Here is a 52397-nt window from a genome sequence, read left to right on the forward strand (position 1 = left end):
ATGGTGAAAACTCTCTATTGCTTATTCTTTACCCAGGCTGCTCCCTTCTTTTGTACCAGGACTCTTTGGTTGTTTTTCATCTCCTTTATGAAGAGCTCTTTTCTTCTTCATATGCGGTATCTCTCTGTTGTTTTTTTCTTTTCTTTTCTTCTGAATCTCACTTCTCTATCTACACGCTCACTCTTGGATCCACTACTCATTTACCTTGTCGACTTGTCTTCATCTTGCACCTCCCTCTTTCTTCTGGATCTCACTTCTCCATCCACACACTCTTGAATCTACTACTCGTATGCCTTTTGAACTTATCCACTCTTTCTATACACAAGCTGCAATCCTTTACTCGCTCCATTAAACCAATCAAGCTCCATTAAGAAAAAAAATGGAGGAGAAAGAAGGGAGTGGGCTTGGATTGCAACTCTTTCAAGATAAATATTTTTATCGGTCTTTAATTATTGGTAATTCTTAAAAATAACCACATCATTAATACATTACACCGGCACTTAGAAAAATTAGAAGAACTCCCTGGAAAACTCACTTTTACATTTTTTTTTAAAAAAAATATTTCAAGTTAATTCCAACGACCTTACCTGGCATTCTCCCTTTAAGCACCATTTCTAGGTTCCTACTTGTATTTTATACATACAAAGACGTTTAGAATGAAAATAAAACAAGTACATCTCCAAAGATCACATTGAGAAATTGCGTCTCCAAGAAAATTTGACAGCCGAACATACAAATTTATGCCTTCTCCGAAGCAAGTTGGAATAGATAAAGCTTCGAACACCTCGCCCGGAACAAACTCTTGGCTTGTCCCTCAAACAGTTAAAAGTCCAAAATAAATAAGTAATGTTCCAAGTTCCAAGTTCCAAGTTCCAAATGCAAATGATATTTTGCTCCGAGACGTTCAAGGACAACGATATATACCAGAACCGGGGAAAAATATAAGAGAGGAAGGGAAGGGAAGAATCAGAGGACAGTGAAAGAGTAAGCAATTAGCTAGTGTCTTAAGTAGTCATTCAAAGTTCTTCAGTGGCATATTCATCAGTTAAAAATCAGTACAAAGGGATAATGGTAAACTCACCTGTCTAGGTAAGACCGGTATCAAAATTTAGCTTTACTTTTGTATAATGGAACTGGAAGGAACTTGGAAAATCCCCAAAAGGTCAATAGCTCGTTTGTATGCACAAGAAGCATTGGAATTCAGATGAATCAATGACCAAAAAGAATGAAACAACGTAGCTGTTCTTAATCCATTAAAGCTGTCATACGAGTGCAACAAAATCACCTTGCAGTAAACCTTGTTGCTAAAAGTGATTTCTTAATTAGCACTTTGAGGGTTAAGCTGCTTTCTGAGATGACGAGCCAGCTGATCCAATTTGGATGTCTTTTGTGTATGTGTTTGTGAGTGCAAAAAGTAACAGCACAAACACAACTTGGGCACTCACGATCCCAAAATGGCTGATGCTGTTACCAATTTCCATCCAGCTGCCTGTATTTCTGACCTGTTTCTCATCAAAAACATAAATTTATAAGTTGCCCAGAAAGAGATTAACATATTGGTTGTGTTTCTTAATGCCCAATTCTCTAAAACAGTATAAATCTATTCAGATAGTAATACTTCAATTTCAGTTAGAAAAAAAAAATGGAACTTCCTGTTCAAATGCAATATTTCTCCATCCATTTTTCCAAATTTTTAAATTTGTTTGTGAAAAATACATTTCAGAGATTTTTCACGGTTTTTCTTTACAAGTTTTTCTTATGTTATTTATATGAAGAAAAACATGAACACAATTTTCCCACTTTTTAGCAATTGTAAAAGATTAAAATTATTTTTCTCTTAAATTTTCGTACTTAGTGTTATAAATTTAATTTTTATTATAAATATAATATAAAGATTTTTTTATATAGCAATACAACTTTTTCATGACAATTATAAATTAAATGAAATAAAATTAATATTCTACAATTAAATTATCACAAGATTAAGATGACTATTATAAATTATGATTTTGAAATTTCTATGAAAGATCAAGAAAAAACCTAGCCGTCTTCTAGCAAGTTGCCAAAAAGTAACATTTTCAACGAGTTCAAAAGGAAGATCAATGTGACCATAACCTCATTGGGTCAAACTTTGTACCTGTACTCTTTTTTTGTTTTTTTCTCAATGCCATCCTTGTACAATTTGTTTAGCCTATTACCATAATATCCAGTACAGATTTGATTTAGCATCCAGCTAAGTATTCAATGTGAGCTCGGGTTGGAGAAGGAGAGAGTTTAAGTATATGGAATTGGGATGGATTAAGGATGTTGGATTCCAATAAAAATGCAATTTCATGTATTTTTCAACAAATAAACATATTACAACACTTTCATCAATCTCATAAACATAAATCAAAACCACAAAACATGTTTTCAAACAATCAAACAACACAAAAATTCAATTATTAAGTTTTTAGATCAAAAACTTCAAATCCACATCTCCGAAACCCCTTGATGAAATTGTATAATTTGTCTATGAATTCATTGAGATGAGAGCTTTCATTTGATGATAGTAAAAACTGGCTAGATTATGTCTCTCCCTCTCTCCCTTTTCTTCTTACTACTTTTCATACTTTTATACATTTTTTCTTTTAGATCTTTGAGTTTTCAAATCCAATGATGGGAATTAACTCATGTAAATTAAATGGTTCAGATTTGAAGATAGGGTAGAGATGGGAAATGTTTAAAGAGACATTATTAAAAAAATAATTCACTTAAACTGTCCTCAAGACATGTCTCTCGTGCTCCATTTTGGAGGGACAAAAATTGGCCCCAACCAATCAAGTTCCTATTTCATTTATCCTAAGACAGGAGCAAAACACAACTTTTGGGACAAGTCCACGTAGCTAATGACGTGATTGACATGACTCCATTACTAACAAATCATGCAGTATATGATGGAATTCAGGGGAAAAAATTATAAGGACGAGTTTAAGAAAAATAATAAAATGTTATTTAAAGAGTAGAAGATGATCATACCAAGAAGAAAAAGTGGATGGTCATCACATCTGAAAATAGGATAACAAGGAAATAGCATCCAACCCGTGGAACTTGAAGTAGTTTGGTTATAGCACTGAATACACATCTGCATTTGAATTCAGAACACGCAGAAATAACAATCAAAAGAGCAGCGGAATCCCATAAAGATTTGATTGCCTATTTATAATGCTCTAGAAATCAATCAGCATACTACAAATGGCAAAAATCTCTATAGGGGAGTAGCTGAATCTCCAAAGTCAGGGCTTGGATTCATACCCTACAATGGGAATTCTATTGGTGTGGCCAAATCTCTGTAGCATTTTGAAGTGCATGGAATGCACATTATTGTGCTGGAAAAAAGACCCAGTATATGATGATGCTATTGCAGAATTGTTATCTTTTAGGCATGCTATTGCCAATCAAAAAATGAAGTTTTGGTGAGATGACTGAGACCTTTATTTAATTTAATCTTGTGAAGTAAACAGCTATCACATTTTAAAAAACTTACATGACAAGCATAAATGGTATGAATAGTTTGAAGATAAGAAGCGTGGCCATCAAAAAAGGCTGCAATTAAGAGGAAATCATATCAATTCAATAACTGATTTTAAACTGTAAATCAGCATGTACTTCAAGAGTTTGAAGTTGAACTTCACTTACACTGAAGACAGTAATAAACCGGTACACCGATGAAATCTCAAAACTTGCAATACTTGCAAAATTTCCAGTCCCAAAGAAAGCAACATTAAACAAAATCAGCTGAAAAGTGCAAACCATCAAGGCCATATAAATTTCATCACCGCTTAGATTATCAACCAGTAAAATAATAAAGTTTCTCAATGAAAAAAATACCACAGTTAAGCTATTCACATTCATTAAAAATCAGAAATCTTTAAACAATTTTACATTTCCTTTAATAAAAGCACAGTAAACTCCTCTCTTGTCATTCTTTTCTTTTTGTTGCACCTCTCAGCTTTCTGCATCTTACACTGTTTTCGTTTAACATACCAAAAACAAACAATGGAGGAAACTCCCCTAAACTTTTAATCAATGCAGGGTAGAGGAAAACAATATGAAACAGAAAATACAGTGAAAGAAAGGCTAGAAAATAAAGCATATTGAAGTTGGAACAAGATAACAAGGTTTAGGGTCCACCAAGAAACCCCTAAAATCTAAATAAACTGATAAAATAAGATAGAATGTCTTCATAAATAACCTTAGCAGCGATATAAACTAATTGAAGCCCTAAATACTTGTGAGAAAAGGATTCACCAGTCTTGGTCTCCAAGCAAAACAACTTCACCTCCAAGAAAAATAATTAAAAAGTCACCTCCTAATCACATGACCTTAAATTAATTAAATAAACCTAATATCAGAAAAAAAAAAAAAAAAACTATAAGGAAAGCTCCTATGTCATTCTTTTTAGGTTGGAAGAAACTCATCTTTTGAGTCAAAACCACTAGTGTCCTGATATCATAGGTGTCAAATCAAGACTCATTAATCCCTCTTTTCTTTGCTTAAAGTTTACAACAGCTCTAAAAATTAGCTTTAGTTACCCATTGTATGAGAAACATCTACTCGCAACTTATTTCTCTTCCATCTATCTCAAAGTAATGAACTACAAAGCTTAAACTTGTTTCGTTAACATGTGTTACAATCAAATGTCGATTGCTGATTCTACTTTCAGGGTAATATCACACTAGAACCAAAAGGATCGTCATAGTGCAAATCAACAAATTTCTTTTGTTAAACAATCGTGATGTCCTATTTGCACTCAACTTAGTATTCTAGTGGCAACATCATTATCAATGTTGTCAGCATTGTAAGATCATCATCCAAGTGAACATCAAATATTGGTTGAGAATCCCAATCCACATCCACTTCATCATAGATTGACAAAAGATTCCAGCCCATAACTATTTCTTTCCCAACATATAAAGTATCTTGTCATTCTTGCTACACTTCAACTATCTTTCTCCAACACATCCTACCATAGTTAAGAGTTGAAAACCACATCACAATTTGCAGATCTTATTGCTCAGGTTTAATGCTTTGTACTCGATTCTTTTGTTAAAAGATCCCTCAATTATTTTGTTATCTTAATATCAATCATGCACATTATGTTTTCATCTGTGTTATATATTTTCATTAGTTGGTGTCACTAACACAGTTCAAATTTGAAACATGTCACAAGCATGGTCATAGCATGAAATTTTTGCTAATATATATTTTGGTCCTTAAAATTTCTTGAAAATTTACTTTGGTCTCAATATTTCATTTGTTTTACAAACAAGTACTTGATTGAAATTTTTCGATCATCATATTTTACAATAAATACAATTTAATTCATTAAGTTTCTATATGATGAATCATAAACTTGATCAAAATTATAAAAACAAATAAGTTGATGGACAAGGTAAGGCGGTTTAGAATTTTTAGATAGATGGTTTGCGTTACGCCACAGGTTGAGTCATATTTCTCCTAACATAAAAAATGATGCCCAAGCGATGATAGCATTTTTAAAAGCGCAGGAAAAATATGGGAATTATAATCTTGGTTAATTTAATAATATGATTAAAAAAACAACGATAATAAAAAAATCAAGAAAAAAATATCAATGACTAATAAAAAAAAATAAACACTAGCCAATATTATGAAAAAATACCTTCTAAATATTTTTAAAAGTTCTCAACAATTTTTAATTGATAACAAAGCAAAAATTAAACAAGAACGGGATAATCTCATAAAGAGAAAAATAAAAGAAATCTGAAGTTCAATTAAAAAAAATCAATTTTAAGAAATGAACAAAAAATATCTCGAGTCAATATGCCAAATTCATACTCAATTATGAGACTGGGATAACCCGCACAAAAGAAATTGAATAAAACAATGGCAACTCTCAAGCAAACTAAATGATGAAAGACAAAACTGAAAAAAAGAATTAATTTGAAAATCCGAGTTAACCCGGGTTAACTTGACTAACTTACCTCCCGGGATTTTAGATCGGGAAAACCCCATAGGAAAAAAAACAAAAAAAACAATAAAGCTCAAGACCCAATAACTTAATATTGAAAGATAAAATTAAAAAAAAAAAACTATATAAAATGAAGTCAAATGGCTAACTTCAGAACTTATGACTCGAGTCATGAGATTAAATTGCCTCATAGAAGGCAAACATGGAAAAACCATGAAGCAAGATTTTTAATCATCCAAAATTAAAAACAAAACAAATAGCAATCAAAACAATCAAGACCAAATCTAGTATAAAAATCAAATTCATGAAAATAATGAGGGACTAAATTGAAAAACAAATCAAGAAAATGATAAAAATACAAAAAAAAATAGCAATAAAAAAAATGAGAACCAAATTGGGTAAAAATAATTAAATGAAATAAAATGCTAAGAGACTAAATTGAAAAACAAATAAATCAAGAAAAAGATTAAAAAAACTAGCAATCAAAATAATAAGAAGGATCCAATTGAATACGAAAATTAAATGAAATAAATACCAATTGAATACGAAAATTAAATGAAATAAATACTGAGAGACGAAATTGAAAAAATAAATCAAATTAAAAAAACATTAAAAGCAAATCAAATAACAATCAACAATCATAAGAATTGAGACTAAAATTGATACAAATACAAACTAACAAGACACATTTAATTTTTGAAAGAGCTAGCACAAAATCCAAGGCACGGAAAAGAAAAACAATTCATCGCAACCCAACCGCTGCTCTATCATGCATAAGTGCCTAACCACTAGGAAAAGGATGACGCAATGCATCCAAGCCATCGAGGAAGATAGTGTTTGATTGTTAGGAAACGCCGCACGCTCTCAAAGAGCGTGGACACCTCTCACTCGTTGCACGAGCCAATTACTTTTAGTTTTTTAATTATATTTATATTTTTTAAAAGACTAAATTGTCTCTCATTCAAATTAATTATAACTAAAAAAAATGATGAAAATATGAAAAAGCTCATGGACATCAGTTATAATTTTTTATCTTTTAAGAGCAAAGTAGTCATTTCATCGTGCAATCAAAGCATTAAAAGACCTAAAAGCCCTTAGACCATAGTTTTAGTTTTTTTCCTTTTAAAGGTATTTAAGTCATTTCATTGTGCATCTAAAATGTTAAAAGACTGATTTGTCATTGATCAATATGATAACCCTAAAGTGAAAGGCTGATCTCTTTGAGCTTTTGCTTTCATACCCAGTTAAAAAATAAACCTTTTGTTATCTATCATTATAAAAAAAAAATTATTGATTTATTTTTTCTAATTTAAACCTAAAAAATCAAGACAAATTATAAAAAAATAAAAGAAAAACAATTCTTGAAATAGATATATGATACCATGGGAAACAAAGTTTTCTTAAAAATAATATATGTATGATAATATGAGAAAAAAAGTCAAAATCAAAGTAATAACACTTCAAAATACATCAATCTATCTAAATTATTTAACTAATTTTGACCAAGTTTACAATTTGACACGAACTTAATTGGAAAAAAAAATTCATTTAAGGACTAAATTATATTTACTGTATAGTACAATGACCAAAAAACTTTCAATGAAAGTATTAATGAAAAAAAAATACAAGGATCAAATTGAATTTTCAAGAAATTTTAGAATCAAATGTATATCAATGAAAAATTCCATGTTATAGCCACATGACACAAGTCACATGTCAATAACACCAACTGATAAAAGAGGGTAACAATGGTTTAAATGTAATGTCTAAGGTTGATATTTATACAAAATTGTGGTGGGATCTTTTAAGAATATTAAGAGTATAGGGGTGTACGAAAAGATTAACCATTTTTGCCTTGCTCTGCTGCCAATTTGTGTAGTGTGGGAAGAGGATAACAATCCAAACAGCAAATAAAGGAAAATAAAGGCTAAAACATGAATAATATTGAAGTTGGAAAAGGATAAACATGGTTTAGAGTTCACCAAGAAACCTCTAAAATCTAAATAAATTGATAAATTCTTTGAAATAACCATGTCGGCCTATTTATACTAGTTTAGGCTCTAGATCCTAATAGCAAGAGGATTCACTAGTCTTGATCACCAAGCAAAACAACTTAACCTCCAAGAAAAATATTCAAAAAGTCAAATGCTAACCAAATGACCTAAATTAATTAAATACCCCTAATATGAGAAATAATAAAATAAATTCTAAGGAAAGCACCAACTTCACTAATCTACTACATTCCAACAAATTATGCACCGCTCTAAATTAAACCCATAAACTAAATCTCAATTGTTGTATACTAATTGTTAAGGGCTTTGCTTAAATCAATAAACATAATTCGAGGAATTATAAGGATTTAAGATATTCACAATGAGCATATATGGTATCATACCATACACATTGCATGAATTGGAATATCTACTTCATGTTTATTCACCATATCAATCTCAATTATGGAAGAAATTGTCAAGGTGAAATGGGATGAGACTTACAAAAATTAATGGAATTCTCACATCAGAAAGCTGCAAGTATCTAACATCATTTTCAAGCATGGTTTTTTCACCAGTTCTTTTCATGGAAGCTGACAATTTCGCGACCTTAGTCAAATGGAGAATTGTGTTCTCAAATAGAATCCATGCCACAAGCACAAGAGCAAGTGCACCATAAAAGACAGCTTCATATCTGCTTGGATTTCAAGAAAAAGCACCCAGTGAAAGAAAATCATAAATGTGTATTTTAACTTTTTGCATATAACATAAGTGCTAAATTAGAATTGAAGCTGAAAATCTTTGGACATACCCAATAGATAGAAGCAGGAATGTGGGTGCAAAACCAAGAAATATAGAAGTCAGCCGTGATAAGAGGCTCTTCTCCGAGAAAAGTGGGAGAACCATTGAGAAACCTGTAATAAGACAATTCCAAGAACAAATGACATGTCATTTAAATGGTTTAAGTATGGCATCACAGCCTTTACCTTTATACAAGGCAATAAAAAGAAAACTGATATGTATTATACATAGGGAGTTGGGTTTGATGTTCCCTATACATGAGTCGTCACCAGCAAATGTAGATCATTCACTAACAAATAACCGTAGATGACATTAAAACACATTGGCTCTGTGATACAAACTTTTCCCTAGGTAAACACAGAGGCTTGAGTTATGAACATACATTATATATTCAAAGGAGGAGAAAACACCATAATAATTGGTAGGGGTTGAGTTGTAAGAAGGATATTGTGTTTTTAAAAAAACGATAAAGGAAAATGGAATTTTTGCATACAAATTTCAAGAAACTTTACACAAAAGCCTAAATAACACTAGAGAAAAGCAGAAATGAGTCAAAAATATACCGGCTATAGACCAATTTATTAACTGGTGTATGGCATGCAATTCTTGTTTCTCTTTTCTGTGAGATGTTGATATTGACACCATCGCTGATGATAATCCAACCAAAAGAACCTATTTTTCATGTAAAACATGAGATGACCTTCAGAGATGTTAGGCAATTGAATTATGGAACATCTGTTTCAAAAAAAAATTAAAGACATGTTATACCTGCAAGAAAAATAGAACTGGGGACCTGGGTTTCTCCATTTTGTGGTAGCAGATCCGCAGCCAATACTTATTCCCTTCAGAATGCTGATCTAGCCACCTTGCAGCTGCTCCTATAATGACAATAATAGCTCCACTCGCAATCCTACATACACGGTGATTAACATTCATACAGCATGACCACCTCAAATGAAAGTAATAAACCTGATAAAAATGATTTACCATTTTTCAATTTTTCACACGTTTCAATTTTTAAGACTTTTCTGACATTGTAGACAATCAATCAAAAGACATGTTTGATACATTTACATTACTCATATTGAGCAGAAGTCTTTGGAGATAATTTTTTTCCTTTTGATAGTAAAATCAGAATTGTTGATTGCAATAGGAATTTCAATACAGAATTTATGTTCAACTATAAGCTTATCATTAATAAGAACATTTGTTTATCAAAATTGCAGGAACTTTACCATCATATCAATATAGAAGTTCACCCCTCTTTTCCACTACAATAATTAATCATCAAGGAAATCAAAGGAGACAAATTTTAGACATGACTCAAAGATTATTGATATGCAGATAATGTTATAATTCCTTTGAAAACATTTTGACCAAAGCAAGACTGCATAACTAACCAACCAAATGAACAAACTCAAAAGGGCTTACACTAGTCCATTATTATCAGGAATGTCTGCTGGCATCAAAGTAAAAACAGACAGAAACCAGCACGCACAGCAGACATAAATCGGTATCCCAGATCTCCAGGGAATTGCATGAAAAAGATAAAAAGCAGCTATAATCCCCATAATAAAAAAACACCATGTGTAGAGCTTCCTCTCTGTGAAACTATTCACCTGAACAAAATACAAATAATGTAGCCTCAGAAAACTAAACTTACGACCTACACATGGTTAGATAGGAAATAGCATGATTGATGCCCTTACCAGGAATTCAAGGATGAATATTGATACAGCAGAAGCAGCCAAAATCTTAATTATATAATTATACTTTCCCCAACTTAACCATCGGCACAAAGTTTTTATAAACTGGTATTCACCCACTATCTGGGTCCACAGAAAAACTGTCATGGAAAAGTATGCATGGTACAAGGGAGGAGAGTTCTCCATGAATAATAAAACAGAAATCGCTCCCGTCAACAGACATCCAAACAGATATACCTGCTAAAATGAATTTGATAAGCCAGAAACATAATGCATAATCTCAAGAAACAAAACTTAGTGACAGTTAAACCAACACTTAGCATAAATAGATCCCACTAGAGAGCCTTGCAACAAAAACAAGAAATTTAGTGAGGGGAAGACAGAATAATGCAACAAAAACCACATGTTGGAATAAGACTTGCAGACCATAATACCCATTATCAAATAAGAAGAGGAAAGTGTTTTCAACATTTGAAGTTGAAAAAAAAATGATCACGAAGATAAGAAAAGAGGGATGACGAATGATGACTGCATTTCTTCTCTCGTTCAGTTTTGTGCTGACATTAATGTATATTATTATTATTAGGTATATTTACATCTTTCCGGGAATTAAGATAACAAAAAACAATATCTTCTATTTTCTCCACTGAAATGCTTGTGACCATTCAAAAACATTTTTCAGCTAGCATCATCGACAGGGAAACAGGCTGAAAAATGACCAAGAACCCAGAGTGTTTAATGTTCAAGGATTATTGCATTCTTGATGAAAAACCATTGATATCAAACAAACAAACTTCCTTTGCTAGCCAAGTAGTGATGAAAATAGTGATATTAGGATTGATAAACAAGCCAACGGAAATGAAACAAGAAATATTCATCATTTTCTCTTATTCTTTTAACATAACATACACTTTATAAGAGGTTAAGCTTTTTTAGATATTACCTTCGTTTTATTATTTCTCTGCCATGCATCATGAGGATTCTTAAATACATCTGCCAGTGAAGTGTAAGATTGCAGAATATGGAGAAGAAGACAGATTATCCAACCAATGTACCCAAGAGTAATTACAGTCATCAGCATAAGCCAATCATAGGTTTGAAAATATTGAAGTCCTTTGAGAGCCAAGGTTCTGAGGTTCTGAGCCAGCATCATTGCACTTCCATAGTCTCTGATAGATATTAGATACTCGATGTGTTCTAATGCAGCAGAATGATGAGCCAGTAGTTTAAAAGGCTTGAAATATAAGGAGTTTGACTGTTTTATTTCTAAGTTTGTTAAGAAATCACATATCAAACTCAATTACACCATTGGACAATTTTTTGCAAGCACCTAAGGACTATATGTTGAAGATACTATGGACAGCACAGATTATAAAGTTTTGCAGGGGACTGTTCAATAAGTTTCAGCAACAGATGAATTTTACAACTTCAGTTTGGTTATTTTAGTAATTTGGGATCAAAGTACAAGAAGCAAAATTTCATTCAAATAAACTTCTAACTAGTTGGTTTCGAAATATTCAAACTGAGAAGAATCAACCAATTGTTTTTTTTCTTCTTTTTTCCAAGTATATATTTTTTCTAAAATGCCATGAGCACAAAACTAACTAGGACACAGTCTATTAAAAGTTGTACTGATACGTAATTAGAGAAGTGTTACTATATACAAACTAGAAAAGTATGGGTGCACATGGAAACAATACAACAGATGAAGGAAACAAACTCAGTTCAAAAGCCAAAGCTGTATCCCATTAAAAAGGAAAAAAAAAACACGAAGAGATTTGAGGCCATTTAATTACCATCATGGCACTGCATTGCATTTCAAAGTTCAAAATCAAGGTAACTGAAAAGAAGATTCAGAAAACAAGCATAAGCTACCTGCTTTTTGTGATGCAAAATAACATATTCAAAATTTCTTTAGTTTGATAGTAACAGAAAACCAAACCAAAACACTTTGGGAAAAACTGGTTCAATTACTTTCAAATGTTAGTTTGTATTTTTCTTTTGATGTAAAACCACCATCAAGAACACAAGGACAAACAATTAGGAGAAACAATTCTCCATAAAACTCTATTTATTTGATCCATCAGTATTCATAGCATTACTTGAATTTCTAGGTAGGGTTGTTGGAATCTAAACAAATAGAAATACAAAAAGTAAATCCCAATAACAGTAGAAAAAGTAAAATCGTAATCTGAATAGGAAAACCTACCAAAATAATAAATCTACTACATTCTTATTTTATCCAATAAATAATAAATACTAATATTCCTGAATAACAATAAAATTCTAAATAAATAAAATCCTTAAATAATCAAATATTAATTCACATTTTTGTCTTTCTTCACTCCTCATCATTTTGCATTGTATATCTGAATATAAAATGCATGACACTGAACCAAAAAAAAATGCACTCCTAATTACCAAAAGCACACAAATATTTTGAGTTTTTGGTAAGAACTGAAAGATATTGCGTTTAAGGCTGCATGCAATGTGCTTGTAATGTCAATGACAAGTAAAACTGATAAAGGATACTTGATTTGCAAAGAAACTGGTTGAGGATTTGCTTTGTATTAGCTAGAACAGCTTCAACTTCTTCAGCCTGGATTTTAGAAGTAGAAAATGTCAATTTAAGTGTTGTATTTAGTTTGACAAGTTCAATTCATAAATGAAATTCTCATAAATGATGCTGCATTCTTCTCCCTGGAAATTATAGCAAATAAATAACATCCTTCACTTTTCTATTCACTTGCAGTCACTATGGTTTCAATCTATACCATAATGCATCCAATGCAAAAATAACATTCTAGCACCCTTAAGATAACAATGACTTATTTTCATCATCACTCATTTAAGGCATGCTGACCTCAATCATATCCACATAACCAAGCGGCAGATTTCCAACTGAGTTTACAGGACAGGGCAGGCCAAGAAGTGTTGACTGGCAGAAAAGATGATCAGTATATCAGACAGGTAACAAACAAGGAGATATAAAGAATTAAATAATGCTCAAACATGACATTTCAAAGAGGAAAATGTGAAACCATGAGGGGTGCAATATCAGCTTGATTCACATCCACCCTTTCAATGCCATTCAAGCCCCAGTCTACAGGAGTTGGCATGTCATGTGCATGTTCATCAACAAAAACACCATGATCAGAATTGTTGCTACTGGAGATTGGCTTGGGATATTTGACACCTGCCCCCCAGACAACAAGGGGAGTATCCGTATTCGAAGGATGCCCATCTCCATGACTACCTGGGTAGAACCATAGCATGTCAGCATCTGTAACTCGGAAGGGCACCATAAACAGAATTCTTTGAGATGAAAAATGACCCAACCAAAGGGTATAAAGTAGCATATGGACAGAAAATCAGAAAGCATCTTAATCATGTGGAATTTAGGCCTTGGAAGTCACACTTTGAATTATGGCCCTGACATGAATTTGGTGAAGTTATTGGAAACCAGCTCAGTCCATTCACATACGAATAAGTCCACAATCATTCACGAAATTACCATGTAAACGGTCGGAAAACACAGAAACTGATGAATTGCAATGAAGCAGAGAAAACTCTCAAGCAGAAATACAAGATAGTACCAACCTTTGTCACTCATTCCATGATCGGCTGTAAATATATATGATGTGCGATTGTCCTTGTAGTAATTTTCAAGGAGAGAATAAACTCGTTCCGCAATGTGGTCCACAACTTTGACATTATTGAGATAAATGGAAGAAAAGGGGCGATGTGCATGACCATTTGAATCACAGCCAAGTAAATGCAGAAATATAACAAGATTATCCTGTAGAAGTAACTCCTTCAACTCTGGGTCCTGGGTAGACCTATTCAGAAGGCTCTGAAATTGATCAAAAGACCACTCATCCAAAAAGGAAGCATCTGCATTGACACTATTGTATTGATAAAACGTTGGACAAGAGGTAAAAACAGCTTGATTCATAATATTATATTTATTGCTAATGAGCTTTCCCGTTTGAGAGTTCAGACAATAAATGAATTGATTAATTTGTGTAGAGGTTGAGACAAACCAGTTGCGAAGTCTTCAAATTCATGAGGGTAGGTTTTCCATGTGCTGTGTGGCAGGGCACCGCAGAATATTGGAACAATATCGGGGCTACCATAGGCAAATGTATGCCTGCTTTGGTTGAAGACTGAATCAAATTCAACTGGATTAGCTTTCCATCCTGCAAATGTAAATCAATACCAAATCATCAATGGAAGGTGAAATGCAGAAAATATATTCAAAATCGATTGATAGCAGTAACTAAATCCACCTTTTGTGACAGCACTAGGATCCTCGTAGAAACCAGCAATTATAGAAACGTGTCCGGGCCTTGATTCCGTGGGAGGGCGGGCATGAGACACCCCCCATCTACCTCGGTTTTTAATAATATTCCTCAGAAATGGAGCTCTGTGATTACCCTCCGAATCGGGCTCAAAAAACTTATCAGCTCGTAAACCATCCGCTGACAAAAATTAGTATCACTATCAGGATACAACTAAAGGTGAGAGTTCTTCGAAAACAAAACACAAATTGCTTTTTTTACCAACTAAGAGAACAAGACGTTTAGCAGGAGGGTCCTTGAAGCGAGGCTTGACAGGATGCATGCCATGAACAATTGGGGTCTTGAAGTAGATATCGAATATGCTTAGCATATAAACTGCGTGAAGGACTATACCAAGTATTACTAACCATCTCTCTCGTCTCTTTACCCATTTTTCACTGCTATTTCTTTCCCCTCCTTTCATCCCCAAGATCCCATCGCTGCCTCTCATGCTTTTCTGCCTCTTCTCTTTCTTTTTTTAATCGGTTTTCTTCCCTTCACTGGATCTCTGGGTTTAGAGTACGGACTTTGTAGACTCTGGTGACCTGCTGGCTGCAGCTTAATTTTGAATCCTTTTGGCCAACTTGTCGTTCCGTTACATGAGTGCCATGTCGTTCGTGGAAAAATTATAGTATAGCGGGGTCCATTAAACTTTAAATAAAAATTAGATACAAAATAAAAGGCGTAGGCTGGATATTGTTGAATCGTTAAAGATTATTTTCATCTTATTATCAATGTACATGAACAATGAGTATGAGTATAGAGAATGAGAGTCTGAGTTAGAATTATTGTTTGGAAAAAAAATATTGAAAAGATAAAAATAAAAACACAAAATACTATTATAGTTAATAATATTTTATAGGTATGGTCACAATAATATAATTATATCCAGGAGCGGAGCTAGAGGGTGGCAAACAGGAGCTCGGCCCTGTAAAACATTTTAAATTTTTTATTATTTAATATTTTTAATTTAAATAAATAATTTATTTAATAATATATATTATTATAGTAATTTTGACCTCCCTTGTAAAGTACACCTAGCTCCGTCCCTAGTTATATCATTTAGTGTCTTGTAAATCCAATCATCGTAGCCTTTTTTTATCAACATCATCACGGCTATCCTATTTCTATATTTTTTATACATACATAAAAAATAATATTATGTACTTTTCAATAATCCTTAAAATTTTATTTTAAATGATTTAACTTTAATTAAAAACAAATTGATTTGAATTTTTTGGCCGAACAAAAATTAAAAAAGCATCAAATAAGAGTGATATGCTCAATTTTTTAGAAAATATACATTTTGATCTTTACACTTTAAAATAACACATATTATATAATTCCCGTATCTAAATATTTTTCAATTTGATTTTAATATTAAAATTTATTTTTATTATTTTTTTAATTTTTAATTAAAATAATCCTTGAATCACGATAAAAATATTTAAGTGCCACCATTTAAAATATTATAGTAAGCTGGAGTTGATGTTGCATAAGCCCTGATTGTTTTTGTGTTTTAAAAGCGTTTTTTTAAAATATTTAAATTTTTTAATTTTTTTTATTTTAAATTAATATATTTTTTTCAAATCATTTTAATATGCTGATATTAAAAATAATTTTTAAAAATTAAAAATATATTTTTAAATAAAAATACTTTTTAAAATAACCAAAACTACAATTTTAAACCAGCAGAACTATAAATGTGTTTGGTATTGCTGTTGCTGTTGTGGTTATGGTTTTAAAAAAGTTGTTTTATAAAAAGTACTTTTAGTTGAGGTTGGTTTGGAAAAATATATGTTTGGTTAAAACTGTGGTTGAAATTAAGGTTGAACAAAAAGTAGTTTAATGTGTTTGGTTAAAAAAATGCTTTTCAAATTGAGGTTATAAAATAATTAAAAAATATTTTTAATTTAAATACTGTAGATTTAACTACTATTATTACATCATGAAATAAATAATATTGATATTAAATATTTTTTATTATTCCATTAAACTATATGCAATGTCATCACATACGAAATATATCCAACAATAACTATATTTTTCATGGTTTCTTAAGCACGCAACAACAAAAACTGCATTTTTTGTTACGTCATCAAGCGATCTCCTTCTAATTTTTTGAATATAACACAATTAAAATAAAAATATAACCTGAATTTTTTTTAACTGGGTCGGACCCGGCAAGAACATAATTGGAATTACGATCAAATTCCACAAATGCTACGTCATCATGCGATATCCTTCTAATTTATATAGTGTTATTAAATAATATTAAATACTAGTTTTTCGAGTAAAACTTAATTTTTTTAAAAATATTTTACAATTTCATTACGTACAAAATTCATTCAATAAAAACTACAGTTTTCATGATTTTTTAAGCATGCAATAAAATTAGTTAAAATATTATCAGAAATAAAATTGAGATTACAGTACGAGTAAATTTAATTCACCTTAAAATAATTTTTAAAAAAAACAAAAAAAAATTGTTCATGTTCATATGAATAGTACGAATAAAATCACTTAACTGCATTAGTTTTTCAAAAAAAAAACTAAAGGTTTCCTAGTTTTCAAAATAATAATAAAAAGAAAAAACTAAACTTTTTCTGGTTTGTCAAAATAATAATAATAAAAAACTAAACTTTTCCTGGTTTTTTAAAATAATAATTAAAAAAAAACTAAACTTTTCTTGATTTTCAAAAAAAAAAAAAGATTTAAGTTTAAGTGTATAGTGCGAGTAAATTAATTTACTTGCACTGTACAGTGGAGCCATGCTCCACTGCTACAGCTTCTTGCCTCAATAGAAGCAAAAATCTGCGATTTCATTTTAATTTGTAGTGGATCCTACCAATGAAAAGCAGTTTTTTCCTAGCCACACTCCCAAACGGCCACATAACCACTTGGTTGGTTTTCGGGTATGATAAATTCAGCATGCAAAGCTCGTTGCTGATCGCTGGACTGGTTTTCAGTTGCAGAACTGATCCCGACCCCAGGGTCAAGGCTAATTGTCATCTGGTCTAATCCTTGAGGGTCCATTCACCAGCTGATGGTCCATCACTGTATGTCCTAGCTGTAGGTACATCATGATTGTGTTCCCCCTCGTGTGTGTGTTGTGTGTGTAGTTATATTTGTAACTATAGTTTTAAAACTCAGCTTTACTAAGTCAATTTAGAACCGAGATAATCCAGGATCGAAACTGAGTTAGGTTTATAAAAAAAATAAAAAATAAATTAAAACCTGGTTGATTTGATAACATCAGATAAAAAACCCAATTATAATTAATTATTTATTTATTTTTTAACTAAAATAATATCATTTTAATTTATAAAAAAAAAATAAAATTAACCCAATTAAAACTTAAGACTTGAATATTAGACCGGGTCAATTACCAGCCAAGTTTAAAAATAATTGGAAAGTAAATCCTAGCCTCTTACTAATTTGATCAAAATCACGTGTTAAAATTGTATTACTATGTAAAGTTAAATTAAAAAATTAAAAATTAATAAAAACAAGTTAAATTTGATAAAATCAATCAAACTTCATAAAATAAATAAATTCTAACTGATTTTACAGGTTTGAAACAAAATAAAAAAAATCAATTGACTCCTGATACTTTTTTTTTCTTTGTCCTTTCTCAAATCTCAATCCTAACACTAGTGGCTGGTACCACAACTTCCACACTCTCTTTCTCTCTCTCAAAGCATTTTTTTTCTTTTTTTTCTTTAATTTTATCTACCTCTATTGTATTCTAATGTGTTTGATAGTGTAGTAATAGCTGTTTTTTAAATAATTTTTTGTGCTGAAATACATGCCAATGATATTTTTTTATTTTTAAAAAAATTATTTTTGACATCAACACATCCAAAACGATCTAAACTATATTAAATTTTAATTAAAAAAATTAAATTTTTAAAAAATACAATTTCACCACGTCCCAAACATGTTTTTAATCTTTTGTGCTCTCTGAAGTTTATTAAAATTACTTAATTACTATTCTCAGGTCTTTGTGCTCTAAAAGTTTCCTTCTAGTTCCATCTTGAACATAAGTTTACTATTCTCAGGTCTTTGTGCTCTAACCAAATTAATTCAAGAGGGCTCCGCATGCAATTTTCCAAGGCAACACGAGTTTTTAGGCAACCCGAGGGCCTCCATATTCAATTTTCCAGGCAGCACGAGTTCTTAGGCAAGCGTACCTTATCCACCAATCGATGAAGACTCAGTTTATTTTTGAATTTTAAAATATTTAAAACACAATTAAAATCCTTTTAATCTTCTTTTTTCACATCATTTTAATATATTAATATTAAAAATAATTTTTAAAAATTAAAAATTATTATTTTAATATTCTTTCAAATAAAAAATACTTAAAAAAAACCTATTCTTAAAAAAAAACCTATATTCTATCTTAATAAAAAATAAAACAATTTCCGAGATATAACTTAATTAATTAAATTTTAAATTTACTCTCTAATCCATAAATTTTAAAGCAAGCTATTAAAAATTTATATAATTATTAATTTTATAATCATAAAATTAATTAAAATATATACATTCTAGCTCGAAAGTTTATATTAATAATAATTAAAAAAAACAAAAAAAATCAAGATGAGAGAGGGGGTTCATCGATATTATCAGCAACAACCGAAATAACATTATATTTAATATACGCAATCAGTACAAGTGAAAGCAACAGACACCGTAGACCGATCGAGGGTTTGCATGGCACTGACTGCCAAATTACAGCTGCTCGAGAGCAATTAAAATATGAGAAAAGTTTATTCTTAAACTATATAGTATAACATAATAGCAATAACATATATCACAGTCGAGATTTTTAAAAAATTCAAGGGCACTTGGGCTTGTTGCGGCGGGTGGTCATGTCAGTATAGCACTTGCCACATTTCTCCCTGTTACCGTAAGTCCCCGGCGGCACGCATTTGCATCGGTCACAGCAAGTCATGCAAGCTCTAACACAGAGTCTTTTCCTTGAATGTAACTTACACCTCTGCCCACATAGAGGGGTGCAATCTGCCCATATAGCCACCAAACGTATTAATCTATGATCTTATCCGTATAGCTAAAACAAGGAAAGAGGGCCATGTTAAGTTCATGTTAACTTCTGTAAGTGATAGATATGTTACCCGATCTTGTCCTAACTGGCGGCGGCATTGGTCCAGTAGTGGGTGGCTTCACGGGAGGCACAGGTGTGGGTGCTGGAGATGGTGGCTTGTAGACCGGTGGGGCAGGAGTAGTGGGTGGCTTCACAGGTGTGGGGGGGTTGACTGGCGGTGCTGGAGATGGTGGCTTGTAGACCGGTGGGGCGGGAGTAGTGGGTGGCTTCACAGGTGTGGGGGGGTTGACTGGCGGTGCTGGAGGTGGTGTCTTAACTGGTGGCGCGGGAGTTGGTGGCTTGTACAATGGTGTGGAAGGAGTGACCACTGGCGGGGCGGGGGTCGGTGACTTGACCTCTGGAGGAGCAGGAGTTGATGCAGGCACCACAGATTTGGAATAAACAGCCTGCTTCACCAGATTCAAAATTAAATAACGTTCTTCTCTGTTCAAGTAAATCGGGGATTGTGCTAGGCTTAGTTGTTTTTTTTCCCCCCTTAACAAATGAATTGATTGTTTTTGTTTCTTTTGCTAAAAAGGAGCAAAATTCTTTAAAAAAGGAATTGATGATAAGTCTATGTATCAAATAATATTTGGATTTAAGGCGAAAAGAGCATTTTTTTGAAAATTAATTACCTTCTCCTTGAAGTCTTCATTCATGTATGAAGCCTGCAACAACAATCAAAGAACTAAAACTTTAGTAACCTAGTCAAGTAAATGTAACTAGCTGTACGAGTGAGTGAGAGACCGACACAGAGGAAGGAAGTGAAGGTCATACCTTTGCAGTAACTAAAACAAAAGCAACCACCATAAGACACACAGCTTTGAAAGCCATTGTCAGGACCAGAGGTGAAGCAGCAACAAAGAAGTGAAAGATCTAACTACTTGGCCACATTCAAGGAGAAGCAACAGTACTGTGTGTATAAATAGAGCTGAGCATTGGAAATTGATGCATTTATTGATCCGTAACTTGTATGGTATCGTGCTAATTATTTTTAAAAGGATTTAAAAACATTAAAATAATTTTAAAATACAAATACAGACAGCTCAGCAGAACTCTTACACAGCACTAATTGCTAGCAGCTCCAGCAGTCCAAAATCTGGCTTTAACGTTGGGCCCACCTGGCCGTAGTAATAAAAGATATCTATTAGAGATATCACCCGTGTCGGTGTGAGCCCATGATTTTTCCAATTAGCGAGGCACGAGGTCTGTTCTTCGAAACTAGCAAACAAATCTACAATGGGTTTTGCCCGCTATTTGTTCCAATCCCTCTTATTTTTTTTCGTGTCTAACCTTTTTATTTACTGATTAGGTTTTTCGTATAACATTTCATGTGCATTTAGTATTAAAAAAAATGTTTTATAAGATATATAAATAAAAGTATATTGTCATATATCTAATACTAAAGGTAAAGGCTATATATATATATATTTTGTAAAACAACTACAAGTCATCTAATTATTTGATCTCAAATAGTAATTCATATGAATCACTAAATTATAAATATTATAAATTCTTTTAGAAGAAAGGGATTATTACCCTTTAAGTGTTAGCTCTTTATTTTTTCTATTATGGCTATTTGTATAGATGTATTTAGTGCATAAAGTGCATCTTTCTAGTCTTCTAATTAAAGAAATATGAAACATATCATTTTATTTATTGAAAAAACCTTATAACCATATTAATAATAAAGTATTACTTTGCCTCTTGAAAAACATGAGATATATTATTTCACTATAGTTATTAGAAACTTATGCTATCAAATCCTACTTGATTTTTCTAGGTCTTAGATTGCAACTCCTTGCATTAATTACCTTTTATTTCTTAATTTTTAAAATTTATTTATAATTAAGTTCCACTTGATAGTTCTAGTTTAATTTTTTACCAATGATTTTTTATGTGTGTGACTCATTTGATTCCTAATATGTTGGCCAAATATAAATAATAATCATAATCAAGATAGGATTAAATAAAGTAAATAATTTAACTTGTTATCAATTCAACAAATTAAATTGATATATATATATATATATATATATATATATATATATATATATATATATATATTAGATCAAATGTATTGCCTAACAACATCTCATGATTCCTCAAATATTATGACAATCATATGTGGTTTAATTTAATCTTTTAATAATCGGTTTTTTAATGTAACTGTTATCCCTTCACCAATACTATTTTAATTTAGACATTTGAGCATGTAGTATGTTTATTCTAACAAATCATTTTTGTTCTCAACATTATAATCATTGATTTTTTTTAATAAGATTTGAAATACTTTTCAACTCTCATTCCATCATACACAAGGATTTTACAATCAATATTATCCGAGGACAAATAAAACATTTTCTCTAGTTTACCTATGATGATGAATCCAATATTAATTACCCAAATACTTTAATATAATTCAGATTATAACAAATATATGCATATTTGCTACATTTGATCATGTCAACATGTAGTAAGAATCAAAATATAAAATTTTCTATATAAGACAAATTAGTGTTCTCAAGTCTAAGCATCACTTATACAACTATCATGTGAGTCTTTTCATAGGCACATGTGATCTTTTCATATAGAATCCTCATGCGAGTTGATTTTGTGTGCTTGCCATTTAACAAACTTTTACATATTAATTTCAAGTATCCCTTATGCCCCAGTTTATAAGAACAACAACTTTTTTTCATAAAAAAAAAGAACATAATATGTACTAGTCTCAATAACACTAATTAATGTCCATTTTAAAAGAGCACTAACTAGGGATATTTAAGAACAATGCTTTAATGAAATACGAATCCTCATAATTATAATCACTTAATAATTTTATCTGCAAATCATTTTTGTCGTAAAAACTTTATCTTTACTCTAAACTCCTTAATCAAACATAAATAAATATTAAAAATACAAAATGCCTTTATTAATAAAATATATATATTACATGAATAAAATTAGTGTCATGTGTGACTGACTAATTAGCTACATGACATATACACTAATAATTTCTCATTTACACCAAAGCCAATTAGTCATTTATTTAATATCATACCACTCTTTATATAACAATCAAGCTTGTGACGGGACAATGTCTTAGTAAGAGGATTTGTGAGATTCTTTTCAATTGATACTTGTTCTATCTTTATATCTTTTCTTTGTGAATTTTTAATCAAATAGAAACGTTTAAGTACATGTTTGAATCGTTGAAGAGACCTTAGTTCCTTTGCTTGTGCAATGATTTCATTTTTATCATGGTACATGACTATTAGATTAACAATGCTAGGATTTATGCCTAGTTTAGTGATAAACTTCCTGTTCCAAACAATTTTTTTTACCACCTAACATGTAGAGATGTACATAGTTTCAATTGTAGAATTTGTTATAGTTTTTTATTTGAAACTCTTCAAACTCACATCATCATCATTCAAAGTAAAAACATATCTAGATTAAGAATTATTGTCAACAATATCTAATTAAAACTAGCATCTGAATAACCATAAACTACTAGTTGATCTCCTTCATAGACCAGAAAGATATTTTTAATTATTCTTAAGCACTTAAGAACATTTTTAACTATATTTTAGTGGCCTTTACTTGAACAAGATTGGTATCTACTCATTATGCTCATAACATAAGATATATATATTATAAATAGCATCATATATATGATAAATATATCTAGATGAAGAATTATTGTCATCAATATCTAATTAAAACTAACATCTGAATAACCATGAACTACTAGTTGATCTCATTCATAAACTAGAAAGACATTTTTAAATATTCTTAAGCACTTAAGAATATTTTTAACTATATTTTAGTCGATACCAAGAGATAGAGTAGAGGGTGGCAGGTTATTCCCTGCTTGGGGTTCAGGGATTTACTTGGACAAGATTGGTACCTACTCGTTATGCTCATAACATGAAATACATATATTATAAATAACATCATATATATGATAATTCTTATAGACGAAGTATAAGAAATCATTTTTATCATATCTCTTTTAATTTGTTTCTAAGGCACAAATCCGTAAAAAGATGTATCTTATGTAAAATAGAAAAGTCTATCTTAAATTCTTCAATGCTAATCGATTTTAGCATCTTATCTATATATATGGACTGAGATAATATGAGCAACTTTCTAATTCTATCTCTATAGATCTTTATTTCTAATATACAAGTTTCTTTTTCCATATCGTTCATAGACCATACCATGTACAACAAGCTATGATTTATTTTTTTAGAAAACTTTATTTTATTATGATATTCTAAGAGGTGTCCATTATGAAAGAATTTTATTCTCTTTTAAATAATATTAAAATTCATGACTTAAAGATTTGTCATCTCGATCTAATCAAATTATATTGATACTCTTTTAGTTTGTTTTTCAATTTTATTTTTGAATTCTTTGATTCTTTAAAATGACTTAGACTTATGTTTCATCAAACATACATAACCATACACATAATGATCATCAATAAATATAATGAAATATGTATATCCACCTATGATATGGATCATCATTGGTCCATAGACATATGTATGTATTAGACCTAAAAATTAACTTGATTTTTCACTCTTTCCAGTAAATGATGTTTAGTTCATCTTACCCAATAAACAAGCTTCATAAGTTTCACAATTAAAATATAATTTTTTATATAATTTAGTGATTCTAGTTTTATTTATATGACTTAATCTATAATGCTAAAAATATGATGGGTATAAATTATCTAATTTATTCTTCTTTCTATTTCATATAGAACATGTTTATTTCTAAATCAAGTATATACAAATTATTTGTATAAATAACAAATCTATTATTAGTATTATTATTATAAAAGAAACAACATTTGCTTTTAATAATAAATTTAAATTCACTCAAAGCTAAGTAAGAAATGAATATGCTGTTTCTATTAAGTACTGAAACAAAATAACAATTATATAGTTATAAAAATAATGCTTATTATAAACTTAAATAAAAATAATGATTTTTTTTTAACTTGATCTTTCACTCTTTCCAGTAAATGATGTTTTGTTCATCTTACCCAATAAACAAGCTTCATAAGTTTCACAATTAAAATATAATTCTTTATATAATTTAGTGATTCTTGTTTTATTTATATGACCTAATCTATAATGAAAAAAATATGATGGGTATAAATTATCTAATTTACTCTTTTTTCTATTTTATATAGAACATGTTCATTTCTAAATCAAGTATATACAATTTATTTGTATAAATAACAAATCTATTATTATTATTATTATTATTATTATTATTATAAAAGAAACAACATTTGCTTTTAATAATAAATTTAAATTCATTCAAAGCCAAGTAAGAAATGAATATGGTGTTTCTATAAAGTACTGAAACAAAATAACAATTATATAGTTAGAAAAATAATGTTCATTATAAACTTAAAAATAATGTTTTTTTTATTGTTTCAAATATTATAAGTTTTATGTTAATATATATTACTATCAAAATATTTTTTATTTTATTTATTTTATTTTATTTTATGTCTCATGAACTAAACAAATATAAAAATATTCATCGTGTCTTATTTTTTTGTCACAACAGATTTTATTTATCAAAACAATAACTAAATACTATTTAAAAAATATAAAAATAAAACAAACCATTAAACCTAAAATTCCTATACAGTAGACGAGGATCTCATTTAAGGTTGTCAAAAACGTTTTTTTTTCACAAAACAAGAAAAATACAATATAAACTCGGATTATAAAATCATAAAATTATAAGTAATTTTTTAAAACTAAATATATATTGATAATTCTAGTCAAAAAATTAAATTACATTAAAATTTGATAAAATGAATCAACAATTATAATCAATGAATGATCTAAATAAAATGAGAAAGATAGATAGTACGAATCAATAAATTGATGACATAGAAAAATAAAAAGTCTCAGTACAAAATTTTTCAATACAAGAAAATAACTAAAATGTAGGAAGCACACATAAATATAGTGACAACTTGGTTGTTCCTGTCATAATAAATCTTGATAGAATCCTTTTGGGTTGCAAGCTAATGAGTTTAAATTAGTAATTAACTAACATAAATTTAGTAATGAAATAAACCCCTAAACAATGTCTAATGCGCTAGAAAAAAATTCAAATTAAAAATAATTATTTAAAATTAAATAAATAAAAAAATAGAATAATAAAAAAAATCTTCATTTTAAAATTCTTCCATGTAACCTGAATCTTCAATTTTTGTATATTCTTGGCAAATTTAAGTCATGATTTCAAACATGTTGTTCTCTTTCGTTTGGATGAATTATTGAGCCTACGATATATAGTTAGAAAGTTTCAAATGTTTAGTTTCTAACCCAATTTTAATCGCAGTAAAATTCCACCGATAGCTCTATATATGTCTCAAATAGTATATAAAGGTCTTGTTTGATATATTTGACAATATTAGTTTACTAACTTTGATCCTCTAAATTATTATGTTCCCTAACTCTATTTGACCTAAAAAATTACCACAATATATTTTCATGTATCTAATATTTTCCTGTAAAATTTTATTTTTATCCAATATACGATTTGAAAGATATATTCAATCTCATAAAACTAGTTAGCAGATATTTTAAGGTCAAATTTGAAACCGACTTTGTTCATATCACAAGTTTAGTGAACTTGTAAAATTGAACTGAATTTATCAATTTTGCACGAGTTAAATTTGATTTTACTAATTTTAAATTTTTAATCCAATTTAGTACGTGTATTAACTCATAAAATCTTACAAGTTTACAAATTACCACATTATTTTAGCACCCTTAATCTTATCTATACGAGATATGTATTTAAAAGATTTAATTTTTAATTGATGTACAAACGTATCTGATGAATATCCAAATTGAATAAAAAGAATTTAGTAGGATTCTCAACAACCTTTTCACATGTGACTTCACGTGCCGTGCCATGCTCGAACATTAGTCAAACGGATCTGAGCTGTTAGATCCAGTAAGATACGTCCCACTGTCCCAAACACGTGTATTGATAATATCAATAACTTTTTGTTTTTTCCGACAAGAAGGACACCATGGATATCTGTAAGATTAAGATTAAGATGAATTTTATTTTTTTATTTTAAATTAATTTTTTTATTTTTTAAATATATTAATTTAAAAAATATATTATTTAATATATTTTCAAACAAAAACACATTCAAATACTCCACTCCTTTTTTATTTTTTTCGTCAAATATGAAGGATGGATCTTCTAGTAAATTCCAGCACCCATCGGGTAGGTAAATATTCACAATGTTGTATTGAATTACGGGCCAACCGTTAGTATGGTGAGATGGGAAAAGCTTACTGATCCGAAGGACTATCTAAAAGACGCGTGGATTAGCAGCCATTGAGTTAATTATAGATTATTGAATTAATTCATATTAATTATTTTTATCAAAAAACTTTGTTTTACATTTTTAAAAAAATAGTTTTTGAAGTTGATCTTATCAAATTTAAATTAAGCTTAATTAAGTTAAACAAATTATTAAAAACCTAACTTATCCAACTAAATTTTATCAAACAAATATATTTTTAAAAAATTCTTGAAACAATTTTTTATGTGTTTACTTGTTTTTTCGTTTTAAAAATACTTCTTGAAAAAATATTTTTTGTACTTTAAATTTTTTATGTTTTCATATTGATTTGATGAGCGGGTGTTAAAATAGATTTTAAAAAATAAAATAATATTATTTTAATAAATTTTTAAATAAAAAATACTTTAAAAAAATACCATTAACTTAATACCAATATCATTATACATTTAAAGATCAAACCTAATTTTAATAATACAGGGAAAAGCATCTCAATGGCCTTTCTGTTTTTCTATAAGCAATGTGCCCTTGATTTCAAGTGTCTATTTGGAAAAATCATATTCTTTAAAAAAAAAAGTTTATATTTTCACATCGTTTTAATATACTGATATAAAAAATAATTTTAAAAAATAAAAATATATTTTAATATATTTTTAAATAAAAAATATTTTAATTTACAACCATTATTAAAATCTTAAACACACAAAAAACTTTCAAGGAAGCGATGTAAAAATGAAGTCTGAAAACACAAGAAAAATTAAAAAAAATATTTATTAAAGTTTCTAGAATTTCTACTATTTTGATTTTTAATGAAATCCAACATCATTTTAATTTGTTATTCTAACACTCACATCGTATTTCAATCTAAAAAATTCAAATATTTGACAAAATCTTATTTTATTTATGTTGAGTTTAATTAGTTAACGAAAAATCTTAATCTATTATTTCCTTCAACTTTTAAATAATTGGCTGTAGATAAAAGATATCCTACATCTTTGAAAGACCCCTCCCTCCCCCGTCCTGTGTTTATATATAAATTATTAGACATTTAAAAACTCTAACGACATTGTTGCAAGTTTTAAAACTCAAAAATTTTTAAACTTTTATATTTTTAAGAAATATTAATTTCTTTTTATTCCTTAAACATTTAAAAATAATTTATATTTTTGAAAAAGAGATTAAGTTTGTCTTTTTCAAAAGTTTTAATTGTTAGTCAACTCACAATTTAATGCAATTGAATATAATTGATCAATTGAATAAATTTTGTAAACATAAGATAAAATTTGACCAAATATTATTTACAAAAGCTTATTTTAAAAAAATACCAACACAATCGATTTTAAAGGTTTTTCCGACATCTTTTCAATAATAATCTTTTTTTATATATAGAACACAAGAATTTCCCCTTCTTTTAATCTATTGTTTTAACTCAAAAGAATATTAATTTCGTGTAAATAATATTAATATTTGTATATTTTGGGGTTTTGCAAATATAAAGAGGTTTGTTTAATATTTATAAATAAATTTAATTACGTTTGTTGCCAATGTATCTATTATATTCCTCATCTACCCTTTTAAATGCTTTCACTTCTAACTAATTTATCAAAAATATATAGAATGTGAGATATTAGAGAAAGTTTAATGTGGATTATAATATTAAACTAATAATTTTACTCTTCATTAAATCAGCTAAGAAAAATAAGCTCAATGTGATTTATTTGTTATTTTTGTTTTGATTGGAGATACAAATATCTTTTTATTGAACAGTAAAATATCTTTACTATCCTTAAAATGAAAAAAAATATGAATGATGGTTTCTTGGGACATTTTTCACAGTAAATTTACTAAATTGCCCTCAATTTCAAAATTAATGAATTTTTTTGTAAAATTTTTGTATTTTCATATGGGTTTTTTTTTATATAATTGAATGGATATATGAGTAAATTTGTCTTTATAGCAATTAAACAAATATTGAAAATTTAGAGCACATTAGATATACTAAATTACCCTCAATCTTATAAATAATTTGGTTTTATTAAGGGAGCATTTTGTATTTCCATCTAGATTTTATCTTATAACTGAATAGATAAAGTGGTAAATTGATCTTTATCTTAATTAAAAAAAATCAAACCTATCAGGCATGTTCACAGTATGTGGAGGCGCGTGAAAGGTCTAGTGGAGTTTCGAAGGTGCTGTAGTGTTATCCGATGGTAAAAATTTTTCTTCAACTTTGTCAGTTGATTGACTGCAATGTGCTTTTCCTTCTCAACCAACGCATGTTAAGATTTGATGGATGAATTGTCACTTGAGATATTTATTTTTTTCTCTCTCCTCTCTTAAGATTCACACATGACATTGAAAATCTCAGGGTAGTCTTCTTGGTTGGGAATATTTGAGTATTAGTCCTCATTGTTTTGAATTTTTAAATTTGTGTCCTTAGCTTTTTTGCATGTATTTGATTATTTTTCAATTGCATCATTGAATATAAATTTTTCATTTTTTGATATTTCAAATTAGGTCCTTTTTCTTTATTTTTTTCCTTCCTGTTTTGTGAACTTTTAATTATTTTTAATTTCATCATTTAATCAAAATTTTAAATTTGTTATTTTTTTTTTGGATTTGATCCCCATTCTCTTAGTGATTTCTTCTTTAATTTTTTTTGTAAAATTAATTTTTCTCTTCAATTTAACCTTTTAATCCAAAATTATACATCTTATGTTTGTTTTTCATATTTAAACCCTATTATTTTAGTTACTATTTTTTTTTCTTTTGGATCATTCTTTTGTGATTGATTTTTCTTTAATCTCAACCTTTGGCATTTAAATTATTAAAATTTGGTTTTCGTGGTTTTTCCAGGTTTGGTGCTTTAAATCAAACAATATGGGTCATGAGTTCACATCGTTTTTTTTTACTTATTCTCCTTTTTTGATCTCATTACTTGACATTTTTTTTTAAAAAAAATAGGCTTCATAGTTTTTTTTTATAAGGTTATTCCAATTTTATGACCTTACCCATGGGTTTGTCGGGTTAACCCTGGTGGGCTCACACCTTTTTTTGGATTTTAATTATTGTTTTTGTGTGATTGATTTTTTTATTTCATCTTTTAATATTTGATATGTTGAAAATTGATCTTCATGATTTTTTTATATTTGGTACTTCCGAACAAATAGCCTGAAACATATGTTTTATAGGCTAATAAGGGTTGGAATCAATTTTTTTGGACTTACTTTTTTCCCATCTAATAATTCAACATTTGGTTTTTTTTTTAAAAAAATTGTGTTTTATAATTTTTTTTTATTAGGTTATCTTGATTCTCATAATCAGACCCGTGGATTATGCGGTTTAACTTGGAGAGCTCGAGCCTTTTTTAATTGTTTTTCCATGTCATTAGTGTCATGCCATACTAATTGGTCATATCATCACTTAATATCTATGTTATAATTGTCACCTCAAAAATATTTCAATATCATACAATTGAAATCTCACTTGATTGTTATAGTTTTAAGAGTCCACGCATCCATTTGATAAAAAATATATTAACAGATTTAATTGTAAAAATTCTTATACACATATTTATTATACTATCATCTCCTAAGAAATATTTGGATACATAATGACATGACAACCAAGATACAAATTTGCCTTTTGGGGTAATATTATTAGGAAAAATGGTGTTAGGTGTTACATCGTTGTAGAAATTGAAGATGTAACAAATATAGATATTGATTTGATCAATTTTGATATGAAAAATATTAATAAGATGTTAGCTCAATTTGTTCATTGTAGAGATGCAATTTATTATATGAGACCTCGTGTATTTGAACTTGTGTTGTTGAAAAATGATAAACATGTCATTAAAATTATAGAAATGCAGAGGGCTTACAAGTTGACTATTATAAAGATATTTGTTGAGTAGAATTTAAAAACTCATAGCTCAGAACCTATTGAAGAAGGATTTGTTGGATTGAATGCAAGTAATGGCATTGCACCACCCAAAAAAGTAGAACATGAATCATATAAGGTTATTAATGGTTATGGTGGATCCTAATAGTGGTGTGTTATTGAGATTGAGGTTGGTTGTAATGAAGTATAACAACACTTTATAGATAATGAAGATGATGACACTAAAGGCTTCGAAGTTAATGAACATGTACAAAATATTATTATGGATGGTGAAGTACCTGACTATAGAGATATTAGAAATTTTAAGATTGGTTATACCCTTTCAACTTGTTTTATTGCATCCTAACCATTTATTTATCATATCAGAATTGCAAAACCATTAACTTTCTCTTTTTTATATAAAACTCTTTCTTTAAGAAAGGTGTTCCTTCTTCCACTATATATTTATCTAAAAAGGTTTTTTTCTTCATAATCATCATCATCATTTGTAAGGTTGTTTTCTTTTTTGATTTATATGTCATCATTCATGAAGAAATAAGATGAAGCCAATTTAGAATCTTAAAAGGTGGTTTGTCTTGTTAATAGAACTATACTATTATTTTTAAGTTGGTTGCATTATTTAGTTGCTAACCCTTTTATAATGGGTTGTAGTTTTTGTAGTTTTTTTTCTCAATTAGGGTGACTTCTCCATTCTTCTGGTTGCAATGTCCTCCTTTTATTCCTCTTGATCAATTAGGGTTATTTTATGATCTTGTTGCTTAGATGATATGGCTTTAAGTCGTTGTTATATTGCTCATTTTCTTTTTTCTTATTCTCTAGCTATTGGTTTAGTACGTTGGATAACTTTATCCTATCTATGCTCTAGGTTGATATTTGACTTGTATGGTTAGACTTTACCTTCACCTTTTTAGCTTGTGATCAATCACTTTATTTATATTTTCTTCTCATCTTTTTGATGGTTTATATTCACACACACACATCTTTTAAGCTGTTCAAGATCTAAAATGACCTTTTTAGTGGATGAAGTTGTGTTTGGATTATATTCATTCTCACCCTTTCATTCAAGGTTTTTTTTATATATAGAATTAGTTAGTCCTGAGTATAAATTGATTATTGCATGGTATTATTAGCTATTCTAGAGAAAGATTAGGCTAAATTTTGTTTAACATTAATTATGTGTGTGGATGATTTTTTACACCACATGTTAGCAATTTGATAGGTTATTGTAACTATTGATTATTGACCAAAGAACTAGTATTATATAATCCTAAAACATGTTCTCTTGGTATGGTATATAATCTAACTTCATCCTTCTATACCTGTTTGTTCGATATTGCATCCTTATTAATTGGATTTTGGTTAGTTATCCTTATTACCACTTTCTTTTCATATATATGAGATGCTGTCAATTGCTTTCTAATTTGCCATCCTCATCATTAAGTTTGGATGATTTTTGTTATAGTTAATGTTTATGCCATTTATTATCAATAAGACTTTTAGGTCTAAAGGTCTTAAACTTTCATTACTTAATCTTTTCAACTTTTTCTCAAAAGTCTTCTCTTTCAGGTAGAATTGTATAATAAGTGGGGAATCTGGATACTTCATATAGAGTTTTTTTTTATGATTTTCTTGTTCATTTTTTTTTACCTTATTAATGTTCGATATACCTTTTACTATAACAATATTAGTGTCACATCCTTTGTTTTGGTTGATTAAACATGATTTGTTATATTTATCCTTTACCAAGATCTCGTTTTTTAGGAGTGAGTACTACTATAGTTACCTTAAGAAATGAGTTATTATCCACCTTCATCTTCTTATCTAAAAATTGAATACAATCATCTTTCAAAACCTTCTAAATTTGATTTCTAAAGATGACACAATTGTTAGTAGCATATGACTATTAGTGATGCCACTTACAATATTTATACTCTTTTGTTTGCTTAGTTATAGGGATTGCATGATTTCCCAAGAGTTTGATTTGTCATCTCTACATTAATTGTTCAGATATCACTTTGACTTTTTTAATGTTAAATGAGTATTTTTAATTTTATTTGTCACTTTGGTCACTTTATTTTTTTACTATTAGGCTCTTTAGCGTCTTTAGATTTTTTTTAATGCAGTGATCTCCAATGATCTTCTCTTTTTAAGCTATGTTATGGATGCAATGCACTTGATTTTCAAAATCTTGAATGAAAGCATATCTTTCTATGAACTCCCTTGGATCTTCGACTATCATAGACTCTGTTATGGATGCAATGCACTTGATTTTCAAAATCCTAAATGAAAGCATATATTTCTATGGACTCCTCTGGATCTTGGATTATCCTAGCTAAGTCAACCAATGTTACATCTAGTTCAATTCTGTAAAACTCTTGTGAAATAAGCCTCAATTTCTTCCTAACTATTGATGGAGTTTGATGACAGTATAGAAAACCAATGAAAGGCAATCTTCATTGGTGATAAAACAAATAGCCCTTGTTTTATGAAAAGATTAGCAATAATGTCGCTACACTAATCAATAAGCTTAGAAATATGTTATTTTATTGATTTATTATCCTTTTTAAAACAATTGTTTGAAGTCAACTACCTTGATTCCTCTAGGAATTGGATGGAACTTGTTAATACATTCAGGATATGGATAATTATGTTCAAGTTTGGTAGTATGTTCAATATTTAACCTCATTTCTCTTAAGTGTTGGACTGATTTAATCCTATTAGTTTTTTTCCTTAATGGTTGATTAATAATGGGTCCTTATAGTATAGAAAGATTGAGATTATTATACTAAAAGTCAGCTTATAGGGCACTAAATTATCCAAATACATGTTAATCATTATCATGATGGAAGTTAGTTTGTGGGGCATTAAATTGCCCAAGTATAAGTTGATTTGGTCGTAGAAAAAATGGTTGAACCATGTAATTTCCATGAGATTATTATACATTTGTGGGGTAAGTGGTACCTTGTGAGAAATCATATCCAAATTAGATTGAGCTTACTTTAGTGCATGTTGTGCGGGCATGTGATACCCAAGATATTGTTGAGAATTTCCAGACATTCTTATTATAGTCCTTGTTATTGAAGTATATCTTAGGATTTTTCCTTAGCAAACTAGCTAAAATGAGTGTTTGATTGACTATGTTTGAGTTTTTTATGGATTTAATTGAGTTAATCGATCATGACTTATATGGTATTGTTGACTACTATGATATTATTATGTTATGTTACGTTAGTTGTATTTTTCATTTCTAGCTGGATAACCTTTAAATCAGCATTAAATAGATATAAATTCTAATAAAAAGACATACATTTAGAAGGAGCCACCACTTGTTGACTAGATTTTGGCTAAATTGGTTGTCACCATTTGATATCATACCACCAAGTCCCAAAAAAAGAAAAATCATGGGGATGTGTAAGAGGTATAAAAACACCATTGTACCCACTAGTAGTTGGTCAATGTGATGATGCTTGGAAAGATTGTAGTATTGTGTACTACATAGGGACTCTATAATTCTATCCTGGTACAGTTCCTTATTGATGTAGGGATTAGATGATGAAGATTCATCCTATCATAAGCTTGAAGGAGGATGCTCTATCAACCTTTGTATTTGTAAGTTGTTTCTTAACAGTGTTATACTCAATATCTACCATTTATTACCTTCAATTAATATAACATGTAGTTAGCATCAAAACATTACCTATATAAAATTGTTTGATGATCTCAAGTTTAAAGATCACTTACACAATTATTATATGAATCTTTTAAAGATACAAGTGAATTTTCTATATAGAATCATCATGTGGGTCAGTTTAGTGTACATGTTACTTAACAAACACCTACATGTTAGTTCAAAGTATTCCAAATGTCTTAACTTACTCAATTCTTTCATTAAAAAATATAATATGTATTAATCTCAACAATTCTAATTAATATTTAATTTTAATAGAGCATCTATTATAACCATTTAAAAACAAAACTTTGATACAATAAAAATTCTTATAATTATAACAACTTTATAATTTTATTTGCAAAATATTTTTTCTTCAATAATTTTATTTTCACTCTAAACTTATTAATCAAACAAAAATAAATAGAAAAGATAAAATAATCCCTTGATCCATAGAGACCATGGTTGAACTTTCAAATAACTACTTTAGTTTGGAGTATTGGACGAACAAATGGATGTTATGTGTCGAGGGACCTTGGTTGCACTTTAATAATGTCAAGGCTCTGCTCTGAACCCGTGAAACCAATTCTCCCACTGCGTTCAATAACCAAGAGATTAGCCATGGATCCTACTACTTGTATCTTGTTAATCTTGTGTGCTTAAAGTCTTAAAGAGCCTTTGTCCATGCACTTGAGTATATTCTCATACCCATGCAAAACAATATAAGAATTTAAGTAATAATATATGTGGGCCGATAAATAAGAAAAGCGTATCAGGCATAGAAAATATCAGGCATGTATACACTTAATTCTGTGTATATATCATGCATATAAACACTTGATTCTGTGTATTTTGCCTTGCCCCCCTCCCACGCCTTTGCCGTTCCATCGACCCCATAACTCTCTCTACAACCACACTTCCTCTTAAACATCACACCTGCCCTTTTCCCTATAGATTGTGGTGCTCCCAAGACTAAAATCATGCCCTGTTCAGATTGCAACACACCCCATCCTTTAGCATCGAAAACACATAGTTGTACCACCCTCTACGCCATCACTCATACACAACACTGCTCACCGTTCCAACTCTGAAAGACTACGTTTCTATAATTGTAAACGTACATGAAGACTATGAATCCCACAAGGAAAACAAGGCAGCCATGAGCTGATTGAACTTCCTTAAACTGCACGTTATTTCACTAAGAAAATGTAGTGGTACACTGGACGCGTGTGTGTTTTCGTTTAAATGTAGATGAAGGGAAGAGGCCATAAACTGCAGAAACACTGCTCCATCTGAACATAATCAATTAAGATTATTCTGTTAAACACTGCACAATGGAACCGAAATGAATCCAATAAAGGTCATTCCCATGAAGGTGCTTGCAGAATTAAAGAGTCTGCAGAAGATACAAATTTCCCTTTCCGTCTGGCTTAAGTAAATTGCATGACCTAAACAAGGGCATCCTCCACATCTTGAAAACTCAGATTCAACGTTTGTAGCTTGAAACCTGAACTCTGTACCAGCTCAACCAAACTAGAAGCCACCCCTGTAGCTTGAACAGTAGTCTGTTTCGTCAACTGAATAAAAGTAACGACAAAAAAACATAACAAAATGAAAGTCATTATCTGCTTCAGATTTAACTATTAATATATCAAAACTGATTCTAGAATTCAAGTACAATTCAATTAATAGACAAAACCCATAAAACAAGTCAGGTAAACAACTACGCATTAAAAACACCTTCCATTTATGTAAGGGATCCAAAATAAAAAAGTTTGATGATTGCTTTAGAAGATTCCGAATGAAAAAGGTCCACAAGATTAATGAATGTGAGTGAATATCTTTTCAGATGCTGCCATTGCAATCATAACACTGGCAGATGCCCCAAAAGTTCTAACCAAAAGATAAATAATATGCCAATATCTGAAATACACTGCAATTTCTACCATAAGATATGTAAAACACCGTTCATACACACCTCAACACTTGCAATGCCCTCAAGGACTCGAACCTTTAAATCTGTAACACCCTCAGTTCCCTAAACAAGAAAAGTTAAAAGAAAAAAATTAAGAACAAGCATGACAATAAGTGAGCTCTCTCATCCATAATTTGACACATCTCAACTTGATTCACAGAAAGCAAATCATATCCTCAGTTCCCCAAACAAGGAGTTTTTTTTTAAAAAAAATTAAGAACAAGCATGACAATAAGTGTGCTCTCATCCATAATTTGACACATTCCAACTTGATTCACAGAAAGCAAATCATATAACTAGCTAACAGTTATGATCACTGTAGAAACCTACTTGCCTCTGAGAAAATGGATGGGTCCATCCTGATAATTTGCTTACTACTTCATAATAATTCAAGCTTCACACATACTAACAATAGCATATCTACACATACCACCCCTTATCTTTTTTACTTTTATTCTTTTTGACAATTTTTAGAAATTCTAGTAGACGCCGCCATATACAATGTCAACAGAAAAAGAGTACCAGTCACTTATTCCAAAAAATCAAGAATCAAGGAGGAAATTGTCAATGGTTCTTTTTTTAAAAAAATCCACCACTCATTGTTTGCCCTTTGATCCTTTCATGAGCTAATATGCAAATGCCAGCTTTTAACTCCCCCGTGTACAATAATATCATTGGTTTTGGATAGTATTTCAGCAACCAAACTCAGAAAGGGATCCCTTACCCCTTCCTTAATTCCCTCGTACCAAATGTGAGCTAGATTGTAATTCCAGTTTATGTGAGGCAAATGCTAAATGAGTTTACTAACTAAACTAGCTGGCACCAAAATGGATTTCCATATTGATTCATTTGAAAAACTTGCTTCTCACTTCTTTTAAACAATTTAAGCTTCACACAAGATCAATCTTTATTCATTCCTTCTCGTTGTTCTTTGGTTTTTTGTCAATTCTTAGGAAGGCCAGCTTCAAACTGCCATCATATACAACCCCAACAGAAAGAGAACACTAAAAGTTCCTACATAAGTTCAAGTGTAAGAGGAAAACTCAACATTTTTTTCTCTTCTGCTTACATCATTTCCTATATACGCGGACTGCCAATGTTTTTCCTTTGATCCATTAACAAGCCAATTTCACAAACCCAGGATTTCAACTACCAAATTTAAAATGCCAATAATTGGCACAATACACTCAATTAGTATATTTTTTTATGAGCCACTTATCAGTATTTCTGATAAGTTGAATCATTCTGTAGGATATAAACAATTCCTTCCCTACCTACCAACAACCCTCAACTATCTTCATATCACCTTAATCACCTTAACGCATAAAACTTCATCAAGAACCACGTGCATATACAGTTATCAATAGAGGAAAGAACCAGTGCTTTTATTTTCTCCTTACAAATGATGGCAAATGACTTTCATTCTGTAGATGAACTAAAATAGCATATTTGCATTGTAAACAAATTGATCGTCTCACATCAAACCGAAAGCAGCAACAGGGAAAAAAAAAGTGGGAGGAGTAAACCATATGTACCTCTAAGGCCTTAGTCACTTTAGGAATGGCCGTTTCATTCATTGTTCCCTCTGCCTTGAGATATGGAAAATCAATCATGTCATACATTGAGTGATGCAGGTAAGGTACAAATAATCCTAAAGATAAATACAAATGGAATAGTAATAAAGTGAGTCCCAACTACATTTCAAGAAACGTGGAAACTAATTGATTAAAACCCATCCCGTAACTCATTTCAAAACCTAGCACTGACAAAAGAAAATGCAAAATAAGGAGGAAGCATCCATTGCATTCCCTCTCTGGTCTCCATTGCATTGCATTGCATAGATCACACTCCAACTTACTCTACCTAAGGAAAACTTGTGTGGTTAAACAGCTTTAATTAGAAAAAAGAAAACACAACCACACTATTTGTTTCATTGAATTTGCAGGAAAGAACAAAACTTTCATAAGGTGTATAAACTTGCCAGTCAAAATGAATATTTCTAATGGGTTCCTAATACATTTATCTACATCTACAAATGAAACGATGAAAGCATCGAGAAAAAAAAACTAAAATAACAGAAAGAGAAGCAAGATTACCTGGAAATACATGGTGAGAGTGTCAGAGGGAGAGACAGGGACAGACACAGTCTGTTGTTCAGATTGTTCTGGTACATCTTGTTGTTCTTCTTCTTCTGGGATTTGAGTCTCCTCTTCAAGTGACCTTAATCTTCTAAGCCCATGGGAATAGAAATCATTGGCCTTTTTCAGTGCCAAGTGCTTGAAAGAAATGGGAAATCCATGGAAACGGGTTGTGATACGACGGGCGAATGGAGGGGATGGAGTTCTGGTGGCGTTGGGAGTGCAAACTGAGTGTAGAGCTGAGAAAGTTGAGACCGTAGTAGTCATTTTGTAATTTAGATAAGAGATAGAAGAGAGGCAGAGAGGTTGCTGTAGCTGTTGCTATGGCTAAGAGGTCCTGTCCTTAGTTTTATGCTTCAACTCTCACAGCCTATCCATTTCCAAATCTCAGCAGCTTAGGAAAGAGAAAAGCTCCCAATCTGTTTTTTTTTTGGTAAGGTTTATTCTACCCCCATAACTTATAATTTTTTGTCGCCTTGTTATTAATATGGGGTTTAATTTAATTTAATTTTATATTTTATCAATTTTTATCTAAATATTTATCCTCTATCATTAAATAAACTATTTGTATAATTATTTTTTAACTAATTCACTTTAAAATCCATTTGGATTTTCAATTTTTGTTATTTTATTATTTTGTTGCTTAAATATTATCAAAGTATCTTAATGAATTTTTCTTTGTATTTTTATTTCTTGGTTAAATTTTATATTTATCTTACAATAAATAATGTGAAAACGTTTATTTGAGAGCTAGTTAAAAAAAAAAAGAAGGAAAACTGAAGTTTCCAAGATATAAAAACATTTTTAGTTAGTTTTTTTTTTTTAATGAGGTTGGATGAAAGGAATTTTATCAATAAAATGGTTAAACATTAAAAGGTGATCCATGAAAACAAACTTTTGAAAATAAATCGGGTAATAAATGAACAATATTACCCCGTTATACTAAATAAACTTGGAAAAAGTATGTATAGCTTCATTTTTCATGTGAATATACCCCTTTTTTTTTTTAATCCTGCTCCAATTTTTTTATATAAGTTAGTCATAAACTTTTTATATCTGTTAACTCGATTGAATTATATATTTTAATCCTTTTATTTTGAAAATTAAGTGTTTCAGTTAAAAATTTTATTTTATTTATCTTTAAACTTCTAATTTGAGGGTAAACAAAAAAAAAAAAAGAGAGAAAGTCATTTGTTTGCTGTCCATATTCTAACAACAACAAAAAACTCATTCTTCATGTCAATAAATTTTAATTATTAAGATGATTTTTTACCTTTTACTTTGAAAAAAATAATAAATATCGAGTTGAGATAGAAATTGTTTTTGTTTATTTTTATGTTTTTGAACCAATTTAGAGATGTTTTAGGTTGAGAAATCGATTTATTAGCATTCTAAAGATGTTTTATAAGTGTTTTTGGGTGATGAAAAATGTATTTTTTAGATCTTAAACTTCATACCTTGATTTTCTAGTCACCGGTGATAACTTGAAAATATTATAGGTAACGTGTCATCTACTCCATAAAATAACAAGCTAGTTACATGTATCTAAGTTTTTAATTTCAGATGAGCCTAATCTTTTTGGTGGTTGACCGGATGTCTAGGTATATCATTTTTTTATTTTTATTTTTGTTTTTTAATCTAATTTTGATTATTTTTTCTAATATTTTATTTAATACCATTACACACACATAAGTGGATTGCAAAATAGATAGGTTTATATAAGGGTTGTCTCCAATCTGCATGATGGATGATTTTCTGGATAATGCATGTAGAATATGCGGATTCTGAGTACTTTTTATGTAATTTGAAGTATTTGAATTTGACAGAATTTACAATGTCATGAACGGGACATAATATAATTGAGATTTTACTAAATCCCATAATTTATAATAACAATTTTAAAAAAAAAATTTAATGGAAGAGTTTTCATAATAAAATCCATCTTTCATATAAACAATATTTTCCCATGGCATAACACTAAGAATTTATTTTAGTATTTATTGGCATAGTTCTAATTTATTTGATTAAATATACATATTAATCTTTTGGTTGATAATTTCTTTTTTCACGATATCAAAAATACGTTAACAAGACACACATTCATTGTTTTGTGTTAAAAAATGATCGGACGGTCCAAAACTACATAAAAAAATTAGGCTGCAAAATTGGAATTTTATAAGTACTACATTTGAAAATTTCAAAAAATAGGGGTATAAATAAAATATTTGCGAATTGATACGAGTAAAATTGAAGGAGAAAATAAAAAAAAAGAGTGAACCACAATTCATCTCTTGACTTGGAAGGAAGACTCCACTGAGAGAAAATAAATAATTTTCAATTATATCAAGGCAACCATAGGCGGAAGTCGGCGGCGACGATGCCTCCCATGATCTTCTCTTCCATTTGAAAAAATAAAAAAACAAGCATATCCAGCAATAGAGCAGAGGGGAGACGATGCCTTTCTCCTCTTACATTGGTGGCAACGCCCGCCGTGGCAACGTGTGGCCCAACTCACTTCTCCCCACCATCTCTCCCACTCCGACTAGATCAAAACACCCATCAAGAAAGTCACGCAAAAGGACGGCTCTGATTAACTTCATCTTCACAAACTTCTTCACCATCGCTCTTTCAATCTCTCTCTGCTTCCTTTTGATTACCATTCTCCTCTTTGGCATCCCAAAACCCCTCCTCTCCTCTCCTTTTAAATCCAAGCCTCCTTCTTATTACAGGGTCCGGAATAGAAAGCCACCCCAGAATGACAACAGCAACAGAAACAGCAGCAATAACTTCAACGGGAAGGAAGATGGAGCTGGTGGGGCTACTGTGGATATAACCACAAAGGGTTTGTATGATAGGATCCAGTTCTTGGATGAGGATGGTGGGCCGTGGAAGCAAGGTTGGAGAGTGAGCTATAAAGGGGATGAATGGAATAATGAGAAATTGAAGGTTTTTGTGGTACCTCATTCGCATAATGATCCAGGCTGGAAGCTTACTGTGGAGGAGTATTATGACATGCAATCTAGGCATATACTTGATACAATTGTCCACACACTTTCTAAGGTAATAGTAATGATAATAAAAAAGTTCATTTTGTGTTTGTTACTTTTGTTCTTGTAAAATTCATTCGGGTTTTATTCGATTTGTAGGATCCTCGTCGGAAATTCATATGGGAAGAGATGTCTTATTTGGAGAGATGGTGGAGGGATGCATCAGTGGAAAAAAGAGAATCGTTTACCAATTTAGTCAAGGCAGGACAGTTGGAAATTGTTGGGGGCGGTTGGGTAATGAATGATGAGGTATGTTAATGTTGATGTTGATGAGCTTATCATAATATACAAATCATTCTACTTCCATAGATACCCATGCATCTGCTGCCTAGTGCTTTTTATATCACTGATGAAGTCTCTCTCTCTTGATGCAGGCTAATTCGCATTACTTTGCCATAATCGAGCAGGTATATACTTCGCAGCGCTCCTCCTTTACTTTTATGCATTTGTGTTGAATTATGTGTTCAGAATTTGTTAAACAACTATGATTGAACTTTGGATTCTTATCTCTGTATTCAACTGCTGTTTAAGCATGTCTTTTTTTTTTGTTGAAGTTGACAAGTTGAAAGCGATGTGTACAGTTTACAATCCATCTTCCCACAGCGTATAGTGGGAAAATGTAGAGGGTTTGTTTTGGTTCTACGCTCGATCTTTTTCAGGAGAAAAATAAATCATTTTTCTATCCCTAGAATGGAAAAATAATGCATCAGTTGTGTCTTGTATTTGCTAATATGGCTAGGTAGTGTGATGTGGAGGAACTCAAAATTGGCTTGTATTTTCCAAGTGACATGCTACAAATGGAAGATCAATGCTAAACTGAAGAGTATTTTCAAGCTTACCATTTCTAGGAGTTCCTGTATGCAAAAATTTGGTTTTTATTTTAAAGTCACACACACAGACAAATGGGAGATCAATGCTGAACTAGTGAGTAGATTCAAGCTTGCCTTTTTTAGTTGTTCCTGGTGTGCAGTTAATTTTCCTTGATGCAATCTCTTAGATTGTTTTGTTTTTTTTTCACTATAAGATATAATATTAGGCATGGTATAATCTATTTTCTCAGTTAGTGACCTGGTGCATTTGGTTTTACTCACAATCTGATATTGGTAAACAGAAGTATTGTTGTGTGATGAAAATTATGCCTAGGATTTTATTTTTTCCAGTGGTAATTATCTGAATGAAGCTTTTTGGAATTTATGTTTCAGATTACAGAAGGGAATATGTGGTTGAAGGACACAATCGGGGTTGTTCCTAAGAATTCATGGGCAATAGATCCATTTGGTTACTCTCCCACTATGGCATATCTGCTTCGTCGTATGGGTTTCGAGAACATGCTTATTCAAAGAACCCATTATGAGCTGAAGAAGGAACTTGCTTTGCAAAAGAATTTAGAATACACATGGCGTCAGAGCTGGGATGTTGAGGAAAGCACTGATATTTTTACACACATGATGCCCTTCTATTCCTATGATATTCCTCATACTTGTGGACCAGAGCCTGCTATTTGTTGTGAATTTGATTTTGCTCGAATGCATGGCTTTAATTATGAACTGTGTCCATGGGGCAAACATCCAGTGGAAATCAACCAGGAAAATGTTCAGGAGAGAGCACTAAAGCTACTGGATCAATACAGGAAGAAATCAACTCTGTACCGGACTAATACCCTCCTTATTCCTCTTGGTGATGATTTCCGTTACATCAGTATTGATGAAGCAGAGGCTCAGTTTCGGAATTACCAAATGTTATTTGATTACATCAACTCCAATCCCAGTTTAAATGCAGAGGCAAAATTTGGTACTTTGGATGATTACTTCCGAACTCTTCGTGAAGAGGCTGACAGGATAAATTATTCTCTTCCTGGAGAGGTTGGCTCTGGTCAGATTGAGGGTTTTCCATCTCTATCAGGTGACTTCTTTACTTATGCTGATAGGCAACAGGACTATTGGAGTGGCTATTACATCTCAAGGCCTTTCTTTAAGGCTGTTGATCGGGTACTAGAGCAAACACTTCGTGCTGCAGAAATAATGATGGCTTTGTTGCATGGTTATTGCCAGAGAGCACAATGTGAAAAATTGGCCACAGGGTTTGCCTACAAGATGACTGCTGCGAGGAGGAATTTAGCTCTTTTCCAACATCATGATGGGGTAACTGGCACGGCTAAGGATCATGTTGTTCAGGACTACGGAATTCGGATGCATACTTCTTTACAGGACTTGCAAATTTTCATGTCCAAATCAATTGAAGTACTCCTTGGTATTCACCATGAAAAGTCTGATCATAGTCCATCCCAGTTTGAGTCACAACAGGTGAGATCTAAATATGATGTTCAACCAGTGCTTAAGGCAATCAATGCTCGTGAAGGAACTTCACAATCTGTTGTGCTTTTTAATCCCTTGGAGCAAACTAGAGAAGAGGTTGTGATGGTCATTGTTAAAAGGCCTGATGTTACTGTTTTGGATTCAAACTGGACTTGTGTCCCAAGCCAAGTGTCCCCTGAATTGCAGCATGATAAAAGCAAGATTTTTACTGGGAGGCATCGTCTCCATTGGAAAGCTTCTGTTCCTGCCATGGGATTGCAAACATATTATGTTGCTAATGGTTTTGAGGGATGTGAAAAAGCGAAACCAGCAAAACTAAAATACTTCTCGATGTCTAATTCATTTTCTTGCCCTGCTCCGTATGCTTGCTCCAAAATAGAAGGAGGTGTGGCTGAAATTCAGAATCAACATCAAACTCTCACCTTTGATGTCAAGCATGGTTTGTTGCAGAAAGTAACTAATACAGATGGTTCCATGAATGCTGTGGGTGAAGAAATAGGAATGTACTCTAGTCGGGGAAGTGGGGCCTACCTATTCAAACCCAATGGTCATGCTCAACCTATCATTGAGGCTGGTGGGCACATGGTGATATTTGAGGGTCTATTGGTTCAGGAAGTGTATTCTTATCCTAAAACGACATGGGACAAAGCCCCCATCTCCCATAGCACTCGAATTTATAATGGAGATAGCACTATGAGGGAATTGCTTATCGAGAAAGAATACCATGTTGAGCTTCTTGGCCAAGATTTTAATGACAGGGAATTGATAGTTAGATACAAGACAGATCTCGATAATAAAAGGATTTTCTTTTCTGATTTAAATGGCTTCCAGATGAGCAGGAGAGAGACTTATGATAAGATACCCCTGCAGGGGAATTACTACCCTATGCCTTCTCTAGCATTCATGTTAGGATCCAATGGCAAGAGGTTTTCTGTCCATTCTAGACAGTCACTGGGTGTGGCCAGCCTTAAAGATGGATGGTTAGAGATTATGCTTGACCGCCGTTTGCTAAGAGACGATGGACGTGGTCTTGGGCAAGGAGTGATGGATAATCGTCCAATGAATGTGATCTTTCACCTTCTTTTTGAGTCTAACATTTCTTCCACTTCAGATCCTGTTTCCAATCCTCTTCCCCTCAGCCCTTCTCTTCTCTCACACTTAGTTGGTGCTCACTTGAATTATCCATTGCATGCATTTGTAGCGAAGAATCCCCAGGAGTTATCTGTGCAACCACCTCCAAGATCCTTCTCACCTTTGGCTGCTCCCTTGCCTTGTGACTTGCATATCGTGAATTTTAAAGTTCCCCGGCCATCAAAATATTCTCAGCAGCTGATTGAAGATCCTAGGTTTGTCCTGATCTTACAGAGGAGGCATTGGGATACTTCATACTGTCGAAAGGGTAGATCTCAGTGTACCACTGTTGCTAATGAACCTCTAAATCTTTTCAACATGTTCAAGGGCCTTGAGGTGTTGAAAGCAAAGGCAACTTCTTTGAATCTTTTGCATGAAGACATAGAGATGCTTGGATATATGGAGCAGGTTGCGGATGTGGGTCAAGAGGGACATGTAGTCATCCCTCCCATGGAAATACAGGCATACAAGTTGGTACTACGGCCACACCAGTAAATGCAGAACTTGATGCGACTACAATGTCTTTTCTGGTGTGTTGATCATATGTGTGTCAGTGGCAAAACAGAACAACTTTTCTACCTTACCGAACACGATCCAACTTCACGAGCAACCATTTATACGTTGCTATCCCATGAAATATCTGACTGTCGAGGTTGTATTGGAATCAGGTCCCTGTGCGTAGCAGTGGCATGAGCATCCGAACGATTAAATAGAGTGGTGTAAGTTCAGCTATAATTTTGTATGGAAGGTTTCGATGCAGTATTTTTGTTTTCTATTTTTGTGGAGGATTCCTACATTAATTAGATGAAAGAAAATTTTACAAGTGACCTGTTTAAGAGATCATCATTTGTCTCTTCCAGAACCAAGGCAAACAGTGATGAAATTAGAGTTTTTTCTGTATACGCCGTGGCCTTGGGTTTATTGTTAGTGTGATGCCTTTTCTTCTAAGAGGAAGCTCCATCAACGATTCAACATACAAGTTTTTTTTTTCATCATTGCCTGTGCCTTTAAAACAATTTTAATTAAAAACATGTTTCAGGAGTAGAATCATAATTCAAACCACGAAAACCCTAAAATTAGCTCAAGGAAAAGAACCGTAATTCTACCACATCTTATTTACTGCTGTTGGTGGGTATACTCCTAAGATTGCTGTCACACCGCCTACAATGGAAGGCAACAACCTTGCGCTAGGCTCCTGCAGCCATTGTAGGGTAGCAGCCCTTTGTTGTTGGCTTGTTGCTCAAACCACTACTGCCGACTTGGCCCTACGCGCGCAACAGGTCAAGCATGCCAACAATGCTAGCACCACTGCTGTTGGTGTTAGCATCCAATGCTGCTGCTTCGCGATGCGCTAGCAAGGCAGTAGCCGTTGGCTGCTCCCTCTATTTGGTCAATGATCAAGCAAATAACCTCGGTTTTATAAAAGGGTTGGTTGCTGATTAGTAAATTTGACAATGTATTCTTTTATTTATTGGTTACTTTCCCTTGAAAATTGCTTTAAATCTATTACTTTTATCCCTTTAGGAATTGTGTGTAATCTATCATCCCATTCAGGGTAGTGAAGTGATGATTGTAAGCAGATATTATTGTTCATCCTACTTCTAGCCATATCTCTCTTTGTGTCGAGCTAGTTCAGCTCTGTATATACCTCCCCTATGTTATTCATCGATTTCTTTGTTTTAACATACCCTATGAGGCATAAAATTACCAATAAAATGTTGTTGTTGGAAATGATAAAAGTTTTGTTAGGCTAAATAATTAATTATTTGGCTTGTGGTTATTTGTATGCCAAGGAAGTGACTAGCTTGTCATGCCTAAGCGGAGATATGTTTGTTGATGTGTATAATATATTCAGAAATACCTTCTTGCATGAGACATATTTATTCTAGACACCCCTATCAGAGTGTTAGAGTGTTGGTGATTCTAGAACTTCTTAGGATATGTTCCTCGTGTGTATAAGCTCATGCTTCTTCTAACATAACTTATTTTGTATCTAATGCAACTAATTTGTTATAACATGTATAATTTGATTTATCTCCATGATGTTTTTATGTTAGATCATATTTTATGTTTTTCATTTCTATTTAGAAATCTTCTATATCAATATTAGAGAGATTTAAGGTCAATAATAAGATACTCCTTTAAAAACAGTCATGACTAGTTAGATGAAATTTATCATAGCTAGTTATGACAACCATACAATGTTATCAAATCCATAAAAAAAAATACACAAATAGTTGCGTATAAGGCATCAACAAACCAATATGCCTATATGTTGTTAGTAATAATGATCACATTGGAATCAATGATAGTATGATGGCTTGTATACAAAAGCTAGAAATGTATCTATAGTCATGGTGAATTAAATGAACTTTAGCATGTCTAATATCGATTTATCCCTAAAACATTAAGAAGATGATAGATTATTAAGCTTTTCTCAAAAAAAAAAAAAAATTAACCTTTACTATTGCTGGTATTGACTATTCATCTAATATAGTAGAGACAAGTTTATGTTTTTTTTAGGCATATTTAATGGATTCTAGAATAAAAACTAAATCTTATCCTGAAAAACATGACAATTTGTTGATTATTCATATATTCTTCTAATTAATATGTTGCAAGCCAATCATTTTTACCTTGGAAGAAAGAGAAAAGGCATAATAAGAACTTAATCATAGAAGGATGAGGTAGTAACATTGTAAAATTAAGTGGAGTGTGGGAGATCTAAGAACTCGAATCTTCAAAGAAGATGATCTACTCGAAAGCAACACCATACAAGGAAAAGAATAGGTTTATAGAGACCAAAAGAAAAAGCGTTACACGAATTAAAGTGTAAAAAAATAAAGAAAAGTTGTAAATAAAGTAATAAAAACCCTCTACAAAAAAATTATAAAAAAACTATTAAAATCATATATGTGAAGCAGATTATATTTAACTATGATTATGTGACCATTTATATATTGAAATAAGAGCTTACATCTTATCTTAAACATATAAATCATAATCCTATAAAAATATTGGTATCAAGTAAGGAGACTTTATTGAATCCAAATGCAAACTAAACTCCTTTTTTATTGATATTATTTGAATCTTAAGCTGATATTGTAACTTCTTATTAATTATTTCATTGAAGACTCCTAGCTTGAACATAATTAAATTTTATGGTTGTTAGTACACATTTGAGTTAATTCTTTTAGTAGTTGTATGTTTTTTTTATTGTATATTACAATATCAATTAATTTAATTGCTAAAGACTTTTATTTTGAATAATGCTTGATTAGTTAGTCACATAATCTTTTTAGTCGATGATCGATGATCAATGATCGATTTCACCTATGATCAATTTTGCTAATCAATGATTAATTTTATCTTTCTTTATTAATTTATAAAATGAATCAAATGTCGTGTGATTATTTGTTTTTTATATATATATAAACAATAATTAAGATATTCTAAGTAATTTATTTTTATTTTGATGAAAATAAAGTGAAGTTTGATTCTTTAAATAAAAAGAATGTTGTTTATTGTGAATTGTTGTCTAGACCTTATGAAAGTTGAGAGTTCGATGCAAAGTTGGTGTGGAATTACAATAAATTAAGAATTTTGTGGATGATGGATCAAATTAAGATAAATAATAATTATTTATAAATATTTAACAATAATTATTATTTTATTTTTAAATAAAAAAACATTTTATACAAATCTCGTGCAAGTGATGAGTGAAAATCAATGTATGTGGATGAAAACTTCAATGAAGGAGCAAATAGGGACTATTATACATAAAAATCTTGTGCCCGCCATGCGTTAAATTCATGAAGTATGGGGACCAAATTGATTGATTTCAATACTTGTGGATCATAGAGTAATATGGAAAGATGGATCGATTTGTTCATGATTTGTAAACTGTTATTTTCTTCCGAGTGAAAAATATCCTATTCGGAGTCACAAAAGCAACTTCACCTTCTCTCTCTTGAATGTTTTTTTCATAAAACAGAAACCCTCTCTCTGGTTTTTTTTCTTTCTTCTTAAATTAAACTCGGCGTCCATCTCCATCCACCGTTCAACATTTCATCTCTCCTCCCTTGATCCGATCTGCCCGGCCTCAACAGTTTTCCCTTTGTAATTTTGTTGAATCCCAACTGCGTCTAGGGTTTTGATTTCATTGCAATCAACAATATCAAGGGTTTCTAGATCTCAAATTTGATTTGATTCAATGTCAGAGGGTGGTTATGCTATTGAGCTTTATTTCGATCCAGCGCTTGAAAACCAGGTGCTCAAGGCCTGGAACGTGCTGGCTCGACGCCAAATAAGCAGCCAACTTATTGAAATCGAGTCTCGACCTCATATAACCCTTTATTCAACTCCCTTTGTTGATCCCACTAAGCTTGAATCAATCATCAAGACTTTCGCATCTAAGCAAGAACCATTACCCTTATCTCTCTCCACCATTGGTTGCCTTCCAAATGACAACAATATTCTCTTTTTAGGCCCCACGCCTTCGCTTTCCCTTCTTCAATTCCATTCTCAGTTGTGTGATGCAATGAGGAAGGAGGGGATTGAGATCAGTGAAGAATATCGCCCGGACAATTGGATTCCTTATTGTGCAGTGGCTCAGGATGTCCCCAAGGCAAGGATGGGTGAGTCTTTATGTGTTTTGAGAGATTTGAAGTTGCCTGTTGCTGGGTATGCAATGGATATTGGGTTAGTGGAGTTTTCTCCCGTTCGTGAGTTCTTTTCGTTCGTGCTTGGTAATACATTAGAAGGATGATGGTTTTTTCTTTCTTTTTTATGGAATTAATTTGAAGGTGTTACATTTACATCTTCTCGTTTAATATCAAGTTTGCTAGTTTATAGCATACTAGATAATTTGCATGTTGTGTTTATGATGATAGTTCCTAGATGAAAATCCTACTCGTTTACATCTATCATGCTTTGATATTAAGTCTTTAGGATTGGCTTCTTATGTTGGCATGTGTGTGTTTCGTCCTAAATGTTGAGTGTGAAAATTAGGTTGAGAAATGCCAAATATAATTCTAATAGCTTGGTCGTGAATCCAATCTACTTCCTTGGCTGCTAACCCACATGGTAATTCAATGTTTTGATGTTTTTGTCATTTTGTCTGGAGCTCTATATGGCACTCAATTATTGTGAGTTTTGATAGTTTTTCAGTTTTTACAGATGGAGTGGATATGTTTTGGCTTGTGAAAATGTTTGGTGTTTGTGACTCAACATAATGAAAGTGAGCGTATTCATGTGTGTTAATAACATCTAGGCTGTAGCTTTCACAACCTTATCATCTGCAGACTAATTGCAGTAGTACATACATTTCCTCATCAGATGTATTAAACTAAAGGACTTTCATGGTTTGTCGTGTCTTCTCACTCACATGTTAAGAGTATTTTTTATTAGGTAGGATATCATATACAGTCAATAGTAAGGTGGAAACTGGTTTTCAATAAGGTCAAGTGGCCCTAAAAAGAATTTTTTTTTTCCAGGTATACTTTAGAGTGTTGTTTTGGCCAGTCATCTTCACACGTCAGTTTCTAGTTACAGGTCTTTTTTAGATTAATGATCTTCTTTAGATTTCTAATGGTAGTTAGGAATAGGCTTTGCTTAGTGCTTACATTGCATGTAAACCCCCCCTGAATTGCCAAGGTACTGGTGCCATTTCAACCACCGAATTCTTGTTTGGTTGGGTCTGTTTTCAAATAGTACGGTCAGTTTAGATCTGAAATGCCTGAAACCTTTGACCAAATGAGTTTTCATTTAAGGCTTATTGTTTATATTGGTGCTGATCCTAGTTGTTCACTCATAGGTATTCCTTTTTCTTGCCATGGGATTGGTTTTGCTAGAAGCCTGTTCCCTTGCCGGGATTGTATCTGACATAGCATCAGAGTCCTGTATGCAGCATAAGACCCCAGGTTTAGAACATTGGGAAAAACTTAGTTTGCTAGCTTACTGGATATTTTTAGTCATGATAGCTATGAGCTAGTTGAGAATATGTTTATGATGCCATTAGTGGTCCAAACAAACTACTACTAGACAACACATGTTACTTTGCGGAACAAAGTTGTGGTTGTATCTATCTGCATGGTTTAGAGATTCATTTTCAACAGTTGGAGCGCATCATTGTAAAACACATGTTTCATTTTGAACCAATTGCTATAGGTCTCCAAAATCATTTCGAAAATTACATCCACTATTCGTAATTGCAAGGGTCAATTTATTTGTGCCAGTATAGATCCATCAATGCTCCACTTGTACTAGGAGCGTTATAAGCTTCCCAATGTTATCATGATAGTTGCCAAAAAGTTCCCATGGCACCCTCTAATCACCAGGCACCCTATTTTTTGGATTTTTTAGAGGAAAAATAAAGAGAAGTAAACAAAGAAAAGGTATTAAAGAGTGAGCTGTAGTGATACTATCGGGCCATTTTAAGACTTACCAAGGGTCAAATTGAAGCCTGATTGAATATTGTGGATAATATTGGGCAATTTCGCCCCTCTTCTTTCCCCATTACCGATCTCAATTCTAGCCCACCAAATCCCTTGTGATTGAACCATTAAATTTATTTGTGGTGTTGGATATCCCATTTTCTTCTCCCAAAAGTCTTGCACATCATCCTCGCACAGCCATTAATGTTAAGACAAGGGTAGTTATTTCCACTATTGAGCTGCAAACTAGAGTGAGGCCACGAAATCATGAGCTGAGATCCTGAGTTGAGGATGCCAACTAGTGCACACCATACCCCACCCATTGTTTCGCTCCTCGAGCCCATATAACCACTCCGTTCACTCTCCAAGCCACGTATCCTGCTCAACACCCAGAATAACAGGAATCAGAATTTTCAGATTTTTTTTGACGAGATCCTAATATGACCTGGTTTTATCTGTCTGAAACTTTGATTGAAGAAGATGG

General features: G+C 31.4%; 5 protein-coding genes across 7 annotated transcripts; 2 read left to right on the forward strand and 3 right to left on the reverse strand.

Annotated features, from left to right (window-relative positions):
- Positions 1-982: 982 nt before the first annotated feature.
- On the reverse strand, positions 983-15382 carry LOC133670751 (GPI ethanolamine phosphate transferase 1). Of its 2 annotated transcripts, XM_062091349.1 has the most exons (18): positions 15053-15379; positions 14780-14971; positions 14534-14689; positions 14091-14384; positions 13532-13746; positions 13354-13428; positions 13023-13089; positions 11434-11756; positions 10494-10727; positions 10216-10403; positions 9553-9694; positions 9348-9456; positions 8795-8897; positions 8488-8677; positions 3679-3777; positions 3527-3585; positions 3019-3124; positions 983-1502 (listed from the first exon to the last, which is right to left on the reverse strand). In XM_062091349.1, the coding sequence occupies exons 1-18, from the start codon at positions 15279-15281 to the stop codon at positions 1338-1340; spliced, it is 2946 nt and encodes a 981-aa protein (XP_061947333.1). In that variant the 5' UTR covers positions 15282-15379; the 3' UTR covers positions 983-1337. The 2 variants fall into 2 exon arrangements, 1 of the variants encoding a protein (XP_061947333.1); XR_009834156.1 differs by lacking the exon at positions 983-1502 and having other exon boundaries at positions 3043-3124; positions 3679-3730; positions 15053-15382.
- Positions 15383-19458: 4076 nt separating this feature from the next.
- LOC133679912 (gibberellin-regulated protein 14-like) lies at positions 19459-20878 on the reverse strand. Its single transcript, XM_062102649.1, has 4 exons — positions 20718-20878; positions 20576-20608; positions 19972-20347; positions 19459-19858 (listed from the first exon to the last, which is right to left on the reverse strand). The coding sequence occupies exons 1-4, from the start codon at positions 20772-20774 to the stop codon at positions 19674-19676; spliced, it is 651 nt and encodes a 216-aa protein (XP_061958633.1). The 5' UTR covers positions 20775-20878; the 3' UTR covers positions 19459-19673.
- A 15268-nt stretch (positions 20879-36146) lies between these two features.
- On the reverse strand, positions 36147-39404 carry LOC133684027 (uncharacterized). 2 transcript variants are annotated; one of them, XM_062106809.1, is made up of 4 exons: positions 38945-39401; positions 38384-38437; positions 36852-36911; positions 36147-36450 (listed from the first exon to the last, which is right to left on the reverse strand). In XM_062106809.1, exons 1-4 carry the CDS (start codon positions 39251-39253, stop codon positions 36322-36324), a joined length of 552 nt encoding a protein of 183 aa, XP_061962793.1. In that variant the 5' UTR covers positions 39254-39401; the 3' UTR covers positions 36147-36321. The 2 variants fall into 2 exon arrangements, with proteins under 2 accessions (XP_061962793.1, XP_061962794.1); XM_062106810.1 differs by lacking the exon at positions 38384-38437 and having other exon boundaries at positions 38945-39404.
- A 1831-nt stretch (positions 39405-41235) lies between these two features.
- Positions 41236-46379, forward strand: LOC133699733 (alpha-mannosidase 2). Its single transcript, XM_062123177.1, has 4 exons — positions 41236-42046; positions 42133-42282; positions 42408-42440; positions 43236-46379. Exons 1-4 carry the CDS (start codon positions 41441-41443, stop codon positions 45972-45974), a joined length of 3528 nt encoding a protein of 1175 aa, XP_061979161.1. The 5' UTR covers positions 41236-41440; the 3' UTR covers positions 45975-46379.
- Positions 46380-49397: 3018 nt separating this feature from the next.
- LOC133691509 (uncharacterized) lies at positions 49398-50402 on the forward strand. Its single transcript, XM_062112048.1, has one exon. The coding sequence runs from the start codon at positions 49693-49695 to the stop codon at positions 50245-50247; it is 555 nt and encodes a 184-aa protein (XP_061968032.1). The 5' UTR covers positions 49398-49692; the 3' UTR covers positions 50248-50402.
- The last annotated feature ends 1995 nt before the right edge of the window (positions 50403-52397 follow it).

Source organism: Populus nigra, chromosome 1 (genome assembly GCF_951802175.1).
Source record: "Populus nigra chromosome 1, ddPopNigr1.1, whole genome shotgun sequence".
Classification (NCBI taxonomy): Eukaryota; Viridiplantae; Streptophyta; class Magnoliopsida; order Malpighiales; family Salicaceae; genus Populus; species Populus nigra.

Excerpts from the sequence above, each read along its gene's own strand:
- LOC133670751 (XM_062091349.1), bottom strand. The coding sequence starts at position 15,281 with ATGAGAGGCAGCGATGGGATCTTGGGGATGAAAGGAGGGGAAAGAAAT. Across the intron at positions 10,404-10,493 it reads TATTCATCCTTGAATTCCTG|GTGAATAGTTTCACAGAGAG; the intron begins GTAAGGGCATCA and ends TATTTTGTTCAG. Across the intron at positions 3,586-3,678 it reads GGTTTATTACTGTCTTCAGT|CCTTTTTTGATGGCCACGCT; the intron begins GTAAGTGAAGTT and ends TCTTAATTGCAG.
- LOC133679912 (XM_062102649.1), bottom strand. The coding sequence starts at position 20,774 with ATGGCTTTCAAAGCTGTGTGTCTTATGGTGGTTGCTTTTGTTTTAGTT. Across the intron at positions 20,348-20,575 it reads ATGAAGACTTCAAGGAGAAG|GCTGTTTATTCCAAATCTGT; the intron begins GTAATTAATTTT and ends CTGGTGAAGCAG. Across the intron at positions 19,859-19,971 it reads GCCAGTTAGGACAAGATCGG|ATTGCACCCCTCTATGTGGG; the intron begins GTAACATATCTA and ends CTATATGGGCAG.
- LOC133684027 (XM_062106809.1), bottom strand. The coding sequence starts at position 39,253 with ATGACTACTACGGTCTCAACTTTCTCAGCTCTACACTCAGTTTGCACT. Across the intron at positions 36,912-38,383 it reads AAGTGACTAAGGCCTTAGAG|GGAACTGAGGGTGTTACAGA; the intron begins GTACATATGGTT and ends TTTCTTGTTTAG. Across the intron at positions 36,451-36,851 it reads AGGGCATTGCAAGTGTTGAG|TTGACGAAACAGACTACTGT; the intron begins GTGTGTATGAAC and ends ACTTTTATTCAG.
- LOC133699733 (XM_062123177.1), top strand. The coding sequence starts at position 41,441 with ATGCCTTTCTCCTCTTACATTGGTGGCAACGCCCGCCGTGGCAACGTG. Across the intron at positions 42,047-42,132 it reads TTGTCCACACACTTTCTAAG|GATCCTCGTCGGAAATTCAT; the intron begins GTAATAGTAATG and ends TTCGATTTGTAG. Across the intron at positions 42,441-43,235 it reads ACTTTGCCATAATCGAGCAG|ATTACAGAAGGGAATATGTG; the intron begins GTATATACTTCG and ends TTTATGTTTCAG.
- LOC133691509 (XM_062112048.1), top strand. The coding sequence starts at position 49,693 with ATGTCAGAGGGTGGTTATGCTATTGAGCTTTATTTCGATCCAGCGCTT.